We start from the raw sequence: 60,948 nt of genomic DNA, 5'->3' as shown, positions 1-60,948 counted from the left end.
CTCTGTTCTGTTGCTAGTAGTAGTTAAATAGGATTTTAGGTTGTATTTACAGATATATTGGATACAAGTCTAAAGAAGGTATAATTTTATTCTATAGGCCATTGGTTAGGCCACTTTTGGAGTACGGTAATCAGTCTTGGACTCCTTACCTTACATTAAAATGTTGGAAAGGGTTTAGACGAAAATTGCTAGAATGGTGTTTGGGATGAAGAGATTGCCATACGAGAAAAGGTTGAAATTTCTTAAGTTGTTTTATCCTGAAAAAAAAGTTAGGAGATCTGATTAAGATGTTTAAGATTATAAAGGGAATTGATAGTGTTGATGCATCATTTTTTCTTTTATAATTAACAGTGAGAATAGTAGGGTTAGGGGACACAAGTATACATTCTGGCAGGATATGAGTCATCTTGAACTAAGACGATTTTATTTTTCTAACAGTGTGGTTCGTTTTTAGAATAGATTGCGTTCAGATATTGTAGAAGCAGTAAATGTTAGTTTAAGAGAAATATTGATAAATATATTACTGATAAAAGCTGGCCAAAATATTTTTTCTAAAATTTATTTATTAAGTTTTAGTTTAGTTTAGAGTATTGGAACCCGAGATGGACCAATAGATTCCATGTTGTCCCCAAACCTTATGATTTGTTATTCCGTTTCCTTTTTTCTTCCGCTTCAAGTGGGTATAATAAATAAACACATACCAGGTAATGTTGTATATTCAACCTTGGTTCGAAATGAGTAAGGGGAAAAAGATGACGAAAAAATAGACAAGAAATCATCAGAGGAACAACAATAAAAGAATTAATTTAAGTTAGCAAAAATGAATTAATGAAATTAGGAATCACAGACATACTCATTGAAGAAAGTTCATAAAAATAAATTCTAACTTATATTATACAACGGTAGATTAAATATTTAATGTGGTTTGTTTTAATAATAAAAATTGTTGAAAAAACTGTAAGGAATGTATCTAGTTTCCGGAGAAAATTGTTTGATAATGGAAAAGCATCGAGCTAATAAAGATAATTTTTAGGTTATCTTTCTGTGATGGCAATGTTCTGCAACAGAAGTTTAATTAAAGTAGACAACAGAAACCTGCTGCTGGAGAAAGTTCAAATGATTTGAGGTAATTCTGTGATGGCGATTTTAATAATGCAGTTAGAATTTGCCTTAAATTTTGAGTTATTGTAATAGTTCTATATTTTATCAGCACCATGTGTAATACCACGCAATCAACTCACTACAACAGATTTATACTGTGAAATCAATTTAGTTGGACGATTTAATGGGTAAAAGGCACACATTGTTGATAACTTCAAATATTAAATTATTATATTGACGTCAAATTCCAAATATATTATTCACATATACTATTTGTTATCGATATAATTGCAGTGACTTGTATCACTTTTGCTTCATTCCCATGCTCACCTGCTTCACCCGGGAACCACGAACCACCACGTGTTCAGTTTGAAGAACATTCGAGAAATCCTTCAACTGAGCAAAAAAGAGGCATAGTCAAACGTCTATCACTCTCTCAGTTGGTCACTTCACCTTTCTCTGTGCATAGACAAAACAAAGTCTGATTTTTCCCCCTCTCATCACGCCCAGTAATATAATCACATTCTACAAAAAAATAAAGGTTTTTAATCTTTTAAAGCTTATTTATGTAAAAAAGTCTTATATATTTAAAAAATAATAATTTGAAATGCTGACTGTCTCCAGTTTGAGTAAACTCCAAAAGTGCAACAATAACTCAGTTTCTTCTACATTTGTAGAAAATATATTACAATTTCGTGTAGAAAATATATCACGCAACAGACAAAGGTAGCTTACCACCATTATTTTGCGTTTAAAATTGGAAACCGAAAAAAACACATTAAGCTCCACATATGTGTTATACAATGTTTGCATATCTGGTGGGCCCGGCATGGCCAAGCTTGTTAAGGCGTGTGACTCGTAATCCGAGGGTCGCGGGTTCGAATCCCGGTCACACCAAACATGCTCGCCCTTTCAGCCGTGGGGGCGTTATAATTTGACGGTAAATCCCACTATTCGTTGGTAAAAGAGTAGCCCAAGAGTTAGTGGTGGGTGGTGATGACTAGCTGCCTTCCCTCTAGTCTTACACTGCTAAATTAGGGACGGCTAGCACAGATAGCTTTGTAGCTTTGTGCGAAATTCAAAAACAAACAAACAAGCATATCTGGCTTAAGCAGTGGCTGAATACTAAGAGAGCAAGTGTACCATTTGTAGTTCCCATGATAGGGTGTGAACTCAAATATAATATAAAAACTGTTGTTTTTTGCATGAATAATGTTTCTGGATATTCAGGCAAAATCAAACCAAACATTAAAGTATCCAGATATTGCATCTGCACTGAAACGGATACTTTGTGCTAATAACCTTCCAATTGCACATCCGTCAGCGAATTAGGAAACAGAAGACTTACCATCTTCGTTCTTTTCATACAGTAATTCTATTCTAGTAGCACCTGGACACAAACTGCTTTATCTGATCACACAAAAGAGCTTATCTCTATCACAGTTGCATATTTCAAAATATTTCGAACAAATCTATCATAACTCGAACACTAGAGATGATCAGTAATTTTCGACATAATTTTCAGAATCAATATTGTCAAATAAATAAAAAAACAGTTGTGATTTTTCTAGTAGCAGAGAAAATTTGTGTTGTTGTTATCTGGCGTTATTTGAAAGTCAAGTGATCTTTTCTGGTGGGCGTGTGATATTATGTTTTTTAAACTGATGAACAAGTAATATGTAGAAATATTAATTAAGCATATAGAGGGCGTCTATAACGAGCATGGCGCGGTCCATGGGACATGATAGAACGAGACGTCCACAACACAATATCGAGGATGATGAAGAAGAAGATGATCATGTAGAAAAAATGCTGAAAAAGACGGGATGTTTAGAACTCCACTATGCTGTGCAGGTACAATTGTTTTTATTGTATAAAAAACAATATAACGTTCAGGTTGATATGTCTCTGAAAATCGCTATCGGCATTGAAAGTGGAATACAAAATAAAGTGCATTGTTGATTGAACAGGATCTCACAGTAAGCCAGACTTAACTAAGCATTTTATTAACGGTTAAGTGGCTTCTTCACAGCCAGTGAGTATGTATGGGTTGACTTGAAACTTTACTTGCCAGCTGGTACTATTAGTATTGTGATAACAATAAGCTTTGGTACTTGTACACTACTGACTTTATCTTACTTGTTGGCCTCTACTGAATACTACTTCAGTCTCAATTATTCTAACCCACCAAAAATAATTAAATTACATAATTTTTATTACACATGAAACTAAGTGAAATTGTTTGCCCTAGAACAGACATAGTTCCTTTTTCAAAAACTTATATTTATTGAATTTTATGAAACTAAAACTTAAAAAGCAAGTAGTAACAGTAATTTGTTTCAATACTTACTAGTTAACACAGTATATACTTCAGTATAGGACTCAGGGTGATAAATTTAATCTGTAATTGAGCTCAGATATTCTATTTTGAGACCAACGTAGCTTCATTATTAATAATAATGTTGTTAGTGAGGAAAATAATGTTTCAACAATAAAGAAAAAATAATCAGAGGATATCTGGAACCATTCACAAACTTCTGGACAGTGGACCTTGTCTTCAGTAGTTATACCAAGGTCACTTAATATAATTTGCTGTGCTCCTATATACAAAATATATTATATGCAGTCTATAGAAACTAATGTTTTTATGGACACAAAGTATTAAATTAAATGACCCTGTCAATTGTACAGTAAATATGTATAGTAATGGTTCTTAATGAATAAAAATTTTTACATGCAACACACACAACTATGTTGTGTATGATATGATGTGTGTCTAACATAATTACTACCACTTATCTGTTACTACATGGACCAAGCAACCAGAAACAATAAATAAAATGAAATATCTTGCAAAACCTGAATTGTAAATGCAATAAGCCTTGAGAAGGTTTAGTAGTGATAAGAAGTTTTAGAAATGAAAGTTACAACACTTGTAAGAATGAAAAAGAAACTAACAAAAACTTATTGACCTTAACTGATGACATAGTTATACTATGTATAGAACTATTATATAACTACCATAATAAAATCTTACATTAATTGAATGTAAAATCATTTGTGGTCAATACACTGAAGTGGTTCACTGGTGCTATAATTTTCAAAACAAAGTGTAGTCATGAAAGTTTTTAAAAGTTTCATCAAGAGCAGTTACTTTTTTTAAACCCATAATAACTAGCAAGAATATTGTTGCATTTTCTATAAAAGCGAACAGATTTTGTGTTTAAATATGATTGGAGAAACCACATTTGTGAGAAAGTAAAGGGAGTTTATGAATTTTATACAACAACTTTGTTAATGTTGAGCAAAATCTATTGTATCAATTAAACTGTAAATAATATACATTGTGACATAATTTATTTAGAATATTTGTATCTGTGAGTGGATATTGTTAATTGTGGGGGGAAAGGGTGGCTGCAAGTAAAGATTGGTTTACAAAGGGTACAGGTCATCACATTTTTGAGAAAGTATTTTATGAAATTTAAATTCACTACCATGATGGGAGACTAAAAGGATTATAGAAGATAAAGATAGTTAGGAAATTAAAAGGGCACATATAATAAAAACAAAAGTTAACTAAAAATTAACACTTATGATTCTTTTAAATAAGTTAAGGATAAACAAAATATTAAGATGTGAATAGTGCCTTTGAGAGATTCATAAAGGAATGCTTATTTCTGATGATTAAGCAGTGGCTGGGTTATTAAATTCTACTTTTTCTTTAATTTTTAGTGCAATGGATTTACTAGTATATATTTTAATATTAATGTCTGTTTTAGTCAAATATATATTTAAAAATGCATGTAACTTATACTATCAATTGTGTATTGCAAAACTCTCATCTGTTCCTTAAATTTGTAGAAGATTCTCGAGCATAAGAAGCAACTGTTTGTATGTTATGTACCAGTATTATTGCCAACTGAAATTTCAAGAACCTCTTCCAATGATTATAAAAGGTAGCCATTGCAACCTGCAGAGAAACAGTTTTATATTGTTGATTTTTTTATCATTAGCTTGCTATAAACCTTGTGAAAAAAGCTTATTAATCTGAAAAATATCTATATTTGGCCAGGAACATTTATAGAATTTGAACATTACAAAATGTTTAATTCTGGATTAACTTTTGATGTTAACATTACTATCAAGACATTGTGTGATTTAATTGAGAAAAAAACTTGCATGTAAAGGGATAGCTAGCTGCCTATTAAGTGAACTGTACTGATATAAATTTGAAATTAATTCTCTCATTGTGAACTGTTGATAAAATATTCAGTTCTAGATTGGATAGAAGACTCAGTATTGTTTGCAAGTTTGTAAAACTTTTGTATGTAAATTTGTAACAACTATTTATAATAACCATTATTATAAATTGTATTATTGTTTGTATATCAAAATATATTTGTGTTAAGAAAGAAAACTGTGTGTATCAATCTTGTTGGAACACATCATAAGTTCAAACATCTCTACATTTAATTAACTCCTAAATCCAAGTTACAATTTAAATCTGTTTTAGGCTATTTCAAGTTGTAATACATATACATAATAAATCGTAGGCTTGTCCAAGATATAATGTGTAACGTTTTTAATGAAGATTTAACTAATATTCTTCATCCTAAACAGCTGCTAGATGGAAACAAGATGATCACTAATTCTTAGCTTGTGAAGACAGAAATGAGAAATTAATTGATCAAGGCTCTTGATCAGATAATATTTCCTGAACAATTTAAAAAAATGGTTAAGGATAAGATATGTTAGCCCCTTACTTTTTGAGCCCTTGAAGAGTGGGTGCAAGGAGACTGGAAGAGGGCTAATGTTACTACTCTTGGAGGAAGGTAATAAAAATTGCCCTGGTAATTATAGGTAATTATATAGTCTTATGTCAGTGATTGGAAATGTTTTTGAAAGTCATATAAAATACAAAACTATTTCACAAAATTTAGAATTTTGTTGAATATTCAACATTGTTTAATTAGGAGAAAATCTTGGTTTATTAATCTTTTGATATTTTTTGAAAAGGTTGCTGTTTGTGTAGATGAGTGAAAGGGTGTGAATTTGTTATATCTGGATTTTTAAAAGTCATTTGACAAGGTGTCACTTAAAAAGGGTTGTTAAAACATTATTTCTGTAGAAGTGGGAATATGTTTGCTCACTGAATAGAAAAGTGGCTGGATGGAAAGAATTAGAGGGTTTTTATAAATGAAAATTTGTAAAATTGACTAATGGCACTAAAAAAATTGAAAAAAATATTTTTATTTCATAGTTTTTCCTGTGGAAAAGATACCAAAATGTAAACTATTGAAAATAACAATCCTGGAATTGGAATTTGCATAATTGGTCTAACATCTTTTTAAAACTTTTCAACAGGAGTGTATGGCTGACCACAAAGACTGGAGAAAATGCCAGGAACAAGTAGCTAAATTCAGAGCATGCATTGAGGCCAAACGAAATGCTATAAAACATGAAAGTAAAGACTAGATAGCTGAAGCAAATGAGAGAAAATCAACAACATTAAAATAAAGTGTGTGGTATTCCATATTTAATTCCTGCAGTAAAGAAACTGTAATGGATCTTCATTCAGTTATTTCTGGAATTGTATGAAACCGTGTAATATAGATTTTATGATTTTATAAAAATAAAAATTATGTTCTGTAAAAAGATGTAATTACTAAATATTGATAGCTGACATCTTTCAGTTTCCAATGAAATAGTATTTCATTATTTATTATTCATATAGTAAATATTTTGTTTTTGATTTGTTAACAGATGTACAGTAAATGTTTTTATAGAACACAACAAGTATGAATATAATGCAGAAAACTAACAAGACAGTGTACATAAAATGTTATACAATAATAGCTACATTTACATTTTTCAACCAATGCATTAAAATAATGTAATTTTCTATCATAGTGAATCAAATATTAAAAGATATCACCTTTGAAAAATATATTTTTTTCTATACTGACAACTTATTATCCCAATGATATAGTGATTTAAACCCTGATAATGAGGAATCCACTTTTTGTTAGAAAATAAAAGCTTTGACCCAGCTTAACTGGGTAATGAAAAACTTTGTTATAAATGTATGATGTTTTGACAATATTTTGTCATTATCAGGTACATGTAGTTTACAGAGATATACAAGCATGTATAGGCAGTGTAGAACAAACCTCATATGATTGGATATTACTTCACAGTCTAATATAAGTGTCTTGGTACCATGGAGTATTGATTTAGGGTGGAAATATTATCTTGAATTATGAAAACTTCTTTTATTTTACATTTATTGATGTTAGGTTCTTTGTTTGAAACTTCTGTGTTTGGTATGGCTATACAGTGTTTTTTTGAGTTGGTAAACATGGAAGTTTTTTTTTTATGCTCATAAAAGTCCAGTGGTCAAAGTTTTGAATTTCTTAGTGTTATTGGTTGCTTTACAAGATGGAAGTAGTCTTTTCTTCTTTTGTATAAATCTTCTAGACAGGGAACTGTCTTGTGTTTGAAGGTGAAATTGAGACCTTTGTTCAGAAGTTGTTATTCAGTATTATTTAATGATAAATCTGATCTGTTGACACCTATTTTGGGTTGTCCTTAGTTGTATTGTATTTAGTGTTGTAGTTTTCTGAGTTATTTCAAATATTTTGCTCTGTACAGTTATCTTCTCTTGATTTAATGTGGAGCTGGTTTGATTGGTGATCTGTTGTATATTGTTGTACTGTTATCAGTGATGCTGTGATTTGTGTTTTGGATCTGATAATGTCGAATGTGACACACATTTAAAAACCAAAATTCACAAGAAAATCACTCACACAGGCATCTACATCCTCTAGGGTTCAGTCCATGAATCCAAACAAAAAGGTAATATACTAAAACATCTGATACACATAGACTCAAGACCATGCTCATCTGAGTACATAGATGAAGAAATCAACTCCAGAAAGCATTCCTTTATTCACATCAACAAATTTCCAGTAAACATTGTCAAAATGTTTCTGAAAAACCACCAGAACAAAAACCTGAAAACTCAAACTCACAAGCAAAATTGACACTAATGCACGAAATAACAGCACATTACACTGCAGTTTACCATTTATCCCTGACATCAGCTCAAAAATAACCAGTACTCTGAGAAAACTTGCCCTCAAACATAAAATTCCTGTTGACATCAAGTTCATCCAAAAACTGACACTCAACTAAAATCATTATTAAATAAAAATTACATAGAATCACAAAATTCCAAAATTATTTATAAAATAATGTGTAATGATTATTCAGAAATTTACATTGGGGAAACATTTAGAGAATTGGAAACCAGATCCACTGAAGATAATAAAACCAACCCTCTCGTGTTTGCCACCATTATAAATGAACAAACAATACAGTATATCCACCCAAAACACTTATGTTAAACAAAGAACTAATATTAATATCTTCAAGATAACAGAAGCTATCTCAATTGGAGGAAACAGCTCCAACCTAAAATAGCATCCCAGGATATCAAGATACCTGTTTCAGGTTGTGAAGCAATATCCAGTGATGTGAACCCTTTATTCGATATTGCGTATGTATCTACTTGTGTATCTCTGTTAAGTACTTGTACCTAAGGATGACATATATTTGTGATATATTTTTACACTATCCAGTCAAGCCAGTTATTTTCATACATTCTGTAGCTCAATAAAGAGAAGTATGAAGAAACAACATCTTGAATTTTTGGTAACATGACCATAGTTACTTAACTGGGAAAGCTTTTTTGAAAATAGGCCTGACATGGCCAAGTGGGTTAGGGCATTTGACTCGTAATCTGAATCCCTGTCGCACCAAACATGCTTGCACTTTCAGCTGTGAGGGCATTATAATGTGATGGTCAATCCCACTATTTGTCAGTAAAAGAGTAACCCAAGAGTTGGTGGTGGATGGTAATGATCAGCTGCCTTCCCTCTAGTCTTACACTGCTAAATTAGGAATGGCTAGTGCAGATAGTCCTTGAGTAGCTTTGCTCGAAATTCAAAACAAACAAACCCTCTATTTGTTGGTAAAAGAGTAGCCCAAGAGTTGGCGGTGGATGGTGATGACTAGCTGCCTTCCTTCTAGTCTTACACTTCTAAATTAAGGATGGCTGGTGCAGATAACTCTTGTAGCTTTGTGCAAAATTCAAAAACAAACAATCTTTGAAAATAATTCATTGTGTGAAGAAGACAAAAGTGGAGAACAATTACAACTCTATTTTTTGCATATTTTATCAAGTCGTTTTAATGTTTTGATTCTTTTGTCTCACATACAGACACAATCAAAATGAAGGGAATACATCTTTTTAGAATTTATCACAGACATTTAATTTACATAAAAATTAAAAACAATTTTAAGCTCAAGTTATTTAGAGACATGACATCAAAAAAATAATTTCTATATGTGTATTCATAACAATTGTTAATTTAAGTTATTGGAAAGTAATATGCTTTTACTATTATTAGTAAATAACCAGTAATTTACTGGTACAACAATACAATAATGTGTATTCTTGTGCAGAATACATATTAATGAGTTTGAGTCCCAAAATTGTTGGGTATTACAATTTCAAATAGCCTGAAACTGAGTTAAATTGTAATTTAGATTTAAAGTTAAATAAATGACGATATTTATCCAGTTTATGATATTTGCCAACAAAATTGATACACAGTTTTCTTTGTTGATAAAAATATATTTTAATATACAAACAATAATATACACTGAATCTAATTAAAACCAATGACCTGGTGGTTAGTGTGCTTGACTTGGGTCACGGATCGAAACCTGTTTTTGAACATTCTCATCATTTTAGTCGTGGTGGCATCATGCTATTAATCATTAGCGAAGAGTAATTTAAGAGTTGTTAGCTGATGGTGTTGAATAGTTTCCTTATCTCTAGCCTAGTCTATTACTTAATTAGGGATTGTTATTACAATTAACCATTGAGTAAATTTCACTAAATGTAATAATACAAACTAATGAAACAATATTCCAGATAACTCATTGGTAAGCTCGAGGGCTTATCTAATGCATTACAGATATTTCATTTTGTAGCTTTGCACTTAAAAGAAAAAATAACTAAAACCCACGCCTTTTGCAAGCTGTTCAAAGTAAGACAAAGACAATGTTTGGTATCTAGTTAAAATTGCATATAAACAAAGTTGTACCTTGATAAACAAAACACTTCAAATAAAGCGTCTCCATGCAAAGCAATGTTCCCGAATAATTTTATTATATATGCTTCATATTGTTAAGTGGGCCCGGCATGGCCAAGCGTGTTAAGGCGTGTGACTCGTAATCTGAGGGTCGCGGATTCGCATCCCCGTCGCGCCAAACATGCTCGCCCTTTCAGCCGTGGGAGCGTTATAATGTTACAATCAATCCCACTATTTGTTGGTATAAGAGTAGCCCAATAGTTGGCGGTGGGGGGTGATGACTTCCCTCTAGCCTTACACAACTAAATTAGGGACGGTTAGCACAGATAGCTCTCGAGTAGTTTTGTGCGAAATTCAAAAACAAACAAACATATAATGTTAAGCTTCTAATTTGACTCTTCTTGTGAAATGCTAAAGTCTTCAAAACATTTTTTCTGTGTTTTTTAAACTAATGTCTACATATTTTCAATGTATTTTTACATATAACTAGGTTAAACTCCGCTGCTCTAGATTTTTTTTTTTTGTGATGTACTATTTGGGTTTTGTTGCCAGCGTAGAAGGGCCTGGCATGGCCTAGCGCGTTAAGGCGTGCGCTTCGTAATCTGAGGGTCGCGGGTTCGCGTCCAAGTCGCGCCAAACATGCTCGCCCTCCCAGCCGTGGGGGCGTTATAAAGTGACGGATAATCCCACTATTCGTTGGTTAAAGAGTAGCCCAAGAGTTGGCGGTGGGTGGTGATGACTAGCTGCCTTCCTTCTAGTCTTACACTGCTAAATTAGGGACGGCTAGCACAGATAGCCCTCGAGTAGCTTTGTGCGAAATTCCAAAAACAACAACAGCCAGCGTAGAAAATATTATTGGTGCTTTGTTGATTATGAAACGTGTGGGAAAACTTTTTGTTTTCCCTTCTGTTGGTAAATGTAAGATTATGGCAATGAGATGGTTCTCATTGATAAAAGGACTGGCACATCTTGGTGGTATTGATTACCGTATTCATCTGTATACAAGACAATACTTTTAACTATTAAAAATGTCTGATTTTATCCCTCGTCTCAAACACAAGTTAAGATAAGAGTTGCAATAAGAATTGTCCTGTTAATATCATATTTAACCCAAATTATAAGGCCGGGCATGGCCTAGCGCGTAAGGCGTGCGACTCGTAATCCGAGGGTCGCGGGTTCGCGCCCGCGTCGCGCTAAACATGCTCGCCCTCCCAGCCGTGGGGGTGTATAATGTGACGGTCAATCCCACTATTCGTTGGTTAAAGAGTAGCCCAAGAGTTGGCGGTGGGTGGTGATGACTAGCTGCCTTCCCTCTAGTCTTACACTGCTAAATTAGGGGCGGCTAGCACAGATAGCCCTCGAGTAGCTTTGTGCGAAATTTCCAAACAAACAAACCCAAATTATATTGTTCCTTTTTTTTTTGAGTAAATACATTGGTATCTTGCCACCTACTGCATTACAATAACATATTTGTATTTGTATAATGTGTCTCGATTCTTCAAAACTAGAAGTTATCTATCTCACATATTAGTTACAATTAAACAAGAAATATTTGATTTGAAATGTACTTATCTTTTCCGTCATACTAAAATATTGGTAACATTATATTGAAAACGTTAGTTTCGGTTACGTGCATTATTTTATAAACACGTTTTTAGAAAATGAGTTAAACAGTGAAGAAAATTTTGTGAAGTAGTTTGTTTGTTTTTGAATTTCGCACAAAGCTACACAAGGGCTATCTGCGATAGCCGTCCCTAATTTAGTAGTGTAAGACTAGAGGGATGGCAGCTAGTCATCACCACCCATCGCCAACTCTTGGGCTACTCTTTTACCAACGAATAGTGGGATTGACCGTAACATAATAACGCCCCCACGACTGAAAGGGCGACAATATTTGGTGTGATCGGGATTCGAACTCGCAACCCTCAGAATACGAGTCGGACCCCTTAACCCACCTAGCCATGCCGTGTATGAAGTTGTTCAAGACGTGTTTCGTGACTTAAGTCATGCCACATTGAGCTTTCTATAGGATATGAAGAACATAAAAACACACTTGTGCTTGTTTTGATTATCCCATAGTGCAGGTTAGCATAGTTTAAAAATAACTTTTAAGAATTTCTTTACAGAATTACAAAAGTAACATCTTAGACTTGCTTGAAAAGAAAGATCGCCCTATACACTGAACCTGAAAAAAAATCAAGGATCTTCTAATACGTGGGATGGTATTATGCAGCGGCAAATACAGCACTTTCTTTTCACTTATCACTGCAAAATTTAGAAAAGAATATCGCAGATAAACTCCGAGTTAATTTTGTACAAAGTCTCAAAGCAAGTACACAAACTCAAAGCCAACCCACTGATAAAATCGAAGTGGTTTAATGTCATCAGTGATCGATTATTGCTAAGTACCATAACAGATATAAACTTTGCTTTTCCATCCCAAGATCTTACTGAAATGATGCCACTGAGGTAACCCTAAATTATGAGATACGATAATTTACCATTTGATTGACTTAAAAATGCTGTTTATTATATATACAGGGTCATTATAAAGTTCTTGTGCAGTTTTAAATTTTCATAACTTCAGTTCTATACATGATAAAATCAACTTGCAAAAATGGCTAATGAAAGAATTTATTACATTTTTACATAGATTTATTTTTGAGAGTTTAATTTTTAACATGTCCACCATCATTACGTATACAAACTGTGATGCGATTCCGAAGTTCTACAGATACGTTTTGCAGTTGAATTTCAGTAATGTTTTGTTGAATAAACACTAGTCTTTTTACATGTTCCTATAAAAAGAAATCCAATGGGCTCAAATTTAGTGACCGTGGTGGCCAGGAGAGTTGTCCACCTCTTCCAATCCATCTGTTAGGGAAATTTTCATTCAGAAACTGCCTAACTCTGAGAGTAAAGGGACAAGGTGCACCCACCTTGCTGAAACACTGTATCTGCTATCAGGCCTAATCATGTAAGTTCAGGAATAAAGTAATTTTGCAGCATTTCTAAATAACTCTCACCATTAACAACCCGTCTTTCAAAAAAAGAATGGCCCAATTAAGCGGTTCTTTCCTAATGCTCATCAGACATTGAACTTAGGAGGATCTCTTTCATGTTCCTCAAATTCATGTGACTTTTCAATGCCTCATATGTGGCAGTTATGCCTGTTGACTTCACCACTAATGTGAAATGTTTCGTCGGAAAACATTAAATGGTCCAAAAATGAGGCATTACTGACAAATGTTTCATTAAACTGATGACAGAAAGTCAATCGTGTGTGATAATACTCTTCTAGCAACATCTGGTAGACTTGAATATTGTAGGCTTTCATGTGAAGTTTCGTTCTGAGAATTTTACGCGCTGTTAAGTCTGGAATACCCAGCTCCAAAGATGTCCGTTTTACTGATTTCTATGGACTTTGAATAAAGGATTGTTCTACAGCTGCTACATTTTCCTCACTTACACTTGGCCTTCCAGATCGTGGCTTATTATTGACAGAACCTGTTTCTTTGAACTTCTTCATCCACTTAGTTATGGAACTCCTGTGTGGTGCATCTCTATTTTAATTGGTCCTAAATCTTCTTTGGACCGCGATGACAGGTTTTAGCTCGGCTAACCATAGGACACAGTTCACTTTCTCCTTTATTGATGCCATGGTTCAATCCTATTTCTACAAATAAAATAATGAACAAATTATTAAAATAAAAATAATAGCCAAATTATTGCTAAATCATGATAAAATAAATGCATCACGCTTCTCAATGCTCTTTACAGGTTGATTTTATCATGTATATAACTTAAGTTATGAAGATTCAAAACTGCACAAGGACTTTATAATGATCCTGTATATACATATATTCTTTCTGTCCTCTGATGATATATTAGGATATCATTTTCAAGCTCTAGCGGTCAGTGAAATCACAATCTATAAACCTAAGCTACACAGTGAATAAAGAATTGTTTAAGTTGTCCAAGTGTTAATTTTTTCTTTACTATCTGTCTTCATAAATAATTTCGAAGAAATCCTGGATATTAACACAACGAAAGTGTCGCGACGAATAGGAAATTTATTTGTCATATTATTCTAATATAATAATTAAAAAGTGGAGAATTTTTGGTTGTTATCGCTTCAAGATTTAGAAACCAATATCGTAGATAAACTCCGAGTACTTTTATACGAAATCTCATAAGCAAGTACACAAACCAAAAAGCAAGCCCATTAACACTCCTACGAAAAGACGTTTCTAGTCCTGATTTCTCCAAGCCCGTTCCCCTGGCTGTGCTTTCGCTAGATAGTAGATAGGGACAGTGGGAATCTTGTTAATCCATTCAGTAATGGATTTAAATGGCAATTTCATTTAAATACAAAATTATTAGCCTAATATTAATAACCTTTCAAGTTGCTCTGGGGCCTGTTAGGCCCCACTTTTCGTAGAAGTGTTAATAAAATCGAAGTTGTTCAACGTGGTGGGTACAGCAGACATAGCCATTATGTAAATTTGTGTTTAACGAATAAACTTACGGCTGACGCATAGGAAGCCATGACGTTTTGTCACATGATTTCCTAATGTGGGTGTAGTTACTTCACTTATATAGTGACGATTACGAAAGAAAAATGCTTCGTGTTTAAGTTTGGACATATCAGCTCTTAAAGCAACGATTAATTCAGAATTAGTCATGTATATGGATCCAAATACTCCAGTTTTACGCCCCGTAAGTTACTTATATTTGTCGTTTATGGATAGTTTCATGACAGATAGGCGTTATTATTAAATTATATTTAGATAAGACTTGTTAAACAGTAATACTTTTAATATACAACTACACTGACCACTCAATGCTGAAGTTACAGGTACTAAGAATAACAGTAACGCGTTATAGCACTTGAAACAAAACAGGGAAAATGTTACCGTGAGATCAAGTGAATATTTTTTTAACTATTAATTCTAATTCATCAGTATCCGGTTTAGAAATGCATATTGCTTGTGCGTGTTTTTTTTTTTTTTTTTTTAAGTTTCTATAAGCATTGAAGTAAAATATTTTGTAACCTGTATCTTAAAATTGTTATTCTTTGCATTTATCTTCTGAATTAATGTATCGAATAAATATTTTTTGTTTTGAAATTTTGTTTTAAATAAAACCACTTTTTAAAAAATGAACTTTATAGGCTACATCTTAATTTGTTATAGTAATTTAAAGTACTTTTTTTTTTCTGCACTAATACTAAATATGGGCATCAACTGATCTCTGTGAGTAGTCATTGATTTTATTAATACTGGCCAAGCACTGGTTAGTACTAAATTGGTGTATCTTTAGTTGAAATGCTCACCAAAATTAAAACTGGGGAAATTATAAACAGGTTTTTTTTAGGATCTCTCTTGAGCATACCAAAGAACCTGACATTTTTCATGCTGATCCAAAAATCAGTATGTTGGGAAATTTGTTTTTACAGGCATACATACTATATAGTGCAGTTGCTCATCAGCCTGGAAGATACTGTGCGACTCTGTGAATGATGTCTAAAACAAATATTGCTGGCAGTAGCTCCAGTTGGGGATAAACATGTGTCAGTTTTCCACATATGGGGAATGTGGATGCTGACTGTTTCTTCCACACAAATCTGCACTGTATGCCACACTGGTTTGCACCCTCACCTTTGAGAAGGATTGTTTCATAAGGTCACTGCAGGTCAATAACTTTAATACATGCTTTGTATATAGGCCTGAATGAGACCATACCACCTGTGGACAGTGTGGGTAAAGCATAAAGGGATAGGTGCCATTTTTTGTCATATCTTGATTAAATAAATTTTGTTTGGTCTGCTCTTAAAAATTGGGTTTTGTGATCACCTGTTGCACTGTTTTAGGCATAGCAGTCTCTCTTGACTCTCCAGTGTTCTTCCCCCCTCCTTTCTTTCACAGTTGCAGGAATTGATTGCACACAGTGAGCTTTCCTCAAATCCCTGGCTTTGATTTCAGGTCTTGAGGTATGATCCTCATGCAGTTATTGATATCCAGCAAGGAGATTAGGGATGTAGTTAACTTATTGAGTAGAGTTGTTTGAGCTCTAGAAATTCTACAGTAGAGGAATGCATCTTCCTTTACATACTTCTGTGGGATTGAGTTATTTATTTATTTAATTGAGATCACTTTACTGACTTGTACACTTTCACATTGGATATACTTCCTTTCTCTTCCACTATGTTTGCTCATAACTTTTCATGATGATAAGTTACCTATTTCAGAATTGGTGCAGTCCCCCAGATCATTTGATCTTTCTCTCCTATAGAAAGATATCATTCGGGCAATTTCGGGAGGTGGGTGAGTTCTGTTCTTTCCCTGTGCTGGTACTTGCTTCCCACAATCTTTTGGTGCTTATGTCTTTTGAAGTGATGGTTTGGTAGTGGTACAACTACCACTAGCATGATGATTTGCATGAGTGATGTCCATGTTGGAAGCTATAAATTGCATTCAGAGGGCAGCACAAAAGAGGTTTGGTTTTGGTTTGTTTTGAATTTTGTGCAAAACTACATGAGGGCTATCTGTGCTAGCCGTCCTAATTTAGTAATATAAGACTAGAGGGAAGGCAGCTAGTCATCACCACCCATTGCCAAATCTTGGACTAATCTTTTATCAATGAACAGTGGGATTGATCATCACATTATAATGCCCCCCATGGCTGAAAAGGCAAGCATGTTTGGTGTGACAGAGATTCAAACCTGCAACCCTTGGATTATGAGTTGAGTGCCTTATCCACCTGGCCATGCCAGGTCTTGCAAAATGGTAAGCTAATCTAATGAATGGAGGAGAGTACCTATTGGAAGTACATTTTCAGTTTATGAAAATTACAAGTTTTGTGAAGTGTATGTCAAATATTCTGTAAAAGAAAAATAAATAATTCAGTATTAATGTTTATCTTGACACTACAGTTAGTTTTACATGTACATTTGTAATCTTTGTTTGCAGGAACAAAAACTTTTTGACTGCAATTTAGTCTTGATTCTTCTAAAAGGTTACATTTATGTTGTACTAAACTTTTCTCACTTGCTGAGAGAATTTGAGTACTTGATTAACAAAATAGTCATCCCGTTATTGACCTTTCAACTGCTTGCCAAAGGATTGATAAGGAGTAGCATTTTATATTACACTGTTGTATCTATATATTTCTATAAAACAGTCTGTTTGTACATGACTAAAAATTACTTTTGGTCTTGATCACCATGAAACTCTCAAGGGTTCTTGAATATGGTCCAGAGAGATTTTGAAAGATTTTTAGGAAGTTTTTTTTTTTTTTTTTTTGTTAACTTTTGATAATCATTTCAATTTTCTCTTTTGTTATTACATTAGGGCTTATATTCCAAATTTTGACAGTGTTTTAACATTAATAATAACAGTAAATCTGTTGTTCTATCTTGGTTGTACAATACACTAAACTAAACAATTAAAAAGAACAAGCTCAAAATAAGCTTTTACTAAAATCTTTTGATTTACAATCCTTCAAATTTAATGCTTCTATCACATCTGAAGGCAACCTGTTCCCAAGGCCTACTACTCTGTTAGAAAAATGAAGTTGTCTTAACTGAAGATGCTTCCTACACCACCAAAACTTGTACTTTGTCTGTTAGTTAGTCACAGTCTCGTGACTAAGTATATGAAAGATTCATCCACACCTATCAATTTTCTTAAGTCTTAAACACCTCAAACAGATTCCCTTCTATTTCTTTTCTTTTAATAGAAAGCAATTGCAGAGACCTAGCCTGTCCTCATATGACAACCATTCTATCCTAAGTATCATCCTAGTAATCTTCCTTTGAACTCTTTTTCAATACAATTGTCCTTTCTACAATAAGGAGTCCAAGACTTGAATGCAATACTCCAGATTTAGTGCAACTAGTAAATGATACAATGAATGTGTAACTTATTTAATATTTCTTTAACCTAGAATTATATTTGCCATATCACCTAGCATTAGCTAAACAGTTTAAGACTGACTAACCAGAGCATTAACATCCTTTTCTTTCATAATTATTCCCATTTAAATTATAATTGCAGCATTTATTATACTTAAAAGTCCTGTGCTATTTATTTGCTCATCTCATCTGATATTGTAAATCCTTTTGTAAAGCAGCAGCACCTTTCTTGCAGCCAGAAACACCCAAGACCTTAATATAATCAACAAATATAAGTAATTTATTAACTGCTTCTTTGTCAGTGTTATTTATGTAAATCTGAAAGAGCAAAGGTTCTAACACTGGTATCCTTTTGTGACATTAAAGTAGTTTTGACTGAACTCCATTTACAATGAAACTCTTGCTTTCTTTCATTCATCAACTTTTCTCTCCACTGCAAAAGATTTTTGTGTAACAAGCCTTTTATGTAACCTCTTGTCAAATACTTTTCTGAAAATTCAGTGAATGTTCAGAATATTAGTAAGGCAAGTATTTACTCTGGAGAAACCATGTTAATTCTACAACAAAATTTATAAACTTTATTAAATGTCTTTGCAAAGCACATTTTATCAGATCTTTAAAAACAAATTTTTCAAACACTAATGTAAACCTAATAAGCCTATAATTCTTTGGTCAATTTTTATTAGCTTCCTTGAAAAAAGTAGTAACATTAGGCAATTTGCTATTTTCTGGTAGTTGACAACTATTTAAGGACTCTCAGATCCAGTTCTTAACATCTTTCAAGAACCTTGGAGGAATTGATCTATTTTTTTTTGTTTGAAAAAATGTAATTTAATAGTAAAGTAAAATATCGACATAACAATATGAATCATTTTATTAAATGTTGTGAAATCTTCAAAACTGTCAGTTGCAAACTCTCTCTCTTTCTCTGTTAACCTGAAGATAACCCAGTGGAAACATGTGCTCTCTGCTTATCAGTAAAAGTGTTAATACCCATACCAGCTGTTCTGAGATATAGTCAATTTTTGTTTTGTAGGCTCTTCCTTACATTGGAGCCATACCAGGTGGCCTACAGTTAGGAAAGATTATAGTAATTTGTGGGCATATTCCATATGGGGCTGGAAGGTAAGTGCTATATTTTTCTACTGTTAATGGGGGTGGAGGAGGAATATATTTCATTAATTATGCAGGAGATAATCATTGTATTTTGAATTAAAACAAACAAAAATTGAATTAGTATTTATTTAATGATTTTATATTTCTTTTTCTAGTGTGAACTTTACACTTGTTAGGGCAGTCTTAATTTAATCAAATATTTACATTGAAAACTGGCAGTTTTAACATTCTTTTAAAGAGAAGAACCAACTATATGTTTCTTAACCATCAGTTATAGGTGCACTTTCTCAAGATATACTAATGTTCATGCTACAGAGAAAAACATATTTTGTTTATTCATTTACCTTCATTTGGATATAAATTTATTTCACTAAAATTTATTTAATGTATGTGAATGATTGCTGCCTAATTTCTAATCTAATTGTCTATTTCTTATGAGACTAGCAAATTAGAGGTTAAGACTAATAAACAGTGTATCTCCACTGCAGTGTGGGTCCTACTTTCATAGTGACCTCCAAAACCTAGGATACATTTTATAATCCCATGTTGTAGCTTGTATCCTGGGGTCCCTTTTTAAAAATGTGTAGAGTATTTAAAAAATTGTTAATGTGTTTTGTGGCTTATGGCTTGCATATTTTAAATATTTATACCAAGTGTACAGCTTGGTTAAATGTACCTCTCTTGACTATTTACAGAAGTGCATTAAAAATTTTTAAAGTTTCATTATTAATAATGTTAATGCACTTGACATTTTAAAATGTGGTTTCATAATTCAGATTTTTATATCATCTAAGTTTTTTATTTTTAATTTTCAAAGAAAGTCTTAATAAAAGATTCTAATCTTCATCTGGCTGTGTTGTGTGATGCATATACCTTGAATTCTAATTTTTAGCTATTCTCTTTTGCATTTTATTGGCTTTAGACTGTACAACCAGTAAGGAATACAAATTATGGATAACTTTAAATAAGAATATAAAATCGGAATAGTCTATACTCTTGACCTGCTGAGATACAAATAAATTTGTTCAACCCATGTCTTAGCTTGTAAGGAATATATGGAAACCACATGCTCTTATTCCATGGGCATGTTAATAACCAATAGGGAAAACAACCAAAGTTTTCTTCTTTACAAGGGTCTTGTTATGGTAATTGCTTTCTGGCAGGCAAATATGGATAGTTTTTCTCTGATTTGTTTGTGATGGCTACTTTGAGCATTTAACAGAATTTTAAACTTATTTATAGCTTGGTTACAAAGACAGTTAAATTGCAGCATTTTAATGCCCAATATACTTTTTACTTACAAAGATCATGAATCTTGCATTTTGCTATTCATATTCTGAATTTTTGTCTTGGCTGAAAGAATTGTCAAATCAATGGGTACAAAGTACAGTAATAAAACAATAGCAATCAGAGAAATTGCAAACCCTTGCACCACTGCTCCTTGCTTTATTGCATGCACTTATATTGGATAACATCAAGTTTCATGTCTTCTTGTGTGTGTGTGTGTTTGAATCTCAAATATAAAATGCATATGAACTTTGGTACAAGTCAGATGAATCTGTATTTAACCCACAACTGTACAATTGCTCTATCTCCCTGTTATTTCAAACCAACGTAACATATTTGTGCCCATTAGTATATTTTAGTTTTTGACATGCATGGTAATGCACAAATATGTGAGGTTAATAGTTGAAAGTACCAAGACAAGACCAACAATCAATCAAAATGAATTGTTGAAAGAAGAAAGGGACTTTTTCAAATTGTCAGTGCATATACATTTTCAACTCTGCACAAAATGTAGCTATTACGTTTTGTATGCATTGAAGTATTTCCCACCAATGCTACATGTTTTGAACAAAGCTCTAAACTTTGTGTGTATTGTGTCAGTCTACAATGTAACCATCACTGGATTATACCCTCCACCAACAAGAGGGAAGGTGCATCTTTAAGTGTAGTAATTTATATGAGCGCCAACATAGTGACAATACTCATGGCCTTCCTCAGCACTACTTGTAATCTGATTTTTTTTTTTTTTTCCATTTGAATTTACCAGACTTTTAATGTTTCTTTTCTTTATTATATGAAAAAAGCATTAAGCATTAATTTGAGTTAGATCTTTTTAATAGAATTACCTTCCTTCATGTTTTTTAAACACATCTATAGTTGTCTGCTCTCCTTGTGTGATCCAACAGAGGTCAGTGATTACCAACATTTTCTCCACCAGGACCCCTTTTCTACCATTTATTTTTCTCCAAGGACCCTATGTTTTCAAAAATTTTATCTATCTAACAAACTATATTTATTAACTAGTAATTAACATGTTTTCCTGTTTTTCACTATCAAATAGAAGATTCGTATAAAACGGTGTGTAATTATAAAAACGGCAGTATTAAACACTTGCTTGTGTAATAAGATTGTATTACCTTAGACTGGGAATCACTGATATAAATGGTTAATTTGGCTCTTGTTCTGCTGTCATATGTGACTCATTTTATTTCTAGCTAGCAATAAAAAATCTTTTTACATATTTTACAAATCTGGACTACTTTAACATCAGTTTTGTAGATTAACTGGACTTTTGTAGTTGTTTCCACATTTATTGCCTTTTTATAGAAATGGCATTTTGTGCATGTTTGTTTTGGTAGTGTTTGTTCCAGGACATCTTGCATGAAAAACTAACAATTCCAAGTATGTACCTGTCTTTACATTTGGCTTGCATTTACTCTTTTTAGTCTTAGTGAATTGTATATTTTGCTTGATGATAATAGTCAATGAACTCCTTCCCTTTTCAATTTCTTCTTGTAAAGTACAGGAAAACTTTTGCTTCTCCAGTGCCAAGCCAGTGCGGAGAATATGTAGATTTTCTCAGTAGTTAATGAAATCCCATTGGTGTGAGATCGAGTGGATGCACTTTTCATTTGGAAATAAGCGCTAGGATGTTGCCCACTATTGTAGTACAGGATACCTTAATATATTGTGACATGCAACATCCTGTGACAATTGCTATAGGTACAGTAATATTGACAGGGGAAGTGTTGGCTGTAGTTTATTAGGAGATAGATTCTTTCATGTGATCTAAAGGATCTTTTGATCCATAAGCAATTCTGCTTGTGGATTTTGTCATGCCAATGCAGATTTGGACTTTCTTTAATAATGAATGCACATTGAAATGGACAGTTACTGTTATCTTAATCATTTGAATTTCTAACTCTTAACATTAGTTTTCAGATATCAAAATAGAATGCCCCAAAACTGCTATAATTTAACTGCTTTTCTAACTAAGCTATATTTTATATATAATCTAGGGCTTGAACAATATTAATTATATATACTGAAATCTAAGGCCTCTGTCTACTACTCCTGCCAAAATGAATGACACTAAGTTTCATTAAAGGTAAAATTATCTTTGTTTGTTGTATTTCCATTGTATGAGAGCACATGGTTGAAAGCTATGATAAAATAGTAGGTGCTTCACTGATAAATTTGACAAATTCTTTTTATAATTCATCAAAAAGAAAAGGTATTTGCATTTTATATGCTGGCATTTCAGTTACTATAGTTTGTTTTTCTAATTAGTTTTAACTTGAGACGTTTTAAGGCAGATAGAAAATTTAAAATGGAGAACTCTGTATAGAAACCCATTATAGTACAGAGAAGTGAAGAGTGAAAATTTATTCAAATATATTTTCTTTTGAAATTAAGAAACTTTAACCTAGATGATATAAAACTTTGAACTGTAAGCTATGATTTGATACAAAGTTTATTTAAGTCTATTAATAATAGGCTTAATTAAACTTGAATATAGCATTAAAAAGTTGTGACGTGTACTTTAACCCAGCAAAAGACTCCGTTAGAGAACTTTATTTGGTTGTCGGTGTATGTATCCTATTAAATGCTGCCTTGTATATCTGAGTACTATGTGCTCTCACTTCACTAATTGTGTAACTGAATCTTATCTTCGTTTCCTGTAGTTAGGTTCTTCAAACACTCATGTAAACTAACTTTTTCAGCAATTTTTTTTTTGTATAATTATTTATTCTTGATTAATTAAATTGAGATAATCAGTTTTTTTTTTTTTTTTTTTGCTTATCCCATTATAACCCTTAATTTTTGAGAATTGTATTTATAAAAAGTTCTAATTGAACATGGGTTTTTGTATTACAGCTTATTCCATCAAAACATGTCTTTTAATATTTCTGTATTGTATTGTATTGATTACTTTAGGTAAAATGTTATCATATTACTTTCAGCATCATGAGCCATTCAAAACTTTAAACAGCATCTTTGCATGTACCAAGTGAGAACTGTTTTCTTATTTACACCTTTTACATGTTTGAAATGAAGGAAATATTTAGAAGTGTATAATATTTATAGATGCTACAATTTACCTTCGTTTCATGCTGTAGAGTGTGTATTAACCTTTGCAAAGAAAGAGTCCTGAAAGATGATCAGCCCAAAAACATAGGCTTCCACATTAGTTTTCGATTTGATAACAGAACAACAGTGTTCAATTCTCGTGTTGAAGGTGTTTGGCAGAACGAAGAAGTGCATCCATTACCACTAGAAGCTGGAATCAACTTTCAAGTGATGGTTCTTGTTGAGAATGGCCATTTTATGGTATGAAATAATCAATAAATTGTGATTTCTACCATGTTAAATAAAATATTCTTAGAAAGCTAGTTAAAATTAATGTGTGTATGTACATGTTTTAATCTCTGGAAGTTAAAAGTATTTCTTTATTAAGATGAAAGCATTTGTGTGTACGAATAAAGTTATGTACATAAAAAAAAAAAAAAAAAAAAAAACAAGCTAGTCATAGTCATCATCCTAATATGGATAAATGATTAAATAGACATGATATTCTGTTATTTCTCTTGAATTGAGAATTTTAAAAAACTAACTTGAAATGATATTTTTTTTTTTTTAGTCTCCTATGACTGTTTTTCAGTTTCTTTCAGAACAAACAATTTCCAGTATTATTTAACAGTTCAGATGCTAACATGTAGTCCATAAAAAGTTGTAACTGTGTTTTGTAACTCCAAAATAAAATGCATTTCAATCAGATATTTTTGTTTTTACAAGGTTTGTAAACAAAACTAACATTGATTGTATTGCTATCATGAAGTAGCACAGCAAAAGTTAAATGACATGTCCTCATCTTCATGTAATTGGCTCATGTTTTACCATAATTGCTAATGATGCCATTCTGTGGGCCATGAGTTCTTAATTTTGATGTATTGATTCTTTTATTTTTTTTGTTGGATATAATATGCCTTTTTGTCTAGAATGCTAATATTGTTCCATTTAATTTTGGAGCATATTTTGTTCATTGAAAACAGTTTCAAAGGAATACTAAGGTTGTTTCTTTCTGTGTATTCATGAATATTTGTGTTGGTCTATTTCTTAAACAAACGAGCTTTTTCTGGCAACTTTATTTAAAAAAACAAAAAACAAATGTATTTTTGAACCTTTTCAACTTCTGATAATTGATCTGTGTGTGTGTGGTATCTTCCAAAAACAGATTTCACACTCTCTGGTTTCTAAAAATTTGTCAGTTTTAATTATTTAGGTGCTTAAAGGAAAACTGTTTTTGTTTTATTGATTTTAATTTTTGCTTGTTGATGTCTCTTGATATAAGTATTTTGTTGGCAACCAATTACTTTTCATGAATATCCATTTTTTTTTTTTAATACTTCTGTTTTGTCCTTGATGGATATTTGGTTAGCCACATGTTTCTAGAGCTCTTGCTATAGTTTGTAATTCCTTAATTAACTTCAGCTGAAGGTTGGGAATAATTAATATATTAATTATTGTTTTAAAAGTATTTTGTAGGTTGTTTTTTTTTTTTTGGTTAGAAGATGATTTCCATCCCTGATTTTAAGTGTTTCAAGAATAGTTCTTATTTGATTACCTTTTGAGTAACAACTGCATCTACTAGTGTCATATAAGCTGTTTGATTAATTAAATTTAGTGTCTGATTATTCCAACTAAGTAAAGTTTTTGTTGAACTGAATCTATTTGCCATTGTTGTTACTAATCGTGAACTGCCGACTACATGGAAATTAGCTGTGTTCATGCTGGAGATTTTTCCTCTGAGAACTACTGTGTAGATGACTGAGAAGTTGCTGAGAGAACTTGCCACCAACTTTTCTCTCTTTGAATAAAAGCATTTAAACTAAATAGTGCTATACAGTCTTCCAGTTGCTAATAACTATAGTCTTGAAAGACTGAGTCAGTACCTGTTTGGTACTTGTGCAGAGATTTTAGTGTATTCATCCCTACTTCATTACTGTAGCTTTTGGCATTGCCATCCATACATTATACTAAAATTGGTGATTTTTAAACTGTGACCTCTAACATGTACACTGATCTGTTGATTGCATGAATGCTTGGTCTCCTTCATTTTGGAATATTAATTTAGATTTTTCTTTCTTTACTTTTATTGAAGTTGTTTTGGCAGATTTGTTTTTACAATGAAAAGTCACAAATTTGTTATTGTATAAGAACAGTTTGTCATCTTGCAACTAGAAATGAATTTTTCAGAATCGTGGAAATAAAACATGCTTATACATTGAGTATGCTTCTAAGTAATAATTTTCCTTTTTCCCCACAACAATGTGTTAGAAGAATCAAATATTACTGTGATACAAGCTGTGTAACACTCAATAATGGTAGTTAAGTGTCCAAATGAGGCTATAACTCAACTTTAGTAATTATTTATAAATATCATTAAAGTAATAGTGAATGTGACAGCCATTTTTTATTTTTTTTTTTCCTAGTCTTTATCTCCATACTACTGTTTAGTGTTAAAACTTTCAATAAAGTAGCAAGACATTTTGCTGTATTATTATATAGAGTAAGTGTTAATGAAGCTAACCAAACATGATTCTAAATAGAACACCTCTATGTGCTTTAAATGAACTGTATAAACTATGTACATGTCTTCTGGTGATTTTTGGTGTGTGTACAGGTGTACAGTAACACTTGTACATCACTTTGTTTTACTACTGGTTTTCTTTTACCTAAGTGAAATGTTTGTGTGACATTTGTAATTTAATTTCTGATAGATTGCAGCAAATGGAAGACATTTTGCACAGTTCAACTTCCGAGTTCCATGTTCAACATTATCTGTGATTCATATTCATGGCACTGCTGAAGTTACTCAAATTGAATTCCGAAAACAAACCTTTCCAGTAAGTAGTGGAAGAATGAAATTGTTTTGTCTGACTAACTTTAAGAGTACTTGTTTGTCAATAAGCATAGCTAAAAACATTTCATACACTGTATGGACTTACTAGACTTGCTAGTTTTTGTTTAACATTTTACATTAAAGCACCAAGTTAACAGTTCTTCCTGGTTACTACATATTTCTGCAATTCTTTTTATTTGTTTATTGAAACAATAATATATAGTTCATATTGCATATTTAAAAAAACAACAACAATATGTATACATGAAGCCATTCAGATCTTTTAAAGGTTTTACCAACTCTTAATACATGCATGTAATTTAATCTTTTTGACAACCATAATTGTCTTGAGACTGTATCAGTACCTTTTGGACAGTTTTTAACATTGATATTTTTAGTCCCTTTTTGATAGGAACCACTAAAATTTAAAGTATTGTTGGCTTTAATGACTATGGTAATACTCACTATCCAACCTGGAAAGATCTGTATTAGATATTTTTTTTTATTGTGAATATTGCAATAATTCTTCTTTATTATTGTTCTGTTATTTTGTATTGTCAATTTTGACAGTTTATTTTGAAATGTTATTCCAATTTTATTTTTCACTTTTTAAAATTTCTTTCCTTATTATTGGGGAAACTTCTTTTTTTAAGGTAGTTTTAAACTTCTTAGTAAACCATCTTTTTGTTTTCTAATAAAATATTAGAATTTAAAATACTGTACAAGTAGCACATATTTAAAATATAACCTACTGAATATTGGTACATATTAGATGAAGAATGGAATTTCACCATGATGTTTTTATGTAGGTCTATAAATATATTTTGTAATTTTAATTCTTCACTGTGCTAACTAATTTTTTATTAAAACAAACACCCTACAAATTTGTGTAGTATCAGCAGTGATATAGTTATGAATGATGTTAATTGCCTGTATGTGTTTTTACTATTTTTCATTATTTATTTTCAGCAAGTAGGTCCCAATGCACATCATGGAATCTATACTTCAGGCCATCCTCCAGTTCCTGTTTGTCCACCTGGGCCAGTACAGCCTCCTCCTCCTTACGTAGGAGCTGTTGACCCCTACCTTGCTGTTTGCCCTCCAGCACCACCATCGTATTCCCAATCAAGATCGGATAAAATAGTTCGCCAACCGTTTTATAATCCAGTACGTTGAAGGATGTTATTTTAGTTTGACAGCTTGCATACGACAATGTGAAATATAAAAACATATATAATGTTTTTATTGCATATTATGACAGATAGTATAAACTCTTGGATATTAATTTGGTTGAAGAGTTTTTTAAAGTTTCTGAATTGGTTATACCAGGCACGTGTAGTTTAGAGATAATTATAGTTGTTTCTTTTAGCTTTTCAAAGCAAGTTTATTGGTGTGGTAATCAACTAATTATCATAGATTTCAGTATGTTTGCTGTCACTTCACTGCAAGCTTCAACAAACTTAATGAAAGTTTATTTCATGTTTCAATTTGAAGCTAATCAAAGTTAAACTATTAAAGAAATACAAGCCTCTCAAATTTTATATGCATTGTAAATATTCTTTGCTATTCTGTTTTTAGAAGCCCAAACATAACATGTAGCTCATTTTTTGTGATTCTATCATACTGATGTGAAATGTTACTCCTATTATGTGCATAGTTGACACATAATATGGTGATTTAACAAAAAAAAAAAACACTGACTATTAGTTATTAATGTTTTGCAAGTGTTGTTTAGAAAGTCGGAATGCTGGAAATATGCTTTTAAGTGACTGAAAAACAAAACTTATAATTTTGGTACGTGCGTTTTCCTATTAGTCATACTTTATGCAATTGCAAATGATGCAGATAAGTTATTTTACATAACTGATACTTAATAACATTAAGTTAAATACAGACTAGTACAGATGCTGCATTCCTTTTTACTTTGAATTTAACATATAAAGTCTTGTATAAAGTGGTTGTAGCTATAAAGCACTAATGTTTCTGCACTGAAATAAACACAAGTAACAGAACAGCAATCCATTTACACTCTTAAAGAAACAAAAAATTTATATGCACCAAATGGTGCAACAAACAGAATTACTGTGTTTTTAACTGTATGGACAGGAAGCTTGTGACAATGTATGTAACTGAGCTGATGTGGCTCTGGACCTTGCTGAATAACTTCTGATTATGATGTCATTGGCAAAGGACTTCATCTTTGTGTTGTCACTAATACAATAATCTGTAAAGATGGTGGTGATGACTCGTGACCTTGATCGTGTGCATTGTAGCACAATGATAATTTGTCACTGAAGCTTGCAGTTTTTTTACATACTTCATATAGCTTGAATCCGTCTTGTAGCAAACTCGCTTGTCAGACTGGATATTGACCAGACTGCCACATTTGAGAATTACATCATATGATTTGAGTGAAGAGTTTGTCATCAAATTGTCCATATATCTCCTGTTGCAGTTAAACACGGACACCTAATCTAATACGACTCTCTACCTTTCAACTTATCAGCATTTAACTTTTGTCAGATACTTGTTTACACAAGCCTACATTTGTATTACCTACTGTAACTTGAACTTGGTTCTGTGCTTTTATTTAACAAGAACTGGCTGGTGACTTTCCAGTCATTGTTTATACAGTGTGTTAAATGCATTTTTGTTCACTTACTTTAATGAATGCCTCCAATTATCACCATAAGCACATACTATGCATATAGCTTTCAAAATTGTTTTAATTTGTTTTTATACTTCCCTGTAAGCTAATAAGTATAGTGGAATCACTCTCTGGGGCTTGATTGTATGATCTTTTATGTATGTTCTAAAAGCATGTAATGTATTCTGTTGTGATATTAGTAATATTTACTTAATGTGTGTTCATTATTTAGCTGAGATGATTGTTAGCCCTAAAAGTAGGACACTACATTTTCATTGGCTAACTAGAAACTCCTAAAATTTTCAAGTAACCTTATAGAATTATTTTAACAGTTGTATATAGTAATTTACTGTGTCTTGTAACTATTTACACAGCTTTTGTAGTTTTGATGTTAACAGTACATTTTTTAGTATTTATATTTATGGTTAACACTTGTCAAATTAAATGTACAATAATGTATCTATTTTCTAGACCTTGCCCTTTTCGTGCTCTCTGTATGAAGGTTTGCACTCGGGCGAAATGATTTACATTAGCGGTTATCCAACAGCCAGCCCTTACAGGTAATGTTGATTTGTTTGAGTAGTTTCCCATTTATAATTTTATATCATGTGAAGTCTCTTTAATTAACAGAAGTCCTTGTAGTAGTGGTATTTACAGGATATTTAACTTTCATTTACATATTAGATATTTAATTCTTGTTACATGATTCTTGGAGTGACCTAAATGTATAGGACTGAAAAAGGTCTAACTTTTGAAATCATTATGAAGAACGTTTCTGATTTAAGTTTCCTTTGGTGTAATAGTACATAATCTTGTATACCTTTTTATTACTTTTTATGTAGAACATTCTCAAATCTGTAGTCTACTGATTTTTACCATATTTGGTGTTATACAAGTAATTCTCTGGGCTTTACAATAATATAAACCTTTCATTACAGGCAGTCAAGATGTTCACTGTATTCCTTTTCTTTTTATATTCTAAATTTTAATTTTTTGTCCTTTATTGAATGTTTTGTAACATCAAGTATTTGTATTCAGCATCTACAGTATGTTCAGAAAGTCACTGCACAGTTTTGTAATCATATTTTATTCAGTCTATTTCAAGCCAGCAACTGATAGCAGTGTTTAGAAACAAAATAAGAAGGATCCAGGCCCGTATTGATGCCAACAGGGGTCACTTTCAACATTGTTTATAATTGTCATTCATATTTACCTCCTGTATTCTATATTGAAACATGTCTGTTAATAAATATACAAGTGCACGGTGACTTTCCGAACACTCTGTATAAGAGTAAAACAAATGTGATAGTTTGTTAATGTTTATCATGTAAGTACATAAACATAATGATCAGTGACATTACAGTACATGACTTGTTTTAAAAACCTGTGCTGTTATCTAATATTTTTGCAGAAATATAAAGACATGCATCTTTATAGAAAATGGTAAAACATATTTTCACAAAATAGATAACAATGCTATAATTAGATAAAGACAGCATAAACAACTTGTGTAACTGGGAGAGTCTGTCAACACAACAGTAACTGGTGTGAATTGCCTACTACAGTTTTTCCACCAACTTTAAAGCAGTGCAAGATGTCTGCACCAAACCAGAGTTGTTGTATTTTATTATTATTATTAGATTGTGACCAAAATACATTTAAAATGCAATTAGGTATTATGCAGTGTGTGTGATAAAACTCCATAAAGAACTGAAATAAGCTTTATCAATATATAAAGAAAGTAATTAAAAAATAAAGCACCTGGGGAAGTTTTTATAATGAAAAATGATGAGTAACCGGAAGCAAGCAGATAATTTTTTTAAATGTAAGAGTGATAACAAAAATGAAACGGTTTTATCACCAGACGATTAGAGAAAAAATTAAGTACATGTAGTTAGGTGTGGTACTCTCAGCATATGAATATAGCATGATGCACTGAAGACCTAATTTGGTATTTACAAAATTGTACTGTTAAACATAGTTGGCAATAGGACAAAAACTTGTACTGCACAAATATTTTATTTTAAACAATCAAAAAAAAAAAAAAGTGCCATTACTTTTATTTAACGTTTCTTGAATGACTTCCTATCAGGTTTAGTATGAAAATTAATGTATGCTGTGTGATTAAAAGGGACATATTCTTGTCTGAATGTAGGACTTTCTATAAATAATGTATACATAACATTAGAGAGAAATATTAAAACCAGTTGATACAGTATAAACTGTAAGTGTAAATATTTAGTTTTTACATTTTGGAAAAAAAAATGAAGTTTTCACTGAGTGCTCATAACTGTTAACATTTGAGTTTGATTTGTATAATTTGTACCTGTAAAAAGCTAATTTACCTAGAAATATTTAAAGTTCACACTTAGTAATTTATGCTGACTAAATACATATATTCTATTTTATCCTAAGTGTCATTTAGATACTAGACACAAACCAGATAAAATTATAAAACCTTTGTCATTTTTATATGAAAACAAAATATTGATAAAATATACAGACACTTAACTTTCATTAAAAAATGAACTAAAGAGCTTCAATTCAATTTCTAAGTGACATTTTGTTTGCTTAACTGGTGATTATGACCTGTCATTCCCAAAATGTGTAGATCTTTAAAGGACTTTATATAAAATATTCAGAAAATTAAATATGAATTTTAATAAGCAAGAGAAATAGTAAGAGCAGTGGTAAAGCAGTTGTTTGAATCTTAACACATATGCCCTGGTGAGTTAAATTAATAGAAATCTAACATCAGTGTTGTCTTATGCAGTACAACTGCAAATATTATACATCTGTTTTCTGTGGAGCAATGTTGATACATGTACTATATACCTGTCTTTTAAAAAGTACATTTCTTAGACTTGGTCTTAAGTCAAAATCTCGCATAGTTTGTTTTGAAATTGTTAAATGTAAATGTTGTGTGCAAAACGTGCTGGAAAGAACCGAGACTTGTCTCCACTAGTTTTAGTTGTATTGTTGATACAAAAGACTCCTAGACTCTTGAGTGTGTATTTTATACAGAAAATACTTATGTATACAACATACAAACACTTAATTGAAGTAAGTGAAATATTTCCACCACTGTGGAAGTTTGTTTTCAGAGCAAGTAAATTAATTTGTGCATGTCTATTGATAGTAACTTTTACATATTTTTCTCTTGTAAGGTTTGCCATCAACCTACAGACTGGCACTGGCCCTTATCCTCCTCCAGATGTGGCCTTTCACTTCAACCCTCGCTTTGATGACAGGAGTGTAGTAAGAAATGCCCAGATAAAAAATAAATGGGGCAGCGAGGAATGCCATATTCCATTTTTTCCTTTTTCTCCGCATGTTAACTTTGACATGATAATTCGTGTGGCAGATGAGAAGTATGTAGTTGCTGTCAATGGGCAGCAATTCATTGAATTTAAACACCGTGTTATGCCATTAAGCATTGTCAGTGTGCTTGCTGTGTCAGGTGATGTTGTCCTCACCTCTGTGAGATTTAGTTGAGATAGTGAAGTGAGTATGCTGTTGGTAGACAGAGGTGTTATCAGTCTATTGGGTTGGATGATTTTGATAAATTTTGATTTTTAAAGTATTTCATGAAATTAAACAGTGGTTTATACATGCATCCTAGTGTTGCTTACTTTCTACTATTTTAACCATTTTTGATGTGGCCATGTTTGGAAAGGTTGGTCAGTGTTAATAATTTTAACTACATTGTACATTTAAAAGGACAGTCCTGGCTTTAGTCACAAGTTTCATAAATGTTTTTGTTACATTGAAATTTAAAATGAGTTTAAAGATTAGCAGTAGTTTAGTATTAACATACAAGGTTTTAAAGACTTGTAACGATAATGTTTTTTATACTATTTGTTCCTAGAATCATTTATTTAATGACAACTTTAGCTATCTGTATGTGTGGAATGAAACTTTTTGCTTATCTACTGATGAAAGCCTTAATTATGTGGGAAAGATGTTGATTTTTTTTTTTTTTTTTTTACATCAGGCATGTGACAAAAAATATACTTAGCTATATGAACAGTTTAACCAGCTGGAGAGTCATAATGCTAAAGATGAATGTTGAATATCTATTGTAGAACGTGCTTATCTATATACAAATAGAAATTGCTTGTTTACACTTGGAATTTGTATATCTTTATTATAGCTGTTCATTATTCACTTGTTCATTCTGCAGTTCCTTCTTCAGAGTTAAGGATTTTTTTTTTTTTTTTTTCCCTATTCACATTTATAAACGTACTTTCATTGGTTATCATATCTTGGAAGCTGTACAAATTCATAAGCAATACTTAACAATTCCTCTTTCTCTTAATGTCATGTTACATTTAATCATTGATTAGATTATTGCATTGTTTTTTTTGGTTAACTAAACACAATGGTTTTAATTTACTCTGTAGTAATGGTACATGAATTTGTAATTGTTGTTATTTTCTGAACTTAGATATGCAAGTCTTGCAAACACTTGGATATTTTTTAGTTGATAAGTTACAAGAATTTATTAGTGCTTACAACTAGTTTTTTAGCTTGTTGTCTAGAGTTAATTTGATATTGTGACAAGTAATAAATTTGTTGTACTTCTGTGAAATAATCTATTGTATAATTGTTCATGGCAGTGGCTATTTGCTATGTATAAATGTGTGGACCAGAATGAACATTGAATTGTAAATGAAAGTATGGACCTCATTGAAAAACATCAAATTGTTTGATACTTATTTACTGTGGTTCTAATTGCATTGTAATGTTGGTTCTTTCCTGGGCTGTGAATTGTTGTTTCCCAAATTTGTGTTGGGTTTTTGTCATGCATTGAATATTTTACAGCATGTGCTTATTACTGAGGAATGTTGTTATTGGTTTGTATAATTTAGTATTCATAATATTTCTCGGATTACAATAGATGAAATAAATAATGGTATTTAACCCTTTCTTGACATTCATGTGTGATGTGAAAATATTTTGTCTTTGAATGATGGCTACTTTAGTTATCACATTACATCTGCTACTTTAGAGGTTACTTAACTGAGAAATTTGTATGAAAAGAAGCAAAAATGTTTAATGTGGAACTTTTAACTTGGTACAAAAAAAATATAAATCTGCTGTTCATTCTTCAGTTTTAATAGTGTAATGGTCATTTTATGCACATATAAATAATAATTGTAAAGCTTTATTTGATGGAGAATTGGGTCCTATCCACCTAACAACTGGTGGGATCCAGCTTCTTATTATTTTTCTCATTTATCCTTTATTGTTTTGAGTGCTCCAATTTATGCTGTGTGCCTATTGAAAATCTACAAAGGCTTAACTTGGTAACTTGTGGAAACTTTGCAGTGCATTTCTATCTTTACAGGTTAGGAGATTTGTGTAGAAAGTTGTAAGGGGGTGATTTATCCAGAATTATCACCTAGGTGTTGCTGAATAGTTGGGACCATTATACGTTAGTTGGCCAGGTGGTTAGGGGCACTTGGTGGCTTGCATCTGAGGTTTACAGGTTCAAATCCTTGTACCCCAAAATGTGCTCATTTTGTCAGCTATGAGGATATTATATTGCAACAGTCAGTCCCACAATTCATTATTAGTGAAAGGGTAGCCCAAGAGTTGGGAGTAAGTGGTAATGACTAGTTGCTTTCCCTCTGGCCTGTTGCTGCTAAATTAAGGATAGCTAATGGAGTTAGCTCTTGTGTGGCTTTGCATGCAACTTGAAAAACAAATGAACAATCATTATAAGCTATATTTTATTTTAACTTTTAGCACATAACTTGTAGCTTTTCTAATATACTAATTAGAGGACACTTTATTTAATAAACCAAGTATTCTTCTCATGTCAGTTTAGTATGAATCTCATTTTCTTAAAACCCAACCATAATGTGTTTAATTGGTTTAGCTGGAAATAGTAATTACATTTAATTCCAATTGGTGGATTGCTTTGTTTAATAATTTCCATAATTCCATACCAGAAGTCTGCAAAAAAAAGAAAAGGTTATTGTGTTTTATTGAACAAAAAGTAATTTGAGTGATCTAGATGTTTGTAACTAAACAGCAAGTGAAAGTTTAGTTTAGTTGTGATACTTGAGCCAAAGAAGACTGTAATAAGTACTGTAATATTTTGTCTTGTTATAGAAATTGGTTATTAGCAGCATGAATTATGTATGTTTTCGAAATACCTCTATAAATATTGATTCATTGTTCTGAGCAAAGTACAACTGCAACACCATACAAAACATTACATGAATGAGTATCTTAAATATTTAGTAAACTAAAGGTAAGATCTTCTTTATTTCTAGAGAAGGATAATCGGTATCAAAACTTTTCATTTAAAACTAATAACACTATCTTCAGTTGAGTATAGAGTAAAACAACCTGCTACAAAAACATTTACGTAATAACCTATAAAATGAAAAATTAAGAAAAAACCCTTTTAAATTTACAAATAAACAAGCACACAAAAGAAAATCTATTCAGCCAGCAACAAACTTTGAACACGAAATAAAGATGAAAGAAAACAAAGATCTTGAAAGGTTGTTCTATAACAACCAGTGATTAAAAATATTCAAAAGAAGGGTGAGAACGTGGTAGCAAAGGAGAAAAACTGGTTCACACATACTAATGCAGGAACGTAAACATTTTATAACGCTCCGATTTTATTAGCAATAAAATGGTTGGTTACAGCAAGATCAAACACAAAATGAAAATAAGAGAAAAGCAGGATACAGTTACGATTTAAAGAGGGAAGTCAAAATGATCAGTGATGTCGAGAAAACCCACTTGTAGAGAAATATATGTAAAAACGGCTCGTTTGGGTTGAGAAATTATTTTGCGTAGAAGAGCGAACAACGTTTCGACCTTCTTCGGTCACCGTCAGGTTCACAAAGAAAGAAAGAGGTAACTGATCGGAAGCTGACCACACGTTTGAAATAAAACACACACACACACACACACACACACACAAAAGTATTCAGAAACGAATGGTATTTTTTTTATATATTTTGAATTTCGCGCAAAGCTACTCGAGGGCTATCTGCGCTAGCCGTCTAATTTAGCAGTGTAAGACTAGAGGGAAGGCAGCTAGTCATCACCACCCACCGCCAACTCTTGGGCTACTCTTTTACCAACGAATAGTGGGATTGACCGTCACGTTATAATGCCCCCACGGCTGAAAGGGCTTGCATGTTTGGTGTGACGGGGATTCGAACCCGAGACCCTCGAATTACAAATCGAGTTCCTTAACTACCTGACCATGTCGGGCTCGATGAATAGGCATCTTGTTTGAAAAGCAGAGGTGATTTGTTGATGAAATCTCAGGGAAAGAGGTTCTATTCTTAGAGAAGTTTTTAAATTAAACTATTAAACGCGGCAGTTTTGCTTTAATATATGCTTTAACTACGAGAATTTTCAACAACCTACACGAATAAAGAATGAATCGTAATTCTAGTAAAATTAAATATGAACCATTCCCATACTGAAAGGACGATGAATAAAACTGGACGTTCTAACCAACAAGCAGAATCAATATTTTATTGTACCATAGAAATATAATAGTTTTTAGATTCACAGTAATAACTAAATGAACTTTCCTTTGAAACGTATTAAATAATACAAATACTACTCACTTATTTTCGAAAATGTTGTTGAGCCACTACAAATATAAAAGAAAATTAATTTTCAATATTTAAGAGTATGGAATTTCGAGTTAAGTTTGGAAGCTTTGATTTTTTGACCTCGTAATGAAAACTTTTGTAGTTTTGAGGTATAACACAAAATGAATAACTCCGTCATAAGGACCCACGTTTGTTTTGTTTTCGTATTTGAAAAGTAAAAAAAAAAAAAAAAAAGTCACCGAAATATCCTGACATTCTAGATAGGAGTAGAAAAAAATCTTCCATTGCGAGAACTTAAGATGTGCATTTTATATATAGCTTTGTCTTCTTGTGGTTGAGCTGTTCAGTCATGAGATCATCACAAACCCAGCTCTGGACCCACGCAGGTGTTTGCATGGGCACGTGTATAATGTGCAGGATACACATTATGTATCCAATTCCCTGTGTAAAGTTGTCATGGAAGCTCCGCGTAATACTGTTGGTAGTTATAGTGAGTAAAGCCATTGTGTATTTATTTGTTATAATAGTGGTTTATTGTTATATACTTAACCCGAAATATCACTAAAACAATGTAACTAGGGTTATTGTATGAAGTTTTACTTAGCAAAGTTTCATGTAAGTTCACAGGTGTTCAGTTCGTTATTTTAAACAACATCTAACAGAGTTCACTGAAATACATGGGGTGAAAGTTTAATAATTCTTTGATATTGGAAAGATTATATTTTCTGGACGCTTGTTTCAAGGCTTACATGACAATAAAAACTGTCATTCGTAGTTTAGAACATCAGAAAGTACCTTAAATTTTTGTTTTGTGAGTCAAGTAAGTGGCCATACAATTTTGGTTCCTGTTTTGAATTCACTGTTGGGCTTGTGGGGCAAAAGTAATATGCAATAATGTCATTTTCAGCTACCATCATTAAAGAACACTTAGTTTATTGTGGTATAATAATGTCACTTTTAGCTACAATCACTATATAACACTTAGTTTATTGTGGTCGTATGATCATGTCACCTTCAGCTACCATCACTATATAACACTTCGTTTATTGTGGTTGTATGATAATGTCACCTTCAGCTACCATCACTATATAACACTTCGTTTATTGTGGTCGTATGATCATGTCACCTTCAGCTACCATCACTATATAACACTTCGTTTATTGTGGTCGTATGATCATGTCACCTTCAGCTACCATCACTATATGACACTTAGTTTATTGTGGTTGTATGATAATGTCACCTTCAGCTACCATCACTATATAACACTTATTTTGTTATGGATGTTACTAGAGTACGAGATAGACCAACCAATTACTGGATGTTTAATATAAATTAATGTAAGGTTACAGACGCTATCGATAATAATTTGATGTTATGTTTTGTTATTATACGTGTTTTCGTAAGGTTTGTTGTGATACACATCTTTATATAGATGTTTGATAAAACTGTTTGAAGTCGAAAGATAGAAGATCTTCGAAACGTCATCACCTACACTTGTGTCTCTACAACAGGCAGTTGCCATCTATTCTACTTAGTTTCATTATGAATACTCTCCTTAAACAATCTCTAAAAAAGTTGTTTGCTGTTCTAATAAATTGTTCATGTGTTTATAGAATTTGTCTCGCTATAAAAATGACAAATTAAGATGGTTTAATATGTCATGAATTTCTCAGTTCGACAGCACTAAGTGTATTTGTGTTTTACCTATAATAATGACTTTATTTATTATAATATATGCAGATATTATGGCCAAGACTATGGAATAACGTTACTTAGTTATACGTAAATAAATAAAGTCAAAGACTTTGGTCTTATCGCTTTATTGGTTTGCGAAACCTAGATGTTTTAAAACATACATCTAAAATATGCGTAAGTAAATTAAAAACACATGTTAGGCCTTATCATTTTATTGGTTAAAAAGAGACCTAAACTGGAAAGAGTGTAACGTTTTCTTAGTATCCAAGATTACAAAGAGTTGCATATTACATGCTGTAAACTGTAACGTTTTTTTTACAGTCTGTTAGGTAAATGAGTTTAGAGGGATATGCTATAAACACCAATATCAGTGATGAGTTTGAAAATTTCGGTCGTTTTACAAGGGATTAATAGTTATCTGTACTTTAAATGTCATATATCAACGTTTTAATGTCTGTGTAGCTCATGCGGTTAAATATATATATAAATTATCACACGTATCCTGAAAAACAAACTAGTTTTAACGTCAGGTAACTGTTATAGTTCGGTTTTTTGTTTTTTAAATTTCGTGCAAAGGTACATGAAGGTTAGCCGTTCCTAATTTAGCAGTGTAAGACTAGAAGAAAGGCAGTTAGTCATCGCAACCCACCGCCAATTCTTGGGCTACTCTTTTACCAACGAATAGTGGGATTGAAGGTTACGTAATAACGCCCCCACGCCTGAAAGGGCGAGCATGTTTCGTGTGACGGGGATTCGAATCCGCGACCATCAGATTACAAGTCGAGTACCTTAACCACCTGGCCATGCCGGGCCTTGGTGAAAGAAAAAATAGTCAGGGCATTCAGGAATTGCCAGTTAGTAGAAACACAGTAATAGATAGAATATTGAAGATAGAAACAAATACAGTAGAAGAGCTAACATAAGATATTGATTCACGTAAATTCCTTTCTATTTTTCTTGATGAAAGCACTGATGTTACATCATCAATTAGACTAGCCATTATTGCTCGATTTTGTAGGAGTGATGAAATCTGTGAAGAACTGTGTAACATGGTAACGTTACCTGAACATACCACAGGGGCTGAAGTATGTAAGGCAGTAGTAAACGAATTACTCAAGAGACATGTTAATCTTTCAAAGACAGTTTCCGTGACAACTGATGGTGCACCTAACATGATTGATAAAGAAGCAGGTTGTGTAAATATGTTTGCAAAATATGTTGAACATCCACTGGTAGACTTTCATTGTATTATACAAGAGGAGGCTTCGTGTGCAAAAGCTTGTCTTAAGGAGCTTTAAAAAGTGATGGAAATTGTAACTAAGGTAATTAATTTTATTTCTACGCATGCTTTAAAAAAACGACAATTTCAGAATTTACTGAGAGAGGAGAATTCGGTGTACACAGAAGCACTTATGTACAACAATGTTAGTTGGCTAAGTACAGGTTCTGTTCTTAAACGATTTGCTGAGTGTTTGGATGAAATTCGTCCGTTTTTGACAAATGAAAACTTTTCTTGTCAAGAATTATCTGATATTGTGTGGATTATGATTATTGATGTTTTTTACAGATTTCTCCTCAGATTTAAATGACATTAAGACAGGGATTTGGCAAAACACTTGATGTTATGTTTAATAACATAAAAGCTTTTGAAATCAAGCCTAAAATTTTTAAATGTGATCTTTACAATGGCACTTTTAAATATTTCCCAAACTTAAAAACAAACACATGACATATCTCATTCGGAGTTTGAAAATGCAATTTTCAAGTATCATTAATTCAACTCTTGAACAATTTTTTTTTTCAGATTTAATAAGTTGAGGTTATTTGAAGAAACTGCAAAATTAATAAAGTATATAGGCAGTGTAACGTTAGACAAACTGAATTTGTAATTGTTGCAGTGGATTGACTTGGATAATTTTGAGATGCAACTGATTGATTTACAAAGCAGCTCAATTTGAAGGCACAAAATTTGTCGACTTAAAGAGCTCAACTAGAAAATATTGAAAGAGATCGGTTAGTGACAGGAATAACGCAGAAAATTGCAAAAAATGAAGTTCTGAAACTCTGGAATTTTATTCCTGAAACTTTCGACTGTCTGAAAAATGTCCCAATGTCAGTATTAACAGTATTTTCATCAACATATTTATGTGTCATTATTTTCAGTGATGAACTTTGTAAAATGTAGTTGTATGAACAGACTTGTTGATGAAACTAGTGCTGTACGCATACTTCTCAAAACAACCAAACACAAGCCTGCTATGTAAAATATCTGTCATCGCTGGTGCAGCAGCAGAAGTCTCACTAAGAGTATAATATGCTTATTTTCCTTTCCTTGGTTTTTTATTTTTTATGTTACGTAATACAGTGGAGCGCCGTTAAGCCGCGGCATTTGGGGGGTCAACCTGTTTAACCGCGGCTTAAACCTTTGTGACTGAAAAGCCGAAGTCGCCAACAGCTCCGCCGAGGAGCCTCATCCGGGCCATTGCGTGATCATTATAATATTAATGTATAGACTATTCAGATACAATTGACAAGTATCGTTTTAACACAAACGACCAATGCATCGATTAACTTCAATATATGGAGAGGTGTGATTCGATAACAATGGCGGCCTCCATAAAGCTGACATAGAGAGCGGATAAGGTAGATTAACGGTCGATTTCTATTGTAATATATTTATATTTTATTTATTTCCCAAATTAAAGCAAATCCTTTTTAAATATCCCCTTTGAAGTTATAAAGCCAGGATTAAATTCGTAAGCCGCGTTTTTACACGTTCTTAAATTAGCGGTGACAAGACTTGCTACAGCGGCTTAAGCGATTTCGCGGTTTACTGGTCCGCGGCTTAATGGCGCTCCACTGTATGAACCAAAGAGCTCCCCACTAATACAGTGTTAAGTCTACGGATTTACAACGCTAAAATCAGGGGTTCGATTCCCCTCGGTGAGCTCGGCAGATAGTCCGATGTGGCTTTGCTATAAAAAAACACACGATAATCAAAGCTTATCATTTCACAAAATGCTCTCTGTTGATAGCAAAACAATGATAAATAATGTAATAAATAAATGTAAATAAGCACAAGGACTCCTTTTTTCTCCTTAGAAAGTCCATTATTATTATTACTAATTCAATAATTTTATTTATTGTGAATTACTATAGTTATTAATAACATGTAACTCCTAAAGCTGTTTCACTTAAAATAATTCAGAATAATAATAAATAATAATCTGCTGCTAAAAATTACCATGGACGTGCGAAACAATGTTTTAGAAAATTATCTCCAATTTGAACACATACTCTCAAAAAGGTTCGCCAACCCTGTCATAGAAAATTCACAATACTATTAAGGTACTCAGTATCTATAGTTTTGTTAGATCTCAATCAGGGTGCGGAATGTTCTAGGAGAGGAGAGGGGCATTGCGTTAAGACAGTGTTAGAAGCAAAGGATAATTAGAATGTTTAATAATGTAGGTATAACGAAACGGAAATCAATCTTCAGTCATGCAATCTGAAACACAAATGACTGGTTCTGCAGCCAATAAATGTATTGGTTTCATAAGTTGCTGTCTGCGTTTTACAATGCTCAGAATCCTCTAAAATGTCTTCTCAAAAGTCTAAACATGAGTTTGAGCAATATTTGATGTCTTTTATATGTTAAGCGCAAAGCTACATAATCGGCTATCTGGGTTGTGCCAACCGCGGGTATCGAAACCTGATTTGTATCTGAAACACAAATGACTGGTTCTACAGCTAATAGATGTATTGGTTTCATAAGTTGCTGTCTGCGTTTTACAATGCTCAGAATCCTCTAAAATGTCTTCTCAAAGGTCTAAACATGAGTTTGAGCAATATTTGATGTCTTTTATATGTTAAGCGCAAAGCTACATAATCGGCTATCTGGGTTGTACCAACCGCGGGTATCGAAACCTGATTTGTAGTGTTATAAGACTTCAGACATACCGATGAGCTTCCAGGAAGCATTTGATGGCTTATTCTTGTGGAAAACCATTAGCCTAAAGAAAGTCAACCAATCATACTAAATTATTGTATACTGGCTTCAATCACCTTCAAGTGTCTTAAAGTGTTATTAACAAACGTAAATTTCCTTTCATGCTAAGGGTACGTTTGTTTGGGTACTTGGACAAGGCAAAGAACCATATACCCGATTTTCAAACAGGAATGTGACAAATATGCTGCTCGTGGAAACGTGATGCGAACAGGAATAAACATTGGTGGAAACACCAACTTCTACAAGTTGAGGAATGTTACCATTAATATCAAAGTTATAGGGAACACAATTTATGACTGGTTTGTTTTATCACATGCTGGTACAAGACTTTGTCCTGATGAGGGGCACCGACCAATCAGCACATTCTTTGAAGAAAAAAAGGCTAAACGGTATTACTCAGCAGATTTCAATAAACACATAGGAGCCGCTTCAGGTAGACACGTCACATTCTAATCATGTAACTTAAAACATTAATGATACATTTTAACAACATCTTTCGAAAAAGTGGTTGGATATACCTCAAGAGCTTTTCAACATTCTGACTCTAAGCATGAAATGTCAGTACCAGCCTGCCCTTGCTGAAAATACTCTAAACTCTACAGTAGAGTGATATATGTAGATGCTGGCACAACTACCAACTGTTCTTACAAAAAAAAAAAATAGAAATAACGGTTTTTACATTCCATATATATATATAATTTTATTTTAAAATTTTAACCAACTTTTCGCCTTTGCGGCTTCCTCAAGGTCAACATACCAAATGGATGATATAAGAACAGTCGTTAAATAATTTACAAACTGTCAATATACGAATGTATTCTGAATGACCAACAGAATTGCATTTAAGGCTCTGACTGACCATCAGATACCTGAATTATGTTAAATTAACCGAAAACATGATTGGTAATACAACATTGGTTTCACGTTTCTGTTGCTCTTATATTACAATTTCCGACTACGTAGTAGTTCCGTTGAGGAGCGTGCATACAGTTTGTGTAAGACAATATTTTGCCCACAAAGCTATCTCACCTTACAAATTTAAACAATATTTTGCCCGCAAAGCTATCTCACCTTACAAATTTAAACAATATTTTGCCCACAAAGCTATCTCACCTTACAAATTTAAACAATATTTTGCCCACAAAGCTATCTCACCTTACAAATTTAAACAATATTTTGCCCACAAAGCTATCTCACCTTACAAATTTAAACAATATTTTGCCCACAAAGCTATCTCACCTTACAAATTTAAACAATATTTTGCCCACAAAGCTATCTCATCTTACAAATTTAAACAATATTTTGCTCACAAAGCTATCTCACCTTACAAATTTAAACAATATTTTGCTCACAAAGCTATCTCACAAATTTAAACAATATTTTGCCCACAAAGCTATCTCACCTTACAAATTTAAACAATATTTTGCCCACAAAGCTATCTCACAAATTTAAACTTCTCTCAGTATACCAAGAAAAAGTTTTTTGTTTTTGTTTTAGCGTCTTACTAATCTGTACATGGCTATTTAAGCTTGATTTTCGTAGTAATATTTTTTGAAGTACAAACAGGATCTCTGTAATACATTCCGTGGGCTTCATCCATCATTCTAATGCAGCATAATCCAGTTCTAATTTTGGCTTTTATGTACGAACTACTTATAAAGGAATGTAACTAATAAAGTAATATATATATACTTATACATATATTAGTATTGTTAAAATGCAAAGGCTAAATAAACAATCAGAGAAAGGAGTATAGATAAAAAACTTAAATAAAATAGAAGAACCCTCTCACCATGAACAGGTCTTTGATGTGGTTACTCTTCCTATGAACAGGCCGTTACTGGAAGGTCGCTTTTATTATGAACAGGCCTTTGTTGGGGGATCACTCTTCCTATGGATAAGCCTTTGTTGGAGATCTCTCCTCCTATGAACAGGTCTTTGATGCGGTTACTCTTCCTATCAACAGGCCTTAGTTGGGGTCCCTCTTCCTATGAACAGGCCATTGTTGGAAGGTCGCTCTTCCTATGGACAAGCCTTTGTTGGGGAGTCCCTCTTCCTATGGACAAGCCTTTGTTGGGGATCCCTCTTCCTATGAACAGGTCTTTGTTGGAAGGACACTCTCCCTATGAACAGGTCTTTGATGTGGTTAATCTTCCTATCAACAGGCCTTTGTTGGGGTCCCTCTTCCTATGAACAGGCCATTGTTGGAAGGTCGCTCTTCCTATGGACAAGCCTTTGTTGGGGATCCCTCTTCCTATGAACAGGTCTTTGTTGGAAGGACACTCTCCCTATGAACAGGTCTTTGATGTGGTTAATCTTCCTATCAACAGGCCTTTGTTGGGGTCCCTCTTCCTATGAACAGGCCATTGTTGGAAGGTTGCTCTTCCTACGGACAAGCCTTTGTTGGGGGGTCCGTCTTCCTATGTACAAGCCTTTGTTGGGGATCCCTTCTACTATGAACAGGTCTTTGTTGGAAGGACACTGTTCCTATGAACAGGTCTTTGATGTGGTTACTCTTCCTATCAACAGGCCTTTGTTGATATCCCTCTTCCTATGAACAGGCTATTGTTGGAAGGTTATTTCATTATGAACAGGCCTTTGTTGGGGGTCCCTCTTCCTATGGACAGGTCTTTCTTGGGAGGCCACTCTTCCTATGAACAGGGCTTTGTTGGGAAGTCACTCTCATCACGTACATGCATTTCTTTGGAGAGATAGATTCCGAGTACTATGTATTCGATGAAATGAATTATTTTTTTTCAAAATTGTTGTCTATTTAATTTTAAAACATGGGAAAAACAGTTTTTTTCTACACTTAAATTACTAGTGAATTAAAAAACAACTTATTTTTATGTCTCCGCTGTCGTTATTTCAATGTCATATTTCTACTTATATCATACGGGTCGGCACGGTTAAGGCACGCGACTCGTAATCTGAGGGTCGCGATTTCGAATCCTTGTCACACCAAATATGCTCGTCCTTCCAACCGTGGGTGACGGTTATAGTGTGACGGTCAATCCCACTATTCGTTGGTAAAAGAGTAGCCCAAGAGTGGGTGGTGATGACTATCTGCTTTCCCTCTAGTCTTACACTGTTAAATTAGGGACGACTAGCGCAGATAGCCCTCGAGTAGCTTTGCGCGAAATTCAAAACAAACCAAACTCATTTCACAGATGTGATACGCTTGCATAGAAATCTTACCTTAATTAGATGATGTAAAACGCAGCCAAGATGAGAATTGAATATTCCGTCATTATGAAAATGATCAAAAGGCGCGAGAACGTTCTCTGAATGTAATTTTAGCTATATTCTTGTACCAAGTGTGTTAAATGTAAGACATAGAACAGGACAGAAAACGTTATTTCTTTCTCAACAGATGAAAACTACTGTGGTTCTAAAGATACTTTTCAAGTATTTGTTGGATTTGGCTGTAACGTCAAAGGACAAGGGAAATTACAGCTGAGAAATTAGTAAAGCACTTTATCAATAGTCTGAGAGTTTGTTTGTTTTTAAATTTCGCACAAAGCTACTCGAGGGCTATCTGTGCTAGCCGTTCCTAATTTAGCAGCGTAAGACTAGAGGGAAGGCAGCTAGTCATCACCACCCACCGCCAACTCTTGGGCTACTTTTTTACCAACGAATAGTGGGATTCACCGTCACATTATACGCCCCCACGGCTGAAAGGGCGAGCATGTTTGGCGCGATCGGGATGCGAACCCGCGACCCTCAGATTACGAGTCGCACGCCTAAACACACTTGGCCATGCCGGGCCTAGTCTGAGAGACCAGACAATTTGTCCTTCTGTATGTGTTCTTCAATAACCTGGCTTGTGAATCATGATATGTGATTGCAGTGATAAAATAGTGGGGTAAAAGTTAATTTTCCGAACATTATTTACACAAATAACCTTGAAATAACATTGCACATCGACAAGTGAAGTAACCTCATAAATACCAGCGTAGTTTATCTGGATCTTGGTAGAATTTTAAGCACATTTTCTGAACAATTTAAACATCAAATACTTTGTGGATGCATGACTTTGTTTGTTACAAAGTTCCTAATAACATATGTTCCACACTCCCAAAAATGTCATTAACATTGTAGTTATTTCCACTAATTACTATACTTTACATACGTACTTTACAAAGAATACGAGTCATTTCACCAAACTGTATTGTTTACTTTAAAGTACTCAATATGTGGGTCTCTACGGTATAGTTTTGTTTGTTTGTTTGTAAATTTCGCACAAAGCTACTCGAGGGCTATCTGTGCTAGCCGTCCCTAATTTAGCAGTGTAAGACTAGAGGGAAGGCAGCTAGTCATCACCACCCACCGCCAACTCTTGGGCTACTCTTTACCAACGAATAGTGGGATTGACCGTAACATTATACACCCCCACGGCTGGGAGGGCGAGCATGTTTAGCGCGAACCCGCGACCCTCAGATTACGAGTCGCACGCCTTACGCGCTAGGCCATGTCGGGCCCTCTACGGTATAGAGAACGGTGTGAAAACAAGTTGGTAATGCGAGAGTAAATGGTTTTGTTCAGCAGTGGTTGAACATCTAAATATAAATTAATTTTTTGTGTATATCCCTGTGTAAGTTGAACGGTTTGATTGATAATTAACATATAAGCAGCACGTGAGGGGGGGCTGTCGGGAAGTTACCCCACACACAAAGATTGTTACATAAGTCTAGCTGTAGTGCAGCATAAATTGTTTGATTCGCGGTACAAATGCAGCACTAAGTTTGTTTGTTATAGATTAGTCAGTGGTGGTGGTGGCAGTAGTGAAGTGAGCTTCTTCCATTGTAACCTCAGAAACATTTAATAGGTCTATAACTGTTATCCTACTTCTTAAACGAAGCTTTGACTTATTCTCATAAAATGCTAATATTTTCTCAATTAATAAGCTCACAGTTTCTGTGGCAAAGTGGTCACGGCTCTTGACTCGTAATCTGAGAATCGTCCGTTCGAATCCACGTCACATCAAATATGTTCGCTCTTTTAACAGTGGGGGCATTAAAATGTTACGATAAATCCCACTATTCGTCAGTAAAGAGAGCTCAAGAATTGGGGGTACGTGGTGATGGCCAGCCATCTTCCTTTTAGTCTTACACTGCTAAATGAAGGACGGCTAGCGCAGATAGTTCTCGTGTAGCTTTGCGCGAAATATAAAAACAAAACAAACACATCTGCTACATTTATGTAAAATATGTTTAACATTAAGCTTGTAAATGATTTATGAAACCCACTGCATAGTTTCATCTAGAAAAAATGATTGGTCTGACACCAATGATTGGTCAGGCCTCATTGGAGGTATACATAGAAAACACATAACTTAATTGGCTGCTACGTTTTATACTTCGTAGCATCTGCTTGCAACACACATAAATTATTCCGTCTGATTTCCTGACGTGCTTTGAAATTTTTACCTACATTTATTTGATAATATAAAGTTAATTTACACTTTCATATATCAGGCGAATATTTACTTGTAAACTAGTCGGTGCGAATTGAAATGTGCTACAAGTTTATTTATAATCTAAAGGTTTTTTTTTTTTTTAATCTCTGGCGTAAACTTGCATCTTTCAATTACGTCATTTCCTCTTCTTATGCCTATTTACGAAACGGTCTTTTTGGATGAACTACTGTACTTCTTTCACGTGTGAATGAGTCTATTTTTCTATCTATCATAAACTTTTTTTTATTTCTGTGCAGATTTCTCGTTATTGGATCAGTTATCAACATCATTTATTTGAGTGAAACATTTGCATCTTTATTCATGATCTGATGATGTGAAAAATAAATATTCTAAAATTGTTGATATTATATGTTTTTGAAGACTAAACATTTCGAAAAGTATAGTTTTAATAAAGTACAGTAGATGGCAGGACAATAAAGTGTTCTTAACACACTCAAGAAACTGTTCATGAATATATCGAAAACAGGGTAGCGCTGCTTAAAAACGTTAACCTATTTTGTATGAAAATCAATATATTTCTAACTAATGAATAATTTTTATAATATACCAAGCTGTTATAGTAAAATTATGATGCTTATAAATATAGACTTCCTCGTATCCACTCATTATATATTTTGTATACTATAATACTTTCAATATAATTGTTGTTTTTAAACTCTGAAATATTCCTCAGAAAACATTTTTTCACATTAAAGTAAATGATTTTCCAGTATAACCAATAACTGACTTGTTATTGGTTTAACATTTTCTGTTTAACAACGTGCGTTCTTGACTGTAGAAGGCTACATATGCACACACACACACACCGTCATATCGAAACTATTTCCGCTGTCCCACAAAACAATAACTTTATTAAGAGTACGCTCTTTTTGAGTGGTAAATCTACGGATTTACAACGCTAAAATCAGGGGTTCGATTCCCCTCGGACTCCCGTTGTGGCTTTGCTGTAAGAAAACACGCACACACGCTCTTTTGTGTTTTCTTTTTTATTGTAAACATTATGATAAATGTTGCACGAAATGTAAATTTATAGAAAATGGTGCTAGTATTTTAAGACTTTAACTTATCGCCGGAAGTGGGTAATCAACAGTTTTCAAGGGTGCCGTTAAGATTTGTTTGCGTCTTGAATTTCGCGCAAATCTACACGAGAGCTGTCTGCCTTTGCCGTCCTTAATTCAGCAGTGTAAGACTGGTGGGAAGGCAACTAGTCATCGCCACCCACCGTCAACTCTTGGACTACTCTTTTATCAACTAATTGTTGTATTGACTTTAATATAACAACGCTCCCATGGCTGAAAGAACGAGCATGGTTGGTGTGAATCCACGACCCTCATATTGCAAGTCTGGCGCCAGAACCACCTAGCCATGCCAGGCCACGCGGTAAAAGAAGTATGACAAACATAGAGGGAAGTAGTTACATCACAAGGTCAAAATATGACATTGATCACTGTGGTTTTTATTTCATTTTTATTGCTAGTTTTCTTTTTGCCATTGCGAAAATTGAGAGCAGATATATCATAAATTGCGATCTGAACATTGTACAAATCATGAAATTGTCTTGTCTCATCTACAACACAAATTGGATGTGAAAAATGTATGACAGCTGTCACCACTCCAAGTTACTCGTTTCGACTAGTCAGGACATGTTAAGTTTCATCGCATGTTTTGTTTTTAAGATTATAAGGTGTGATAGAGCTATTGACCATCCAGCTAAAATATGTAAAATTAATGTGCAATTTGAGTTAAAAGTGCAAACGAAAATCTGTAATGTCTACTGTAATATAAGCAATAGATGGCCTTATAACAAACACCAAAGTGTTGTCTCAGCATTCTGCTTTACAGCTTTTTAATTTTTTTTTCAGTCAGTTACAGTTTGTTTTTTTAGTGGAACTCAATGAAGAAGTTGTAAAACGAAACGTGAAGTACCCAAGTAAAGAATAACAAGAATTTGGTGTTATAGTATCATTTATTTCCAGTATTAAAATGTCTTCTGTACGCCAATATGTACTAGAAAAATTGAATAATAATCTAGTATAAATAAAACAGTTTTTGTTAAAACTAAAACTAATTTACAAGTTGATGAATTTATATAAAGCCACATTGTGCTATCTGTTGTGTCCACTGCGGGAAAACCAAAGCAAGGAAAGAATTTATATGAAAAAACAAACAAAAAACGTTGACGTATCTACTTTATTCAGGTATGGATATTTCATTTACTAGCGGTTTATTTCAAATAGTAAAGTTAAAATACAATACAATATTCTTAAGAACAACAAACTTTGGTTTATAATTGAAATAATTAACTTATTTTGTGCATAACAAGTTGTTTTGATAAACACATTCGGTCAAGAATAAGTTGCAACAAAAATATATAATACAGTTGTACTAACGCTGCAACAATAATGTGAAATGTTGACAATAATCATGGACTCCATTACAGAAGCTGTGGACGTTGTCATAAAACCATTGTTGTTGCAGTTCATACCGCTACAATAGTGGAAAAAATAACAACTTTCTGTTGATAATTTGTTGTTTTCTTAGTTCAAAGTTAAAAAATAGGATTTCTGCACTTTGTCCACCGCGAGGAATGAATTTCGGGATATCAGCATAACAAGTCCATAATATTTCCGCTAGCCCATACTTGAATGTTAGCACACAAGTTAATATAATAAACGAATACTCTGAAAGAATTACAGATTTTGAAACGGGACCAGCGGAAACTGCTTACAGAATTCCAACAAGTAAGTAAAAGATAAAATCTCCATAATAACTGCTTGGTTTAACCTCAGGTCAAATAATAAAGTCTGATGTCAAAGAAGTTTAAATTTTTTTATCTGAATGTACAATATACACATTTTGGCTAAATAGCCAAGTCCAAGATTCGTAGAATTCAAGTATAACTGTTTTTAATTTGAAATATTGTTCCGATGGAAGGAAGGTAGACATCAGCACCTACCGATAACTTTTACAACTCGCTCACTAGGGCTAAATTAAACACTTGGGGCACAGGACAAATTTGTAGAAGGGTCTTTCGATCCGAACTTCATAAATATATAAAAGACTCTTTAGTTGTTAACTAAAGTTTGAGCAATATAGAAACACGAGAAATAAAAATGTAGGATAACATGAGGAAGGTCGTGAAGGGGTTGGACCCTCTATCTTCTCTATAAATAAACGCAGTGTGTGTGTCTTTCTTACACATTTCTGCATTTTTTGGTCAATCAGCACTCAAGCTGACAATGACATAGGATGGCATGAGGGGGTTGAACCCCCCATCTAATTTCATTTTGATAGAATTCTTGAAAACAATACGTCTTTTTTTCAGTATTTGTACATTTATGTATGATTATTGTACTTTTAATGTTTACTGCCTAATCAAGCATTTATGAAAAAACAAGCCGTATGAACATGATAATGAAAAATGTACAATATGTTCATATGAAATGTCTGTAATTGCTCTTGATACAGTGATACAAACATGTATTTTTCAATTAGTCATCTGGTTTTTAATTATTTTTTTATTTTCTCCCCAGTGACAGACTTCTTCGATCAGAGGTACCTGGGGCAGGCCCCATAGCTGATGTACAGAAAATGTTTAATGTGCGATCCGCAACCGGACATACAAACCAGAATTATTCTTGCCCTAAAATAAGCTTAGGACATTCCTGCCTTTTAAGATAATGAGATTACCCTGTCAGATTAACACTAATTAAGAAAATCCACACCGTGATTAAAACCTATTTCTCCATAAAAATATTTTCCCCAAAATTCCCATTTTTAGCTATTCTGGTTGGACACTAGGATATATATAAGAAAGACTTGAAATATGCTTTTCCGAAGTAGATAGTTTTGAGAGAATATCAAATGAAATTGGGTTTTGTTTGGACCAAACAATAAGTTTATGGGTAAAATAGTGTGTTGCTAATTTCCCTTGGGGTAAATGGGAAGGATCCACAAAACAAGGAGATTTGACAGATTCTATATTAAGAAGTAAAGCTTTATTTTCCTCGAATTTGTTTGAGTTAGACACACACAGACTTTGTTATTGAAAAGTAACCAAAAGTAAAATAAACAAAACAAAACTAGTGTTCTTTCTATAAGATTAGAGAAAGGTGGGATCTTCACTGGTGCTCTTTCGAGAACCAATTCATCGTGAGCCAACCCTAAATGAAAAGAAAGTTAAAACTTACAATTGAAATGAAAATTCTCTAAGTTACATAAAAATACGAGTGTAACAAAGAAACTAAGTAAAATCTCACAATCTAATTTGAAAAGTTCAAATCCAATCTCTCGATAAACGGGAGAGCCTGTTCTTTTATACGTAAAACAGAACAAAGCCAGGCTACCCATGTGGTCCAAGACCATTCTCGGTTCAGCACAAGGTTGTTCTGCGCCGTGGGAACATTATGCGATTTGCCAACGGTAAAGACATCTCTATTTGGAATAGTAAGAGTATCACTGGTTTGATGTGTAATGAAAGTAAGAAGAACTTCACTTGATTTATTGATGGACTTTTAATGTTGAAAGCAAAATTCAATGTAAACAAAAATCTTACAAAATTCACATATTAACAAAGTAGATAAGAGACATACATTAAAATTACACCATTTTAGTTCTGTTACAACTGAATGATAGAACTTAGAAGGTTGGAATAAAATAGAACATACAGTTGCACATTAAAGAAATTGTGAATTATTTGGCTAAACGTGTTATAACTGTTGTTGTTTTGAATTAAGCACAAAGCTACACAATGGGCTATCGAAACCGGTTTTTAGCGTTGTAAGTCCGCAGACATACCGCTGAGCCACTGGAAGGCTATTATAACTGAAACAACTACAACGAAATATGAAAACTATATTTATATTGTAAACACGTTTTTTCCAGATGTAAATATCGTGTAATTTATTAGTTACTTTTCTATTTTTTACAAAGCTACTAAGACTATCTGCCAGTTCCCTAATTTTAAATAACTGAATAGAGGGAAGGCAGACAGTTAGCAGCACAATATTATCTATATAAAAGTATTGACTGTCACTGTTATAATGCATCATGAGCTTAAAGTGCGAGAAATATTTTGTGGTGATGTGTGATTGTGAACACAGCTAATCATCTCCGAAATCCAGATACCTACCATTATAACCAACCTGTTCCTCCTTATAGATCTCCATTTTTATGGAAGTAAAACTGTAAAAGATGACATAAAAGCATGAATATATATATATAAATTAAATTTCTGAGCAAAAACATAACTCTCCAAATTAAAAGTACATTAAATATCATTTTTTTTGTTTTTGAAATTCACGCAAAGCTACACGAAGTCTATCTGCGCTAACCGTCCCTAATTTAGCGGTGTAAGACTAGAGGAAAGGCAGCTAGTCATCATCACCCACCGCCAACTCTTGGGCTACTCTTTTTACCAACGAATAATGGGATTGACCGTCACATTATAACGCCTCCACGGCTGAAAAAGCGAGCGTATTTAGTGTGACGGGGATTCGAACCCGCGACCCTCAGATTACAAGTCAAGCGCCTTAAATATCAATTAATTTATCAACGGAAATGTTTTTGTAAATAATTTTAATCATTTTTCTTTTTAAATTAAAGGCTCAATAAAAATAAGAGAACACAACGGGTTAACGTAAAAAAAAAATGTTATATTAGTAACTTTATCTAAATCAAAACAATAAAAAAATAGTTTATATGGCATCAATAATAACTGAATTAGTCATTTAAAAAATTCAGAAATATAATTCAGATACTTAATTAGTTAAATTAAATAAAAACTAAATTCAATAACTACTAAAAACTGATTTATAAAAAGACCCAATAGTTATAAAGATGAAGGGACAACCTATATGTTTATGCAATTTATAGTTCAAGAGCTATAGTATTCGTTATCGATAAAGTTATGCTTAAAAACAAACCAACAACATTGCAAATATGCTTAGAAGCTATTTAGACAGATATGAGATTATTTCTGACAAACATAATGGTTTCCCTGAAAGAATGCAGTAATATTATTTGAATACTTTTGTGCGAAATTAATGACACATTAGACAATAGCAAAACTGTGTTATGGGTTTTCATCTTGTGGATCATAAGTCATTAATAAACAAACTCGAGGAATATGGAATTAAAATTGTTGAAATATTATTCAAAAGACAAGTAATTAATCTATATTGTTAGGCAAAAAACTGCACAATAGGTTACACTGCACAACAATTTTTTTGAAAAGTTTTTGCTGATTGTGACAGGTACCTGGTGGGTATGCACAAATATAGCTTTGGTTTTGCTTCATCACGTGGGAACTCTGAGAAATAGACAGTTAACTGTTTACTGGCAATAACGTATTAAATTGGGTTTATGTTTCTAATACGCTATTAAGTTCGACATAATTAAAAGTGTTTTGCTCCTGATTTTCATTTGTATTCAATGTCCGGTGCATCACGTAGCAGTGTCCAACAGCAGTCAGCAAGCATTGACGGATTCCAGTTGCCCTGATATCGTTTTTCCATTGTAGCAAAACTGAAGATTTCGATGAAACGGTAAGTGATGAACACTGTTGGGTGTTCCTTATAGATTTTTGGCTGCTGATCACGAAAATCACATCCAAATTTGCCCAAGAAGCAAAAACTTTGTTGTGCAGTGTTATCTGTACTATGCCCCAAACACGTAAATAATTAATAACGGAAATACTGAATTCGTTTGGTAACAAACAAAAGAGAATAACACTTGTATGACAGGGGTGTGTCTTGAACTCCATTTTTATTTATCTTAATGATATTAATGATACGACTAATGTAAATTTCAAAGATAATTTTATTTGGTCGCAGCTGATGGTTTATAAAGGGATATATATAACTTACAAAATGATTTTAACTACATTGGGCAATAATGTTGCATAATTTTGAAACTACCATGTTGTTTAACGATCCTCCCTTTGAAGTTAACATCTGTAATTATATTGTTAAATCACACCTAATACGTTGTTTGGATAAAAATAATATTTAGAAATAATCGTAAATAGTTGTATTGAATTATTAAAAATCTTTACATAATTAAATATTCTAGTTTATATCAAGAGTCCAAATTTATATGGAAAGCACATATAGTAAAACTTTGATATTTGACAAAAGAGTTTACAGAAAATATCTACGTTACAAGTTTAGTTATCTAACTACATTGATGTTAGTTTATAGGTCAATTTGCGAATTATTAATAATACATGGTCGAACTATATATATATATTAAAATGATTAGATCCTTATAGTTAAAAAATTAATATAAGAAATAAGAAATACAATGACGAGCAAAATATACATATATTTAAAATAAATTACTATATTAATTAATTTAATTAATATATTAAAATTTTTGTTGTATTATAATAAAATATTTTAGATAGTTATAAGAAAAAATAATATGTATAATATGACTACGAGATGTAAAACGTAAAATTGTGATTTAACAAATTTTATTAGTAACCATGGTAAACATATCATACAATATCAGGTACTATTTACATTATATTAGTAACCATGGTAAACACATCATACAATATCAGGTACTATTTACACTTAATGAACATTCAATATAATTCTAACATCTTTAAGCTAGAAGAAAATATACTGATGTGTTTTTACGAAATAATAATTGGTTGCAAGACCCGCAGATTGTGGTCATACACTGCCATCAGGCCATACAAGCCCAGCTTGGGTAGAAGTAAGTTATCTACAGAAGACCTGTTTCAGTGCTAAGTCAGTCAAATATACATATGCAAATAAAAGGTTTAAATATGTGATGTTTGCATGAAACATAAACGTTGTGGATTCAGTGACAACAGAGCTCCTATTAAAGTAAATATGATTGATCGGGAAGGTTATTCAACCACGTTAAAATCCAATCACTAGCAGACATGAAAACCGGGAAGCAGAAGAAATAGTAATAATCATATACATTGCTCTTATTGTAATCACTACCAGTATGTTAGATCGTTCAATGGTTGACAGACGTAGATATGATTGATAAGGCCGGTCATAAGAAATAGCTGAATAGAATTTGTTTACCCTTGTTAACTGTTTTATGGAAATCAAAATCGAAATGAAACGGATTTGAGCAAAAGTAGATTTGCTGTAGGTAGACTATATGTCCATCGACACTAAAACAATTGCAAAATTTTATATCAGACATCGATCGAACTGTTTGTTTGTTTGTTTGTTTGTTTTGATTTCGCGCAAAGCTACACGAGGGTTATCTGTGCTAGCCGTCCCTAATTTAGCAGTGTAAGAGTAGAGGGAAGGCAGCTAGACATCACCACCCACCGCCAACTCTTGGGCTACTCTTTTACCAAAGAATAGTGGGATTGACTGTCACATTATAACGCTCCCACGGCTTAAAAGGCGAGCATGTTAAGTGCGACGGGGATTCGAACCCGCGACCCTCAGATTACGAGTCGAGTGCCTTATCCAAGAGTTGGCGGTGTGTGGCGATGACTAGCTGCTTTCCCTCTAGTCTTACACTGATAAATTAGGGACGCTAGCGCAGATAGCCCTCGTTTAGCTTGGCATAAAATTCGAACTAAACCCAATAATTCAAAAAATAACAAAAACACAAATTTGTGGGAAAATGGATTCTTCAGTGTTAACTAACAAAAACATTGCTACTGAAAATTATTTTATTTAGTTTTCAAATTCTTACTGGTATAATACAAAGTATGTGTAAGACGATTTAGTCTAGAAATGATTTAAAATATGTAAATTGTTATTATAATTCCTCAATAATATATATATATATAATATAATGTATCATATATATATCCTTATAACTGTTTTTTTGTAATTTAAGTCCCCCTCAGTGGTACAGCAGCATATAGAGTCTTTTGTGTAACTTTGTGCTTAAGCACATACAACTACAAACAAATAATATAATTTTAGAGTTACGCGACCTTGTAGTTTCATGGTCTATGGGCTTATAACGGTAAAAACCGGGTTTCGAGACCCGTGATGGACGCAGCCCATTCTGTAGCTCTGAACTGCACCCACGTGCCACGATGGTTTGTTTGTTTTGACGCAGCTACATTCTGTAGCTCTGTGTTTAACTGCATACAAACATGAAGAAACACGTTATTTTATATGCCACGATAAATGTAAGTAAGTAACACTTTAATATAAACGATGCTTTATATGTTTCTGGAGACTGTGGAACTACAAGTTGGACCAGCAAAGATACAGAAGTCTATTCGTCAGTTTCAAGTATTAAAAACGGACAATTTAATGTTTCAGATTTCATTGTCTTGCGGATAGTTTTGATGTCTTGAAGAATTATTTAAGATATTATTTTGATATATTCTAAAATATGCAAATGAGGTTTTTGTGATTACAGCAAACTTGTAAAGGTTTAGACGATATTTTAGGGTCTAGAGTATTAATAATAGTTGAATAAAAGAAATTTATAGTGCAATCAAATTATTCAATGCTGTCTGTTTGTTTATTTTTTACGTAAAATAACTCGACGGCTTTCTACAACCTGTCTCTAACTTTGTAGTGATAGACTAGAGGATTAACACAGATCGTCTTTAAGTTATTTTATGTGCAATTCAAAAACAACAGAATGGATTATCTGCGTTGTGTATAGTGGACAGATCGACCCACGAATTTGTAGTTTGTTGTTAAAAACAGGAAAATGTATACAAATTTTTAACTTATTTTTGTCTTGTATTTGTATTTAAAAAATCCCTACTTATCTTTACATAAATTTTCGCCAGAAGATACTAACAATATAAAACGAATAATTTTAGGAAATTACATAATTTCTGAATTCTAAGAAAACAAAAACAACGTTAAATATCACATTCTTAGCGTCATTTTCATGTTAATTCAGAAAAATGTTTTAAAATACCATGGTCTTTATGAACAAGGGAAATTACCATAAAAAAAACCATCCTCTTTCATTATTTTTATTTTCCGATCTAGAGAGATGAAAGTAAACGTTATATGCAATGCTTTCACGCGATAATGAGCCAAACAAAATGCTAGTAATTTAGTCTTAATTATTGACACTCTTAATCCGGATAGATGTCGCTGTCTGTTATACTAGACGTCAAAACGATCCATAAAACTTAAAAGTAAGGCCAAGTTTAAAAAACACATGTTTAGTGTTAGGAGTTTGAGAAAAAAAAAAAGACGAGGAGGCCCCTTCTTTTTTCTAAGTAAATGACCTCTTTAAAGGAACGTTTGCACCCTTTTACTATAACTGATACTTGTTTTCAAAGGGTCAATATCAGATAGTTTTCTTTGTTTCGTTTTTTTTTATCAAAACCACACAGAATTTGTGAGGTATAAAAAAGAGCAAATTAAATTAGTGGCGTTCATCAAAGTTTTTTTGTATGATCGAAAACGTTAATTCAAAAAAGGACGTAAGCACGGACGCTAATTTTTTTTTTTTTTTTTACTTGGCCTAATCTACCATGATAGAGAGAGTCAATTTTAAAAATAATAGATTATGTGAGATAATCAGCTTTAGAAACAGTTTCCTTATGCAAAAATATTAAACATTTCTGTACAAAAATAACGAGTATTTGATCTTCTCTATTTAATTCAACACATATTTTTATGGGGAAACTTTTGAGATCTATCCAATAGATTTCCAAAACAATTGTCATTACATTATATATCAGAGTAAAAATTTCTAACATACATTTTAGTGTAGTACGTTTATAAAAATCAAAGTGTGAATATATATATGTGTGTGTGTGTGTGTATTGGTTTGGTTTGTTTTGAATTTCGCGCAAAGCTACACGAAGGCTATCTGCACCAGCCGTCCCTAATTTAGCAGTGTAAGACTAGAGGAAAGGCAGCTTGTTATCACCACTTACTGCCAACTCTTGGGCTATTCTTTTATCAACGAATAGTAGACTTTGCCGTGATATTATAACGACCCCGCGGCTGAAAGGGCGAGCGTGTTTGATGCGACAGGGATTCGAACCTGCGACCCTCGGATTACGGGTCGAGTACCTTAACCACCTGGCCAACGTATACTGATTGTTTTTTTTTCCCCGACAATTTAATTTCCCTCCCCTTTTTATAAAAAAAATAGTATTTTTTAAGTTCTGCACACTATTTAATGACCCCTACAGCACATAAGAATACGAAGTCGACTATAAACTAGAATAATTGATACAGAAATTTAATTTTTTCTCTACTCACAACTGGCTAATTACTTTATTTGTTCTTTTTTTTTTCGAAGGTCGGATATAGGATGGAAAAGACTGTTAGGCATTGTGTACAAAACACAATATTCTGATGACAGCATTATGTGATACCAACAATGATACAATCACAAACTATAAATTATAAAAAAAGAACAAATACATGTTTCAAACATCCTGTGTCCTTGCATCAGTTCTGTGAAAGAAAAAAGGCCTGAAGTAAACACATCAGATGTCAACATTTACAACGTAAAGAGAATAAAATATGTTTATGTTTAATAGTCTTAGGGCTATTCCCAACTATGGGACGTTAGAGTTAACTGTTTATCGAGCGCTTAACAATAAAGAGAACGGAACTTGTACTCCTATCCTCTCTAAACCTCTGCAGTATAGCGGATCTGGATGGGCTTATTATTGCTTTACCATTACCAAAATAGCCGAAATTTCCGTACCGAAAATTTGTCGTGAGTCAACCACAAAAGGGTTAGGAGTTCGGTCCGGATATGTCCTAGGCCTATATCAACTGTATGACAACGCACTTACGACGTTACGCATGATAACAATGCTGATTTCTCTCTTCTCGTATTGAACTAATTTCACCGTGGAGATTTACGGCATTTAATAAATGGTTTGTTTTCAGTTGCACTTTCAATTTTAGCCACTTAAAAAAAGTCCTAGTTGTGATGGGTCATTCGTTTGATCAGGACAATTTACTGTTAAGCAGCAACAGGAACACATTAATTGTTAACTTCAATTCTTTGACAGCTTAAATTGCCAAAAGTCATTCACATTTTAACTTTCTTTTAAACTGACGTAAATGAAGTATGGTAGCTTTTCCTGTGACGTAGTTTATACGCAATGAAGAAATAATTTTTGAGAATTTCCTGTTACGAGTGGGCTTGTTTCACGTACGCGTTTTGTAATTCTACTGGTTTCTTTGTTCTCTGCAAGAAAGATTTAGTTTAAAAACAAATTAATTATTCAACATCTTTGTGTAATACCACTTTCAAATTTAATCAAAATAATTTATATTAATAAATCTTGGTGTAAATAATATTTGATTCATATAAATTAGCCTAAAAGTGACTGGCTATTGCGCTATCATACATTCAACTCATTGTACCAAGTTAAACGTTATTTTACCACCAGAGACAGGATATTAGGATTATAGATAGGTTTCGCTAATAAAGTAATTATTGTGCAAATCGAAACACCCTTTTTTACTCTAATTAAAGTGTTAATACCCATATCAGCCGTCTTGATAATACATTTTCACTACAAGCGAGTTTCTTGTCATCACGAAATCAAAACACTATATTATATTCAGTCAGGAAATGGCGCTAGTATCTGTGGATGTCTGTCCATGAAATCCATTTGCCAGGTGGAAATAAGGCTTCAAACCAAGCATGTTTGGTGCGACCGAGATTCGAACCCGCGACTCTCAGATTAAAATTCGAACGCCTTAACCCACCTGGCCATGACGGGCCTTAACTATATGTTTCATTAGTTTGCAGCTTTACAACTTGTATATCAGAACTTCCAGTGTGGAAATACTACATCGTTTACTATGAGGTCACATGTTTTTGAAGCTTTTTCAGACACTTTCAGGATTTGTCAGCATTCTAGCCATAATGAGTAAAATAAAAAATATTAACATTTCTTGTATCAAGATTAAAACCAGACTGATTTTCTATTTCGAGTAAGAATCATATTAAACCTAATTTCATATGACACAATGCAGTATAATAAAGCACAATACATAGACCCGGCATGGCCACACCAAACATGCTCGCCCTTTCAGCCGTGGGAGCGTTATAATGTGACAGTCAATC

At 33.0% G+C, this 60,948-nt stretch overlaps 2 protein-coding genes and 1 long non-coding RNA gene across 4 annotated transcripts in view; 2 read left to right on the top strand and 1 right to left on the bottom strand.

Annotated features, from left to right (window-relative positions):
- The first annotated feature begins 2,795 nt into the window (after positions 1-2,795).
- LOC143252299 (uncharacterized) lies at positions 2,796-6,756 on the top strand. Its single transcript, XM_076504212.1, has 2 exons — positions 2,796-2,955; positions 6,466-6,756. Exons 1-2 carry the CDS (start codon positions 2,824-2,826, stop codon positions 6,574-6,576), a joined length of 243 nt encoding a protein of 80 aa, XP_076360327.1. The 5' UTR covers positions 2,796-2,823; the 3' UTR covers positions 6,577-6,756.
- Positions 6,757-14,522: 7,766 nt separating this feature from the next.
- On the top strand, positions 14,523-34,065 carry LOC143252298 (galectin-4-like). Of its 2 annotated transcripts, none has more exons than XM_076504210.1 (7): positions 14,523-14,981; positions 19,214-19,302; positions 23,700-23,910; positions 26,361-26,486; positions 27,452-27,649; positions 29,601-29,689; positions 32,297-34,065. In XM_076504210.1, the coding sequence occupies exons 1-7, from the start codon at positions 14,946-14,948 to the stop codon at positions 32,622-32,624; spliced, it is 1,077 nt and encodes a 358-aa protein (XP_076360325.1). In that variant the 5' UTR covers positions 14,523-14,945; the 3' UTR covers positions 32,625-34,065. The 2 variants fall into 2 exon arrangements, with proteins under 2 accessions (XP_076360325.1, XP_076360326.1); XM_076504211.1 differs by having other exon boundaries at positions 14,866-14,981; positions 23,668-23,910.
- A 15,498-nt stretch (positions 34,066-49,563) lies between these two features.
- LOC143252297 (uncharacterized) overlaps positions 49,564-60,948 on the bottom strand; it is a 14,819-nt gene continuing 3,434 nt past the window's right edge. Inside the window, exons 2-3 of the long non-coding RNA XR_013028928.1 lie at positions 53,042-53,094; positions 49,564-52,073 (exon numbers count right to left, since the gene is read on the bottom strand). This is a non-coding gene — a long non-coding RNA (uncharacterized LOC143252297). The remainder of the gene's footprint in view (positions 52,074-53,041; positions 53,095-60,948) is intronic.

The sequence above is a fragment of the Tachypleus tridentatus genome, chromosome 6 (assembly GCF_004210375.1).
Source record: "Tachypleus tridentatus isolate NWPU-2018 chromosome 6, ASM421037v1, whole genome shotgun sequence".
NCBI lineage: Eukaryota > Metazoa > Arthropoda > Merostomata > Xiphosura > Limulidae > Tachypleus > Tachypleus tridentatus.
The sequence above is the reverse complement of the archived record's forward strand: the minus strand, read 5'-3'. Positions and strand labels throughout refer to the sequence as shown.

Bases quoted from the DNA above. Each gene is read 5' to 3' on its own strand.
- LOC143252299 (XM_076504212.1), top strand. From the start codon at position 2,824: ATGGCGCGGTCCATGGGACATGATAGAACGAGACGTCCACAACACAAT. The intron at 2,956-6,465 runs GTACAATTGTTT...ACTTTTCAACAG, and splicing joins AACTCCACTATGCTGTGCAG to GAGTGTATGGCTGACCACAA.
- LOC143252298 (XM_076504210.1), top strand. From the start codon at position 14,946: ATGTATATGGATCCAAATACTCCAGTTTTACGCCCC. The intron at 27,650-29,600 runs GTACGTTGAAGG...TCTATTTTCTAG, and splicing joins GCCAACCGTTTTATAATCCA to ACCTTGCCCTTTTCGTGCTC. The intron at 29,690-32,296 runs GTAATGTTGATT...TTCTCTTGTAAG, and splicing joins CCAACAGCCAGCCCTTACAG to GTTTGCCATCAACCTACAGA.